The 72,089-nt window shown below is 40.4% G+C and overlaps 1 protein-coding gene and 1 pseudogene across 2 annotated transcripts; both read right to left on the reverse strand.

Annotated features, from left to right (window-relative positions):
* Positions 1-10,068: 10,068 nt before the first annotated feature.
* On the reverse strand, positions 10,069-52,998 carry LOC120858458 (ceruloplasmin-like). 2 transcript variants are annotated; one of them, XM_040234536.1, is made up of 19 exons: positions 52,330-52,998; positions 51,031-51,281; positions 49,183-49,395; positions 48,538-48,708; positions 47,032-47,274; positions 43,697-43,862; positions 40,257-40,387; positions 39,662-39,802; positions 39,170-39,381; positions 36,689-36,839; positions 35,331-35,543; positions 32,146-32,353; positions 30,036-30,175; positions 28,021-28,149; positions 21,216-21,322; positions 19,998-20,199; positions 17,032-17,171; positions 12,261-12,423; positions 10,069-10,227 (listed from the first exon to the last, which is right to left on the reverse strand). In XM_040234536.1, exons 1-18 carry the CDS (start codon positions 52,482-52,484, stop codon positions 12,265-12,267), a joined length of 3,132 nt encoding a protein of 1,043 aa, XP_040090470.1. In that variant the 5' UTR covers positions 52,485-52,998; the 3' UTR covers positions 10,069-10,227; positions 12,261-12,264. The 2 variants fall into 2 exon arrangements, with proteins under 2 accessions (XP_040090470.1, XP_040090461.1); XM_040234527.1 differs by lacking the exons at positions 49,183-49,395; positions 52,330-52,998 and having other exon boundaries at positions 51,031-51,176.
* Positions 52,999-58,998: 6,000 nt separating this feature from the next.
* LOC120858469 lies at positions 58,999-62,545 on the reverse strand (annotated as a pseudogene).
* Positions 62,546-72,089: the final 9,544 nt, after the last annotated feature.

Here is a 72,089-nt window from a genome sequence, read left to right on the forward strand (position 1 = left end):
ACCCAGGGATCGAGCCCTTGTCTCCTGCATTGCAGGCAGATTCTTTACCATTTGAGCGACAGGGAAGTCCCATAGTCTAATGCTTTTTTCAGTATTCTTTTAGATAAGGGATATCAGGACCAGTTAGTCTTTCTGTGGGAAGGGAGGCAATGCACGTCTACTGTCTTAGCCCAAGGTTATCTGCACAGCCCTACTGTATGTCATGGGATTTGCTTGGGACTTGGAGAAGTGGGCTCTCCCTCCCTCTTTCTCTCTCTGTCATTACTGGGTTGACGTCATGTTAACCCATGAAGACCTGCTGTCTCTTCTCAACCTGGTGCGTCACCTCAGGGATGTTTAAAAGCAAGGGGATAAAAATAAATAAATAAATAAATAAAATAAATAAAAGCAAGCGGCTGTGAGGTAAATGCTGGCAAGGCGCAAGGACCAGGGGAGTCACTAAAGTTCTTGGGAATGATGTGTTCTGGTAAGACTAAAGTGATGCCTGAGGTTGTTTTTGATAAAATACAGTAAGTCTCCTACATATGAACCTTCAAGTTGCAAACTTTCAAAGATGCAAACATGCATCTGGTTCTAGCACAGAACCGAAACATGTGCCATCAGTCAGTTCCCTTTGCTGATGCTTTTTTTTTTAAATTTAAATTTATTTATTTTAATTGGAGGCTAGTTACTTTATAATATTGTATTGGTTTTGCCATACATCAACATGAATCCACCATGGGTGTACATGTGTTCCCCATCCTGAACCCCCCTCCCAACTCCCTCCCCATACCATCCCTCTGGGTCATCCCAGTGCACCAGCCCCAAGCATCCTGTATCCTGCATCAAACCTGGACTGGCGATTCGTTTCTTATATGATATTATACATGTTTCAATGCCATTCTCCCAAATCATCCCATCCTCTCCCTCTCCCACAGAGTCCAAAAGACTGTTCTATACATCTGTGTCTATTTTGCTGTCTCCCATACAGGGTTATCGTTACCATCTTTCTAAATTCCATGTATATGCATTAGTATACTGTATTGGTGTTTTTCTTTCTGGCTTACTTCACCCTGTATAATCGGCTCCAGTTTCATCCACCTCATTAGAACTGATTCAAATGTATTCTTTTTAATGGCTGAGTAATACTCCATTGTGTATATGTACCACAGCTTTCTTATCCATTCGTCTGCTGATGGACATCTAGGTTGCTTCCATGTCCTGGCTACTAGAAACAGTGCTGTGATGAACATTGGGGTACACGTGTCTCTTTCAATTCTGGTTTCCTTGGTGTGTATGCCCAGCAGTGGGATTGCTGGGTCATAAGGCAGTTCTATTTGCAATTTTTTAAGGAATCTCCACACTGTTCTCCATAGTAGCTGTACTAGTTTGCATTCCCACCAACAGTGTAAGAGGGTTCCCTTTTCTCCACACCCTCTCCAGCATTTATTGCTTGTAGACTTTTGGATCGCAGGCATTCTGACTGGTGTGAAATGGCACCTCATTGTGGTTTTGATTTGCATTTCTCTGATAATGAGTGATGTTGAGCATCTTTTCATGTGTTTGTTAGCCATCTGTATGTCTTCTTTGGAGAAATGTCTATTTAGTTCTTTGGCCCATTTTTTGATTGCGTCATTTATTTTTCTGGATTTGAGCTGCAGGAGTTGCTTGTATATTTTTGAGATTAGTTGTTTGTCAGTTGCTTCATTTGCTATTATTTTCTCCCATTCTGAAGGCTGTCTTTTCACTTTGCTTATGGTTTCCTTTGTTGTGGCAGAAGCTTTTAATTTTAATTAGGTCCCATTTGTTTACTTTTGCTTTCATTTCCAATATGCTGGGAGGTGGGTCATAGAGAATCCTGCTGTGATTTATGTCGGAGAGTGTTTGCTGATGCTTTTATTGCTGGCTTACTTCTCTCTAGGTAAATGGGGAAGCATAGTTCTTAGTATTCTTTTATCATTAGTAGGAATTCTTTGTTCTTGCTGCTGCTTATATTGTTACTATGGGTTTGGAGCACAAGCCACCTCTGGTATCTGATCCTAGGGTCTCTCAAGAAGAATAATGATAAAACTGTTGAGCCATAACAATATTGAGGGTGGAGTGTATGGCTGCTGACATAACTGATGCCATCTTGGTCTCATACAGTTCCTTCTGTCCTTCCACTGACCCTACCCAGGACTGTAGTACATGGGAAATCACTTCTCTATCATCAAGGGCTTTGTAGTTAATAGATATTGTTTAATGACTGTTAGGTCCAGGTGGCCTCTGTACTCTGTTAGCCTCCAATGATGAAGACCTTTTCTGACATATTCCTGGTGAACCATGAGACCCGTTGCATGCATGCATGCTTAGCCATTCAGTCATGTCTGACTCTTTGCAACCCCATGGACTGTAGCCCACCAGGCTCTTCTGTCCATGGATTTCCCAGGCAAGAATACTGGAGAGGTAACCATTCCCATCTCCAGGGGATTTTCCCAGCCCCAGGATTGAACCTGGGTCTCCTGAATTGTAGGCAGATTCTTTAATGTGTGAGCCACCAGGGAAGCCCTTCCATATTCTAGGTTAACTATAAAATTGCCTCAATGGCCCCTCAGTGATGTGGAGTACAGCTATAAATGCTCTGGGTCGTTGTCCACCTAATCCTACTCAATGAGTAAATTATCCTGTAGCAGATGGATTCACTGATTATTTGGAGCTGCCTGTCTCATTTTTTAGTTTCAAGATACCTTCCAGTTTAGGTGAGCCCTTTTCGTTCCCTGTCATCTGAGTTTCCTGGCATTTTCTTCTTACTCATTTTCCACTCTATGTTCAAACTCAGCCTTGTAGGATGGAAGGATGGTGCTCAGAGCACCACAACAAATCCCAAAGTCACTTCTTCCAGAAACTTCAACCCTCCCCCTCCACTCATGCTCAAATAGTTACTGAGCTGAAGGCTCCAGAATATATCCTGATAGCACTCATCAAGTGTTAGTCGCTCAGCCGTGTCTGACTCTGTGAACCCATGGACTATATAACCCGACAGGCTCCTCTGTCCAAGGGATTCTCCAGGCAAGAATACTGGAGTTAGGTAGCCATTCTCTTCTCCAGGGGATCTTCCCAACCCAGGGATCAAACCCAGGTCTCCTGCATGGCAGGCAGATTCTTTATCATCTGAGCCCCCAGGGAAGCCTATAGCACTCATATCTGTGGTGAAATGAAATGGTTAAACAGTAACACCCCTGACCAGTGCAAGTAAACATTTTATGGTGTAATACAGGAAGGGTCAGGAAGTCATATTTCTGTCCTGTTTTGAGACAGTTGACCTTCCAGTTAAAACCCAAGTAGCTGCTTTCAGGAAGTGGGGAGATGGCTGTGAACCTCAGGGTTGCCTCAGTAAGAGGCGAGGTCACTGGGCCCTAATAAAGTAGCCAGTTGTGGGCAATTAACCCTAAAAAACCTTCTTACAGTGATTCCAGAGTTGGTACTCAAAAGTGAACTTTGAATAATGTTGCAATTGAGAATTTCTGCACTCTGAGTAGACTAGGATGATGCAAGAAGGAGCCAACAGGAGAGGCTTAGCTGACCTAGGGCATTTTTGAAAAAGAGAAGAGAGAAATCTAAACTGGATCAAACACCCATTCTCTTAGCTGTGTATATCAGGTTTTTTGTGTTTTTTTTTTTTAGATTTTTTTTTTTGATGTCTTTATTGAATTTGTTACAATATTGTTTCTGTTTTATGTTTTCCCACAACCCCTGTATTGGAAGGCCAAGTCTTAACCACTGGACTGCCAGGGAAGTCCCTGTCAGATTTTTACCTCAGAACCGCAAGGTATAACTTTGTAGCTTGTTATAGTTAATTACTGTATTCCCAAGTTATGGAGAAGGCAATGGCAACCCACTCGAGTACTCTTACCTGGAAAATCTGATGGACGGAGGAGCCTGGTGGGCTGCAGTCCATGGGGTCGCTAAGAGTCGGGCACAACTGAGCGACTTCACTTTCACTTTTTACTTTCATGCATTGGAGAAGGAAATGGCAACCCACTTCAGTGTTCTTGCCTGGAGAATCCCAGGGACAGAGGAGCCTAGTGGGCTGCCGTCTATGGGGTCATACAGAGTCGGACACGACTGAAGCGACTTAGCAGCAGCAGCAGCAGTAACCTAAGTAGAGTTATATATATATTTTGGGGCTTTTTTGCGAGTGGGAGGAGCGAAGGCCTCAGCTTGTGGGATCTTAGTTCCCCAACCAGGGACTGAATCCAGGCCTTCAACAGTGAAAGTCCAGGGTCCTAACCACTTGACCACCAGGGAATCCCCACATATCACGTTTTCATTATTTTCCACAATTTCTTTTCTTGTCAACATAAAGACTTCTGGACTGGGTGGTTCTTCTCTGCATTTAGCAATCAAAATTCTGAATGGCTGCAGAATATCGCTCCAGCTGTATCTGTCTGGCAAGACGCAGTCTTTTTGCTACCTCACTGTTCATTCAGTTCAGTGGCTCGTTCATGTCCAACTCTGCGACTCCATGGGCTGCAGCACGCCAGGCTTCCCTGTCCATCACCAACTCTCGGAGCTTGCTCAAACTCATGTCCATCGAGTCAGTGATGACATCCAACCATCTATTCGTGCTTATACCCTAATTTGTTTCTTTTAAAAAAAATAATTAATTATTTTTGGCTGTGCTGGGTCTTTGTTGCTGTGCACCGGCTTTCTCTAGTTGCAGGGAACAGGGGCTACTCTCTAGTTGCAGTGTGCAGGCTTCCCATTGATGTGGCTTCTCTTGTTGGGGAACATAGGCTCTAGGGAGTGCAGGCTCAGTAGCTGTGGTTCTCAGGCTCTAGCACAGTTTCAATAGTTGTGGTGTGTGGGCTTAGCTGCCCCTTGGCATGTGGAATACCAGAGATTGAACCCATGTCCATGTCCTCTGCATTGGCAGGCAGATTCTTAAGCACTGGACCATAGGGAAGTCCTCTAATTTGTTTCTTGCTGACTCGTGAGAACTGGCTCTTAACCTCTACTCTGTGTCTCCAGAATTATTAACAAAGCAACCACTGCTGTGACAGCAGGAGGCAGTGAATATAAATAGCAGGTCATTCCAGCCTTGACCAGTCAGACTCCCCACAGTGTTGTCTTTTTCACAGGAAATTGCATGACTCTGAAATTTCATCAGTGAGTGGGTCACACACAGAACTTTGATAATGGGTCCCTGTCCCTGACCGGCTCAGTGCAGGGCGAGCACGGCCTAGCCTCTTCTCTGCTATGGATCAATTCAGGACTGCTTAGGGAATGATCGGCAGATAGGTCCTTGATGACTTCATCTCCTTTGGCTGCCCATTAGTGGGTCAAGGTTTCGCTCATCACCTTCTGTCACGTTAAGGGGTCATAGGCAGAGGAAGAGAGAAAGCCCAAACTCTAGCAAAAACTCTAATCTATGGTATTGATGTCTATAGCATTAAGGAAAAGGGGATTTTTTTTTTTTAATGGCATAAGGTTTTCAGTTGTTCTTTCATCCTTGTTCTTTCACTGCCTTGAATAATATAGAAATAAAAGGATTTCATTTATTAACAATGAAAGAGAACCACAAGGAGGCAACTAGGGATATGGACTTGGGATTGGGGGGGTTTTTGTATATTAAAGTCTGGCTCACCAACAAGTTGTTAAAATTCGAGGAATTAACTAGCTCTGGGAGCAGCAGTCCCTCCCCAGGTAGCAAGGTCCCCCAAAGATGTCACACATCATAAAATATTAAAATTTAAAAACGTAATTTGTACATGTTTTATATCAGAATGCTCTGTTTATGTGACTGTCTCCTCAGATGGCCTCCTTGGTACAAATAACTATTCTCTGTTTTATATTGAATCTCAAGAACCTAGCATAGTGCTTGATACATAGTTTAATAAATATTGAAAGAATGAATGAATGTTAACTCTAACAATGTTGTTGTTGTTTAGTCACTAAGGCATGTCTGACTCTTCCGCAAACCCATGGACTGTAAATTGACAGGCTCCTCTGTCCATGGGATTTTCCAAGCAAGAATGCTGGAGTGGGTTGCCATTTCCTTCTCCAGGGAATCTTCCTGACCCAGGGATTGAACCCCATCTCCTGTATAAAGGTGGATTCTTTACCACTGAGCCACCTGGGAAGCCTATAATCTACTCATAATTATTAGATGGTTACTATATGCCAACACAGTGTAAAAAGCCTTATAAATTTTATCTCATTTAATTTTCATGGCAACCAATTAGATAGATGTGTAAATTTTTTTATTGCTGCTGTCCCAAATGGCCATAAACTTAGTGACTTTAAACAACATACATTTATTATCTTACAGTTTTATATGCTGAAAACCTGACATATGTGTCACTGGACTAAAATCAAGGTGTCAGTGGGCCTGTTTCCTTTAGGAAGTTCTAGGGGAGACACTATTTCCAGTCTGTTCCAGTTTCTAGAGGCTGCCCACAGTCCTTGGCTAATGGCCCCCTCCCATCTTCAAAACCAACAGGGGCAGAGGTGTCTTTCTTTCTTTTTCCCTTAAGAAAATTTATTAATTTTTAATTGGAGGATAATTGCATTACAATATTGTGTTGGTTTCTGCTGTACGCCAACATGAATCAGCCATCAGTCAGTCAGTTCAGTCGCTCAGCTGTGTCCGAATCTTTGCAAGCACGTCAGGCTTCCCTGTCCATCACCAACTTCCAGAGCTTGCTCAAACTCCAGGTGCCTTCTCCAGCACCATGGTTTCAAAGCCCTCTAGAACTGAACTGCAAGTAGTGCGAACCAGGTAATTCCAGATCAACTGGATTAAAGTTCCATTCTTGGGAGAAGCCAATACTGTAATTTTCAGTATTAAGTCCCAGTTTGGTGACATGAGGCTTAGCATATGTGAGTCAATTTGGAGCCTATTCTCTTTTTCTTTTTTTAAACATCAAGAATATCTTCATTTTAAAGATAAAGAAACAATGGATGAGAGAGATTTTATACTTTGTCCAAGATTCCATATCTAGTGAGTGGCATAGCTGGAATGCAATTACAGGCCTGCTTCCCAGAGCTGCACAGTGGACCTAAGGGCATGAGAGCATGGCTCCAGACTGTGTCAGGCTGGGCCTCCAAGTTGCTCTGCCCTTTAGAAGAATTCTCTTCAGGGTTTTGATTGGCAATTGATGGATTCAAAACCTTCTTTTTGTCGGTTTACATAAAGATGACCAGGTTCAGAGGGCTAATTGATTTTAAACAAACTTGGAGAATATATCAATATAGTAGTTTATACATTGAAAAGTAAAGCAAGATGGGCATATATTATTGGCCTCTGAAAAAACTTTGTTTATAGACTTACCCAGAAAATATTTTGGAACATAGTTGTCTTGGTAAATATAGAATTTGAGCAAAAAGGTGTATTTCCTTTTTTGGGCCTTAGCACGTGGCTTGCAGGATCTTGTTTCCTCAGTTCAGTTCAGTTGAGTCGCTCAGTCGTGTCCAAGTCTTTGTGACCCCATGAGTCGCAGCACGCCAGGCCTCCCTGTCCATCACTAACTCCTGGAGTTCACTCAGACTCACGTCCATCAAGTCCGTGATGCCATCCAGCCATCTCATCCTCTGTCGTCCCCTTCTCCTCCTGCCCCCCAATCCCTCCCAGCATCAGAGTCTTTTCCAATGAGTCAACTCTTTGCATGAGGTGGCCAAAGCACTGGAGTTTCAGCTTTAGCATCATTCCTTCCAAAGAAATCCCAGGGCTGATCTCCTTCAGAATGGACTGAGAGTCCAAGGGACTCTCAAGAGTCTTCTCCAACACCACAGTTCAAAAGCATCAATTCTTCGGCGCTCAGCCTTCTTCACAGTCCAACTCTCACATCCATACATGACCACAGGAAAAACCATAGCCTTGACTAGACAGACCTTAGTCGGCAAAGTAATGTCTCTGCTTTTGAATATACTATCTAGGTTGGTCATAACTTTTCTTCCAAGGAGTAAGCGTCTTTTAATTTCATGGCTGCAGTCACCATCTGCAGTGATTTTGGAGCCCCCCAAAATAAAGTCTGACACTGTTTCCACTGTTTCCCCATCTATTTCCCATGAAGTGATGGGACCAGATGCCATGATCTTCATCTTCTGAATGTTGAGCTTTAAGCCAACTTTTTCACTCTCCTCTTTCACCTTCATCAAGAGGCTTTTTAGTTCCTCTTCACTTTCTGCCATAAGGGTAGTGTCATCTGCATATCTGAGGTCATTGATATTTCTCCTGGCAATCTTGATTTCAGCTTGTGTTTCTTCCAGTCCAGCGTTTTTCATGATGTACTCTTCATAGAAGTTAAATAAGCAGGGTGACAATATACAGCCTTGATGTACTCCTTTTCCTATTTGGAACCAGTCTGTTGTTCCATGTCCAGTTCTAACTGTTGCTTTCTGACCTGCATACAGATTTCTCAAGAGGCAGGTTAAGTGGTCTGATATTCCCATCTCTCTCAGAATTTTCCACAGTTTATTGTGATCCACACAGTCAAAGGCTTTGGCATAGTCAATAAAGCAAAAATAGATGTTTTTCTGGAACTCTCTTGTTTTTTCCCTGATCCAGTGGATGCTGGCAATTTGATCTCTGGTTCCTCTGCCTTTTCTAAAACTAGTTGCCTCCAAATTTTACATGTTCTTATTAGTTTCAGTATCAAAGAGTAAAATAGTATTGTTAATTTTGTTTCATGTTACAATCACTTTATTAGTATATTAATTTTTAAAGTCCTCTTCTGGAGTATTTTGTGGTGAAATGATATCATGTCTTGGATTTACTTGATAATATTCCAAGTATTCATGCATTACTTATGAAATTCAGAGGCAAAAAAGTGAAAAGAATGAAAAGTCTGATTTTGGTTTCAATTCTCATGTTGAATGCTTTTGTTTAACTAATTCCTGCTTGCAAATATTCTTGCTTATTGTCTAAGGCAAAGACTTGTTAGCCAAACCACAAGAAATTTGTGAGAAGGCAATGGCACCCCACTCCAGTACTCTTGCCTGGAAAATCCCATGGATGGAGGAGCCTGGAAGGCTGCAGTCCATGGGGTCGCTGAGGGTCTGACATGACTGAGCGACTTCACTCTCACTCACTCTTTCCCTGTTATTTACATTATAGAGGCTACAAAGGCTTGTTTCCAGCCTTTTTTGCAGCTAAGAGTAGCCAGATAATAGCTGTTTGACCAATGAGATATAAGCAGAAATTGGCTGGGTCTCTTTGGAAGATTTTTGCTTTGTTGATAAAAGGAAAAGGTGTGGTTAGCTTTCCTTCCTCTCTGCCTTCAACCTAGAAGTAATGTATGGAGTTATAGCAACCATCTTGCAACCATGAGGTAACAGTCATGAGGAAAAAGACCAAGGGCATTAAACAAACTGTCCTTCATATCATCAAGTTTCTCAACAAACCCTAGTAGCCATCTACCTCCTAACTTTTTCTTTATAAATTTGAGCAAACACCATGATAACCCCTGTTAGCTGAGGTTTCTGTTTCTTATATTAGCAGCCATGAAAAGTGAAAAGTGTGAAAGTTAGTCACTCAGTCATGTCCAACTCTTTATGATCCCATGCACTGTAGTTTCTTTCCATGGAATTCTCCAAGCAAGAATACTGGAGTGGGTAGCCATTCCCTTCTCCAGGGGATCTTCTGACCCAGGGATTGAATGTGGATCTCCTGCATTACAGGCAGATTTTTACCCTCTGAGGCACCAGGGAAGCAGTAGGCCTCCCTACTGTTAATATTGCTAGATACAAAGACAGAGCATGAGTCCTTATTTTTGGTTCGGGAAAACTGGAGCTTATAGATTCTGAAAACTGTAGTCTTCCAAGCGTAAGGTGCTGTACAGTATATGGATTTACATTTTAAAGACTGATTCAAACACTTACCCATGATTTGAGAATTTAATTTTCTAAATGTTTGCAGATGTTGCAATTTAGGGTAAAATCTTGGGTGGTATGTTTTTTTTTTTTTTCTAACTGATCTAGACTTTTATTTGCTCCTACTCTTTTTGTCCCACTTGCCCACTTCCACTGCTATTTATTAAAAGCCTTGTTACAGCCCTACAGATGCTATTCCATGGACAGAAAGATGAAGCAGCTCATACACAAAATTTTCCAAGAAAACTTTTATTTTTAGCTAGTTTTCCTGGCACATTGCCATGAACATCTTTAGACAGCCCCTCCTATACTCCTTCATTCCTGAAGTTTTTCTTCTTCATCAACTTTAACTCTGCTCCTGGACTTGTCAGCATTCATAGCAGGCAGATATTTGTGCTATAGAAAAGAAAGTTTCATACAGTTTCAGGTTGGAATATTAAACTAAAATGGTTACATAAATTTAAGGAAAAAATATTAAGTTTGAATAAGTCTTAAGAACATCCTTAAAATGGCTACCAGTGCTTTTGCAAGAAAAGTTTACTTACTAAATCGATAGCAACATCACTGTCACTCTGCCATGTGGACAGAAAGACCTGAAGACCCAACCAAGATTTGCTTTAGAGTATTTGTAACACAAAAACCTAGTTTCCCAGAGAAACCATGTTAAAAGTGGGGGGTTTGTTTCTTGGACAGCACACCAAAATATCGTTTATTAAGGATGAATATGTTGGGAGTTTGGAATTAACATATATACACTACTATACATAAAATACATCACTGGGATTTCCCTGGTGGTCCAGTGTTTAAGACTCAGCACTTCCACTGCAGAGAACATGAGTTTGATGCCTGGTCAGGGAACTAAGATCCCATAAGTCATGCAATATAGCCAAAAGTAAAATAAAATAAAATAGGTAACCAACAAGGACCTACTGTATAACAGAGAACAATACTCAATATTTTGTAATAACCTATAAGGGAAAAGAATCTGAAAAAGAATATATGTATATTATGTTTATATAAAATATATGTATTAAATATATGTATATCTGAATCACTTTGCTGTATACATGAAACTACCACAACATTGTAAATCAACAATACTTCAACTAAAAAAGAATGAATATGAATGATTACAGGAATAAGAGTAATAAGAGTAATAATTACTCTTACTGTGTTAATAATATTATTCTTGATATTAATATTTTATTGTAGGTAAAAATTATATTTGGAGCTAATACATCTTTGGTTTTGTAAGAAATGTGGTCCTTTATATTCAAAAAGGATCCCATAGAACTCAAGAGTGGCACAGCATATTTTAAATAGTGTATGACATATATGTTCAATAGTGTTCCTGATTTTAAAAGTAATCTCAGCAGAAGCAGAAACATACAAGAAGAAAATAAACCTTACTCAGAATTTAACCACCTAGAGACAGTTACCATTAACATTTCTGTTCATGTACATATATCTATTATATATATATATAATTTGGATTATAGTTCAAGTACTATTTTGTAGACTGCTTTTAACCACTTAGTATTGTATTATTAGCCTTTTCCCGTTAAAATTTTAAGGCATGATTTTTAAAATGGGATAATACTTCAGATAATAAATGTAGCAGAACTTATAGTAGATCATTTCCTAATTTTCAGTTTTCCACCAGCACAAAATAACATAGTGACAAATATTTTTCAGTATTGCTGATAATTTTCCGAGATCAACTGTCACGTAAAATTACTGAGTCAAAATGTTAGAATCATTCTGTCAAAAGACCAAAAGATAATGACTTCATGAAGAGTCTAAGTCACCAAAGAACTGATAAAAATCTCAGTAACAAAGACACTATTTTCATAAAAAGTTGCTAATAAAATAGAGAAGGGGGAGATGGGAATGAGAGAAAATAAAATGTCACTTGAATGTGAAAATGAAATTATTAGAATTGTTATTTATTAATAGTTTCTTTCCAGAACTGTGGAAACAGTATATACTTCCACCAAAGTATGTGCAATGACCCTCTTACTACACTGTTATTGATACTATCAGTGAAAAAAAACCTTGCCAAATCGATTGCTTTCTTATTCAAAAGTATCTTATGGTTTTCTAAATACAATTTTAAGTAATTTGATTATAAGCAAGTTTATATATCTTTATAGGTTCAGTAGTCACTTGTATTTCATCTTCATGAACTATCTGTTCAAATCCGGATGCAGATATTATAGGAATCTAGAAATTACATTTAACTCTAAAATATCTTTTATCAGATTAGATACAATTTACCCAAATTTATAAAGAAAATAAGCTAGATTATCTTGGTCACATCAAAACAGTAATCTTTGATTACTGTAAATGTAAATATTCAATAGATCAGATATCCTTATATAAACACTGAATTTATTTAAATATCATCACTTCTAATGAATTTGGCATACCTTTTCACTCGATTACAGTGTAAACGCTTTCCATCCCTGCCCCGATGTGAACGTGGACATGGCAATGAAATAACCATATTCCAACATCTCTTGGATACATTTTTACAGTTTGATAGCTCCCAGGAGGAAGGTCATACACATCAGAGCGAAACGCTCCCATGTCCTCAATAAAAAAGACAAAATACAATTAAATAGCTTTTAAGAGATATCTGTCATTTACACCTTTTGTTGTCGTTTAGTCTCTAAAGCATGTCCGACTCCAAGGACTGCAGCCCCAAGGACACCAAGTTTCCCTGTCCTTCACTCTTTCCTGGTTTACCCAACTTACCGCTTGCTATAACTCCTCTCTTGTATATACTTTATCAGATGATGATTAGAAAGCATTAGGTGCCACTGAACCTCTCCTCTGAATACAACTGAGAGGTTGGCGAAGGAAGTCCCAGGGCTTTTTAGAAATAGGCCACAGGAAAAACATCTCGCTCTAAAAGGGGGCTTGTGTCAGTACAGGTTTTAGATACCTTGTCGGAGTCTCATACAGAGTGCTACAGATTTCAGAGAACATCAGTTTCATAAATCCCAAATGTTCTAACTGAAATATTTCTAACTAGGGATGTTGGTGACATGAATATGATCATTTCTCAAGATGTAACTAATCAGGAAAACTCACAGTTTCAGGAAAGAGGGGAGCCACATCTCTGCTCTCTGGGGTTGAGCCCAAAGGCTGAGGGCTTAATGGCTAATTTCTCCCCTAAACAGAGAACCTGAGATTTAGGAGACTATCTCATCTGTAGGCTACTTTGATTTTGATAAATGAAGTGCAAGGCCTGGCTTGGATGGATTAGAAAAAGAGTAAGAGGGATTGAATTTCTCTGCATCATACTGATAGATGGGAGGTGTTTGGAGGGTGGGGGATGTATTGGAGAGTGCAGCTCATGATGGGGTCTAGAATAATTTGAGGAGAGGAGAGAAGAGAGTCAGGAGAGGAAGAATGCAGAGAAAGAAGTATTGAGAGCGACAGTAAAAAGCAAGAGAGCCAGAGGTTCATGGTGGAAGGATAATTAAAAACAGTGACATTTAATGTCAACTGATAACAACAGTAACATTTTCACTGTGTAATAATAATAATAAAACCCCTCTAACTTACCCCCAAAATTTCACTTGAAATCTATGACCCACAATGTCCTTGATTTTATACTTGCACAGGTAAATCCTAAGTAATGGGGGTGTGTTCCAATTTGGAGCTGCTCAGAGAGATGAGAATATACCAGCCACAGGAGTTAGGGGAGAAGGCAGTTAGCTGAGCAGATGCAGAAAGTGAGAGTTGTAAATGACTAGAAGAATTTAGGCTCTTAAGACTCTCTGGAGAAACTGGAAGGTAGAGAAGAGGAAGGCTGAGCTATCTCCCAGTGGAGGCAGGGTGGCGCCTTCAGTTCAGTTCAGTTCAGTTCAGTCACTCAGTTGTGTCTGACCCTTTGTGACCCCATGAATCGCAGCATGCCAGGCCTCCCTGTCCATCACCAACTCCCGGAGTTCACTCAGACTCACATCCATCGGGCCTTAGGTCATTGCTATTTAGGGAAATTAATTTTGCATCAAAAGTGACAATAAAAAGAATGACATGGATATATTTCTAAGGTGTCAGAAAATTTAGGGAACAATATGAAACAATTTAAATGAATTGACAATGTCCAAGGCATGCATAAGGTACTGGGAAATATATCATATATGCCTGGAAATATATACGAAGGAAATCATAGCCTTAGGGAATAAGAGGTGACTGGCTGGTTTGTCCCAAGACTCAGTTAGTAACCCCAGAGGGCTGCTCTGCTGTACCAAATGTCCCAGGGGTAGATCCCAGCAGCTGGATCATGGCTGGAGTAGTTAAATTCAGCCTCAGTACCATTTTTCTAGATTCCATATATACGTGTGTTAATATATATTTGTTTTTTTCTTTCTGACTTATTTCACTCTGTATATAATTATGACTGATCCGTGTTGTTGTATGGGAGAAACCAACACATTATAAAGCAATTATCTTCCAATAAAATTTTTTTAAAAATAAATATAAATTCAGCCTCAAGGGAAGGGAAAGACTACTTGTATCCATCTATGATGCATTTAGAATGGGCAGCTAGAGTTGATAACTGGTGGTACTAGTCTGCATGGTACAAACTGGGTCATTCTAAGGAAGGCAGTTTTGTGAAGAGGTTGAGTGAGGGGCTCTGGAGTGAGAGCCAGGGGTTCAAATCCTAAGTTTAACACTTCTTGCTTGTAGGAAAGTTCTTTATCTTGTCCGTCCTTCATTTCCCTGTAAAATGGTGATAAAATAGTACGTCTTTCATGGGAAAGTTGTCTGGGTCCAATGAAAAATCCATGCAAAACACTAAGCTTATCATCTAGCACATAAAAACTTAAAGGTTAGCTATAATCATCACTGTAGAAGTGTTGCCATAAATTCCACTTACTTTGACACCTTATACTGTGATCATTTATGTAAATATAGCTCCTGAAAGATAACTCTGATTTCATCTCCACATAGCACTTGGCATGGTTCTAGGAATATCAGCAGGCATTGCTGAACTGAACAATAAATACACTGTAAGAAACTATAACTGGGTTTTAATCTCTTTTATTCTAATTTTTTGGAGAAGGCAATGGCAACCCAGTCTAGTACTCTTGCCTGGAAAATCCCATGGACGGAGGAGCCTGGTAGGCTGCAGTCCATGGGGTGGCTAAGAATTGGACACAACTGAGCGACTTCACTTTCACTTTTCACTTTCATGCATTGGAGAAGGAAATGGCAACCCACTCCAATGTTCTTGCCTGGAGAATCCCAGGGACAGGGGAGCCTGGTGGGCTGCCGTCTATGGGGTCGCACAGAGTCAGACACGACTGAAGAGGCTTAGCAGTAGCAGCAGCATTCTAATTTTTAAAGTCTAATATAAACATCTAAGAACTTAATAACAACCTTGTTATCTAGGTTTTTCCTTAACAAATATGAAGAGTGTAGATGGAAGCATGGAAATATCGAGACTGTTGGACCCAGGCAATGGATAAAGAGATTCATTATATTATTCTGTGTACTTTATTATATAAAATTCCCTATAATAAAATTAGTTTTCAAGCAAAAAAAAATTTAATAATTTCTTTATTAAAAGAAAGAAAGCAACATACAAATAAAGCTTTGTGTAAATTAAGTTGTACATAATCATTTATTTCTATGATAGACCTAAAGCATTAAAGAAACTATGAATGGAATGCATCTAGAATTCAGGAAAGCTTTATGTGAAACTTCTATAAATGTGTAAAAGATAGACTGTATCATGCCAAGCAGTTAGATTAAAAGTTTGAGGTGTCAAATGCAAAAAATATAATTGATCCTCCATTGCACATTAATGTTTATATAAGGGATTAGGATTAGAAAATAAAGAGAAAGCTCTCTAAGTAAATAAATGATACTAACTTGGAGACAGAGGAAGGATAAAATTGAAAATACTTATAATAACCTAGAGAAATAGCCATCAAGAATGGTCAGTAAAAACAACTGTAGAGGAGTATGACAGGTGGAGTGATGGGAAGCAAATCCGACAGAAGCTATAAGGAAACTAAGAAATCATAAAGTAGAAAAAGATGGCAATATAATAATAATAAAATAAAGATACTGTAAAGCCACTTCACACCTAGTTCCGTATTTTAATTTTATAGCAAATGTTAAAAGAATGATAGAATTGGAAAGTCACCATTTGGAATCCCCATTAGAAAAACTGAGTCAGGCAAGGATCATCAATGGATACTTTTTAAACTATAAGATGAAAAACTGTTGTAATAAACTACATAAAAATCACCTCACAGATTACTTATTAGTTATAATAGGAAAATGATACTTTCAAAACGGGGAGAATGGTACCCATCACCTTCAGAAAGTTATCAAAATTTAACCCTCACAGTATTAGGACCTGTTGACACTGTGTACCTCTTGATGTTATATACGAGAAGTACACAGCATCGCCTAGGTCATGTTCTTGCCAAAGGGGTTTGACATGGATCCAATCACAAGGAAATGATCAGAACAATACGGAATATGGCACATTCTACAAAACTGGCCTGGACTCTTCAAAAATGAAATATCATGAAAGATCAGGGAAATAAAAGTCATATGGTATCCTGATTTTAGGAAAGATATTCAGTTGGTAAAGAATTTGCCTGCAATGCAGGAATGGGCTGTATGTTTGATTACATTATTCAATGAATGTTAATTTAAAGGGTATGATAATATTATTGTGGTTGAGGCAGGATTGTCTTCATTCTTAGGATATACCTGCTTTAGTATTTAGGAGTGAAGAGTCATGATGTTTGCAATTTACTTTCAGTTGGATTCAGAAAAAAAGAAAAAAAAAACAGAAAGAAAGCAAATGCAGCAAAAATATATAGGAGTGTTCAAGGTGTTTTTATTTTATATGACTGAGAGTTTGAAAATTAAAAAGATAAGTTGGGAAAGAGGGGTAAAACTAAAGATGATTATAGATGTTTTACTTATTGAGAAACATCAGAATAGAGTAAGAAATGCAACTCATATATTCAGAAGCATTTATCAAATGTCTGTGGGATATAAAGAGCTAAATGTATAACTATTGCATCAGACATACTGCAGATTGTATGTAATGAACTTGCGTTCTAGCGTGGTCATTTTCTTTCTCATCCTATTATCTTTCTATGCTGCCCCAATAACAAAGTACTTTAGTAATTAAGAGGAGCTGCCCAGGCCTCTTACCGTGAAGACAAAGCTGTGGCCGTGAAAGTGAACTGTGTGCAGGTCAGACTCATCCCCTATGCCAATCAGATACCAATTCACTTCACTCCCCACGTGAAATACCAGGCCTTGGTTATTTGCAAACATTCTTCCGTTAATTGCTGTGGGGGGAGAGGGGGACACAGTTTGTTATATTCGACCAGGATCTGAAATAATATGTTTTTTTAAAAAACATCTTATAGAAAGCACCATGATGTTTTTAGAGGCCATGAGGGTTTTCAAGCTAGCCTAAGGACGCTGTTAAACATAACCAAGCCACCCTTTCATGGCTGTGTCTGATGCTGGAGAGTTTTTTCCTTGCCAGAGGAAATGAGGCACTGACTTTAACATAATTGGGTTGTTCTAGAATAATTCACAACTAAGGATACTTAAGTTGGTGGATACTTGAATAGGTCTATACATTTAAAGCATACTTGAAATTATCTAATAGGCTTGGAACGTTAGCAGTGTGATCCCATGTCCTTCATGACCTGTCATGAATATGACTGGAATGGCCATTTGTTGTTTAGTCACTAAGTTACGTTGTCTGACTCTTAGCGACCCCATGGACTGCAGCCCGCTAGGCTCCTCTGTCCATGGGATTCTCCAGGCAAGAATACTGGAGTGGGTTGCCATTTCCTTCTCCAGGAATGGCCATTTGCCTGAGGTCTTGTCTCAGCCCTGCTTTAATCCTCACCAGATATGGCTTCCAATGGGTAAGAGGAAGAAAATATTAAGATAAAAATTACATATTCTTCTTTTTCCTTTTCTATTTTGTGTCTGTCTTTGGAAATACATGGAATATATTATTACAGTGACACAAATATATAATTAATTCAGGAAGCCCTTTCTTTGGGCTTCCCAGGTGGCTCAGTGGTAAAAGAATCCTCCTGCCAGTGCAGAAAACACAAGAGACATGGGTTCCATCCCTGGGTCAACAAGATCCCTTGAAAGAGCAAATGGCAACCACTTAAGTATTCTTGCCTGGGAAATCCCATGGAGAGAAGAGCCTGGTGGGCTACAGTCCATGGAGTCGCAAAGAGTCAGACACGACTGAACACACAGACACACACATATCATCTGTAATTAATAACCATTTAATCTGTGGAGGTTGGGCTCTAATGCTTTTAGCTGATGGAAGGAAGTCATAGGAAAAACTAGGAGACACTGATACACTGCTTTAAATCAGTGCTTCTCAGACTTTAGTGTGTGCATGGCTGGGAATCTTGTTAAAATACAGATTGTGATCCACGGGGTGTGTGAAGGCTGAAATACTGCATTTCTAACAAACTCTGAAGGGATGCCACTACTACTGGTTCACGGACCACACTTGGAGCACAAGTGCCAGAACTGTTCAGAAAACTCACATCTATTTCTATTGTTCTCTAGCTCAGTGCTCTTGAAACCTTTAGCATAGTGGTTCTCAACAGGATTTTCTCCTCCAAGGGAGGCAGTGTCTGGAGACATTTTTTTTTAGCTCTCACAACTTGAGGAGAAGGGCTACTGGCATCTAGGGGGTTGGGAGTACGGCTCCTGCTAAACATCCTTCAGTGCACAGGACAGCTCCCCCAAGAGGAGTTGTCCAGCCAAAAATGTCAATAGTGTCGAGTTTGAGAAACCCTGGTTTAGATCAAGTTTAAATTCTTAACAGGGTGTTCATTCCCCACACTGATGGCTTTTTCTTTCCAGGTGCTCTGTGACCTAGCTTACCTTCTTCCATCCACCTGGAAGGTCATTCCCTTCGTTTTCTACCAGAGAGGCTCCTGCTGCTGCTGCTGCTGCTGCTAAGTTGCTTCAGTTGTGTCCGACTCTGTGCGACCCCATAGACGGCAGCCCACCAGGCTCCCCCATCCCTGGGATTCTCCAGGCCAGAACACTGAAGTGGGTTGCCATTTCCTTCTCCAGTGCATGAAAGTGAAAAGTGAAAGGGAAGTCGCTCAGTCGTGTCCGACTTTTAGCGACCCCATGGACTGTAGCCCACCAGGCTCCTCCGTCCATGGGATTTTCCAGCAAGAGTACTGGAGTGGGGTGCCATTGCCTTCTCTGAGAGGCTATTGATAATCCTGTCACAGCACCCCTTTGAGTCAGCCTTTTACTATGCTGAACAACTTGAGAGATGATCCACCTTATGGCTTTTGTATCTCCTCAAGGCCTTGGACAGTGCTTTAGAGTGTGTAGTTAGACCTTCAAGGAATATTAGCTGATATCCTCAGTTTTACATTGTCCTCAGGGCTCCAGGGACATTAGAACTCACCATGCTGCCAGGACAGTGGTCTACAGCTTGAGTGCCGACTCCAGCTCGGTCACTGTCCTTTTCTCTATGGCTCATGAGCAAAGATTGGTTTTTAAACTTCTAAACAGTTGGACAAAATAAAAAGCATATATATTTCCTGGGCTGCCATCTATGGGGTCGCAGAGTCAGACACGACTGAAGCGACTTAGCGGCAGCAGCAGGAGCCTATCTGGTAGAAAATGAAGGGAATGACCTTCCAGGTGGATGGAAGAAGGTAAGCTAGGTCACAGAGCACCTGGAAAGAAAAAGCCATCAGTGTGGGGAATGAACACCCTGTTAAGAATTTAAACTTGATCTAAACCAGGGTTTCTCAAACTTGAAAATTGTGTGAAAAACTGTTTCCAGTGCAGTTTTACCGACTTGAAGCCGCTTACATTTGCGTGTAAGTACTCACTTCAATGTGAGTGTTTTGGTGTCACAAGGGTTGAGTAGAAGAGTTCAAGGCAGAAACCCTATGGTCTACAAGTCTAAACTCTTTACTATCCAGCCCCTGATGGGAAAAGTTTGCTGGCCCCTGGTTGATGTGCTCTGCACCCCAGCTCTATGGATTGTGTTTTTAGACTATGCTGAGAGTGACGGAAGCAAACCTTTATCTGTTCCCTTTGGGCAGAACCACCTGTAGGCGCCAGTCAGTGAGTTAGTGAGTGGACATTACCATGCATTTCGTTGCTTTGTTTAAAAGTAATATCATTCCTGTCTACTTGGTTTGGTTCTTGAGCATAGGCATTGATGTTTTCTTCAATGTACCAGGATTCATTTTCATCAAAAGTCATGAAGAAGAGAACACGGTGAACCATGTTTTCTTTGGTGTCTTTTCGACATACAATCAAAGGACCTACCAGTCCACTATTAAGATCCTGGAGAGACAAAGCAAGATGATGAACTGAAAAACTCCCCCAGACAAGGAAAAGAGTGAGAAAAAGTTTTAGTTTGAGTGAGGTTAGATCCTGAGTTTTGAATGATTAGGATTCTAACTCTGAGCATAAGGAACAATATTTGACTTGCTAAATTCTCTTCCTTTTTCTTTCTTTTTCAAATCAGAATTTCCACAAATAACTTGCTAAATTCTTGATTGGAAAAAAAAAATGATCATCTCACTCATTAGAGTTGAGGTCTAAAGTGAACAACAAACTCCTGAAAGGGATTTTAGATACATTCCTGAGTGGATTTAGCTTTATCTTTGAAATTTTAATTAAAAAACCGAACTTTGGTTTTAATTAGAATTCCCTTGTGTTGGAGTTGGTTGACAGACTTGTTTAAAGGTCTTGGATCCTCCCCAACCCATGATACATTTGTTCCTGCAGCCACTTTCAGCTAGGATCCCTGGTTTGTTTGTATTTATCTTCATTTGGGGTTGAATGTCTATGTCTGCTCTTGGTTTTGGTGATGAGTAGGCCAAAAATAACTAAAAGGCCAAAAAAGGAGCATTTTTTCTTTTTTTTAATACAAATGAACTGGACCTCGAGTTGAGAGTTTTTAAAAGATAAATACTGTGTGTCCATTAATTTGTAACTAATTACAGAATTTTAAAACTTCATCCTTCATTTTCTGGAAACTAAATCTTATTCAATGAAACAAAGAAGAGGGTATTATCATATAGTTATACATATATATGTGTGTGTATCCCATATATATATATTCCATATATATATATGTACTTCAATCCACAGTAACATGTTGGAAAATATCCTAAATCTAAGTAATCATAATATAATAATTTTTTACTCTTGAAAAATGCAAACTTGTGTAAAATTAGAAACTAAGCAGTATTTAGAAAGTTTACATAAAACTGAGATTTTAAAGAAAAATAAAGCCTTGCTTTCATCATAATTTCTAAGAGGAGACAGTGTAAAAGCTGGAATTTGAAGCTTACCTTAACCATGTCCACGGTCGAATAGTAAAACCAAGGTATGCACTCAAAGTCATTTGAGGTAGGACCAGATCTTTCAGGAATCTGCCAAACGTATGTTTGGATCTCTCCTGAAATAGGTAAATGCAATGTGTTTAAACAGAATCTTTTAAATCACATTTCTTTATGGAAAACCAGAAAATGAACAAACCCTAAAGCTATGCAGATATTAAACAGCATAGTCCTCGTTTTCACTCCTGGCTCCACAGCTTCTTGCTTTGTGATCTTAGTCAATGTGTTTACATGGTTTAGACTTCTGTTTCTTCACGCTCAGTCAGGAAGATCCCCTGGAGGAGGGCATGCCACCAACTCCAGGGTTCTTACCTGGGTGATCCCATGGACAGAGGAGCTTGGCAGGTTACAGTCCATGGAGTCACAAAGAGTTGAACATGACTGAGCGACTAACACTTTTACTTCACTTTGCTTTTCCTCGTGTACATAAAATGGGAATTTAGGGATTAGACAAGAGGGTGCAAAGGAAGCCCTTGGTGTTACATTATCTGACCCACAGGGCAAGGTTGACGTCACTGTCAGTGTTGGTTGTTACGTTCTCAGCATTATAGGATCAAAACTTTATAACGGGGGCTTCTCTGATGACTCCGCAGTAAAGAATTTGCCTGCCAATGCAGAACATGGGTTCAGTCCCTGGTCTAGGAAGATCCCATGTGCCAAGGGCCAACAAAGTCCATGTGCCACAAATACTGAGCCAGTGCTCTAGAGCTCTAGAGCAACGAGAGAAACCAGCGCAATGAGAAGCCCGTGTACTGCAACTACCCTGTTCACTGAAACTAGAGAAAGCACAGCACAGCCAAAAATAAATAAGTAAATCTGAAAAAAAAAAAACCTTTATAGTGATTCTACCACTGAAAAACATCAATTGTTAAATCTAATTAATTTGTTCAACAAATACTTATTGTCATGAAGATAACTCAGTCTTTGAAATGTGACAGAATTGTTTTGAATCACAGCTCTGAACCTTCCAATCTGAGGATCACATGCACCTCCTTCCCCTCCCCACCCCCAAGGCTGTTTGCATTAATTTGAATCTTCTTGACTCTTGCAGGAAAGTTCTTTTGGTCCCCACCCTCAGCCCTTGCTGTATCATTCTACATCTCTCCCTTCCAGAGGTGTTTCCAAGCACCTGTGACATAGTCTTCCTTCTCCACTAACCAACCCCATCCTCAGCCTCCCCAGTTCCAAATCTTTAACAATCATCTTAGTACTAGCCCTCTCCTTCCAGCACACTGCACAGGTCCAGGGACACAGCAGGTACTCAGAAGTGTTTGTGAAATGCATGTAATGTGATCCTTTCCTGGCTAATCAGAACAAAGTGCTGACTTGCAAACTCCCTTGGCAGGATATTCATCTTGGTCCTATGGTAGGACTCTCTGAAGACAGCCTTCTGAATGGGAGAAAATAATAGCAAATAATAGCCAGCAATAAAAGCATCAGCAAACACCCTCCGACATAAATCACAGCAGGATTCTCTATGACCCACCTCCCAGAATATTGGAAATGAAAGCAAAAATAAATAAATGGGACCTAATTAAAGTTTAAAGCTTCTGCCACAACAAAGGAAACCATTAGCAAAGTGAAAAGACAGCCTTCAGAATGGGAGAAAATAATAGCAAATGAAGCAACTGACAAAAAACTAATCTCAAAAATATACAAGCAACTCCTGCAGCTCAATTCCAGATAAATAAACGACCCAATCAAAAAATGGGCCAAAGAACTAAATAGACATTTCTCCAAAGACATACAGATGGCTAACAAACACATGAAAAGATGCTCAACATCACTCATTATCAAAGAAATGCAAATCAAAACCACAATGAGGTGCCATTTCACACCAGTCAGAATGCCTGCGATCCAAAAGTCTACAAGCAATAAATGCTGGAGAGGGTGTGGAGAAAAGGGAACCCTCTTACACTGTTGGTGGGAATGCAAACTAGTACAGCCACTATGGAGAACAGTGTGGAGATTCCTTTAAAAATTGCAAATAGAACTGCCTTATGACCCAGCAATCCCACTGCTGGGCATACACACCAAGGAAACCAGAATTGAAAGAGACACGTGTGCCCCAATGTTCATTGCAGCACTGTTTATAATAGCCAGGACATGGAAACAACCTAGATGTCCATCAGCAGACGAATGGATAAGAAAGCTGTGGTACATATACACAATGGAGTATTACTCAGCCATTAAAAAGAATACATTTGAATCAGTTCTAATGAGGTGGATGAAACTGGAGCCTATTATACAAAGTGAAGTAAGCCAGAAAGAAAAACACCAATACAGTGTACTAATGCATATACATGGAATTTAGAAAGATGGTAACGATAACCCTGTATGCGAGACAGCAAAAGAGACACAGATGTATAGAACGGATTTTTAGACTCTGTGGGAGAGGGAGAGGGTGGGATGATTTGGGAGAATGGCATTGAAACATGTATACTATCAGATAAGAAACGAATCGCCAGTCTATGTTTGATACAGGATACAGAATGCTTGGGGCTGGTGCACGGGGATGATCCAGAGAGATGATATGGGGTGGGAGGTGGGAGGGGGGTTCAGGATTAGGAACTCATGTACACCCGTGGCTGATTCATGTCAATGTATGGCAAAACCAATACAGTATTGTAAAGCAAAATAAAGTAAAAATAAAAATTAAAAAAAATAAAATCAAAAGGGAATGTTCCAGCTATCATCAAAGTCTATTTTCAGTCTTTCTGCCCCACAAATCTTTTTTTTTTTTTTCTTCTGAATTTGACTCTTTCTTTGATACCCTTGATTCCCAGAACTACTTATTTTGACGGACACCTTTAGAGGACATTCTGCTGCTGCTGCTGCTGCTGCTGCTGCTGCTGCTAAGTCGCTTCAGTCGTGTCCAACTCTGTGCGACCCCACAGATGGCGGCCCACCAGGCTCCCCCATCCCTGGGATTGTCCAGGCAAGAATACTGGAGTGGGTTGCCATTTCCTTCTCCAATGCATGCATGCACGCTAAGTTGCTTCAGTTGTGTCTGACCCTGTGCCCCGCTATGGACAGCAGCCCACCAGGCTCCTCACCCACAGGATTCTCTAGGCAAGAACACTCGAGTGGGTTGCCATTTCTTTCTCCAAGAGGACATTCTGGATGCCCCTTTTATATCTCCCTTGAAAAATACTCCACCAGGTGTCAACAGCCATGTCCCCCATGCCTGCATCCAATGACTGGGCAGGGACACAAAGGTGCCAGTTCTCTTACCCCAACTCAGGAGAGCTGCTGCTGCTGCTGCTTCTAAGTCGCTTCAGACTACCCAGTCTTTGAAATTTCTCAGAGTTGTGGCCGTGACTTCTGTTGAGGTTGCATCTCTGTTAAACCTTTTTTCCTTGTCCAATTTTGCTTCTTTCTTTTTTTAATCCCCCAAAGTTATTTATACCAAGACCACTGTCTGCACACAAATCTTCATTTTAGGGTCTGCCCCCTGGGCATTTATATTAAAAAAGTATTCATTTTCTTTGAGTTTAGAATGCTGAGTGGCATGCTGTACAAGGTGGCGTCATGATGATTAGCATATGAGGTTTCTCCGGTTTTCTTAGCTGCTCAACTCTTTCCCTTGCCTCCTCCCTCACACACTGCACCTTGTACTCAACTCCTACTTTAGCACTTGAGTTGGAGACACTGAACACAGCATAAATACCTGACAGGGACAGGTAAAGAGGTGGGAGAGCTGCACACAAGTTGTATACACATGGTGCTCTATCCTGGAAGCAAACTTCATTTGCAAAAGGAACTTCTCTGTCAAACTTGTTCTTCAGCCCTTCTTGCTGTTGTTCAATTGCTAAGTCAGGTCCAGCTCTTTGTGACCCCATGGACTGCAGCACACTAGTCTTCCCTGTCCTTCACCATCTCCCAGAATTTGCTCAAACTCATGTCCAGTGAGTCAGTGTTGTCATCCAACCATCTCATCTTCCGCCGCCCCCTTCTTCCTAGTCCACTAGTTTCTCTCACCTGGAACTATAGCCCTATTTAAGAAAGAACATTAGCCCCACAGTCTTGCATAAAAGCTTTGAGGCTTTTCTTTTCCCCAAGGCAGTTACTTGGCTGTGTTTGTTTATTTTCAGTGGGATAGTCTGTTTTCATTCCAGGAGTGGAATATCTTTCCATCTGTTTGTGCTGTCTTCAGATTTCTTTCTCAGTGTCTTATACTTTTCTGAGTACAGTTCTTTTACCTCTTTTGGCTAGTTTGTTCCTAGGTAGTTTATTCTTTTTGATGTGATTGTGAATGGGATTAATTTCTTAATTTATTCATTAATTTCTGTTTCTGATATCTTGTTGTTAGTGTATAGAAATGCAATAAATTTCTGTACATTAATTTTGTATCCTTCAACTTTATCAGATTTGTTGATGAGCCCAAGGAGTGTTTTGGTGGTGGCTTTAGGATTTCCAATGTACAGTATCATGTCATCTGCAAACAGTAGGAGTTTCACTTTTTCTTTTCCAGTTTTGGATTCCTTTTATTTCTTTTTCTAGTTTGATTACTGTGACTAGGACTTTGAATACTATGTTGAATAAAACTGGTGAGAGTGGGCATCCTTGTCTTGCTTCTGATCATAGAGGAAACACTTTCAGCTTTTCACTGTTGAGTATGATGTTAGCTGTGGGCTTGTCATATATGGCCTTTATTATGTTGAGGTATGTTCTGTCTGTACTCACTTTGTTGAGACTTTTTACCATAAATAGTTGTTGAATTTTTCAAAAGCTTTTTCTGCATCTATTGAGATGATCATATCCTTTTAGTCTTCAATTTGTTGATGATTTGTTGATGTGATGTATCACATTGATTGATTTGTGGATACTAAACTATCCCAGGTGACACTAGTGGTAAAGAACCCGTCTGCCAAGGTAGGAGACATAAGAGATGCAGGTTTGATCTCTGGGTCAGGAAGATCCTTTGGAGATGGAAATGGCAACCCACTCCAGCATTCTTCCCTAGAGAATCCCATGGATGGAATAGGCTGGCAGGCTACAGTCCATGGGGTCGCAAAGAGTCAGACACAACTGAAGTGACTTAGCAGGCATCCCTGGGATAAATCCCAACTGATCATGGTATATGATCCTTTTATTGTATCATTGGATTTAGTTTGCTAGTATTTTGTTGAGGATTTTTGTATCTATGTTTGTCAGTGATATTGGCCTGTAACTTTCTTTTTTTGTGGTTTCTTTGTTTGGTCTTGGTATCAGGGTGATGCTGGCCTCATAGAATAAGTTTGGAAGCATTCTTTCATCTGCAATTTTTTGAAAGTTTGAGAAGGATAGGTGTTAACTCTTTTCTAAAAGTTAGGTAGAATTCACCCATGAAGACATCTGGTGCTGGACTTTGTTGTTGTTTTTTCAACTGATTCAGTTTCATTTCATGTTTTCAATTTTTCTTCCTGATTCAATCTCAGAAGATTGCATATTTCTAGGAGTTTATCTATTTATTCTAGGATGTCCATTTTATTAGCATATAATTGTTTGTAGTAATCTCATGATAATTTGTATTGCTGTGGTGTCAGTTGTAAACTCTCTTTCATTTTTGATTTTATTTACTTGCACTCTCTCTCTTTTTTCTTGATGAATCTGACTAAATGTTTATCAATTTTATCTTTTTGAAGAGCTAACTCTTAGTTTCATTGATCTTTTATATTACTCTTAAAATCTCTATTTCATTTATCTCTGCTCTAATCTTAATGTTTTCTTTTCTTCTACTAACTTTGATTTTGTTTATACGCTGGAACAATCCATTATGGAAAACAGTATGAAAGTTCCTCAAAACACTAAAAATAGAACTACTATATGATCCAGCAATTCCACTTATGGATATACATCCAAAGAAAATGAAAACACTAATTTGAAAAGATGCATGGACCCCAATGTTCAGAGCAGCATTATTTATAATAGTCAAAATATGGAAGCAACCTAAGTGTCCTTCAACAGATGAATAGATGAAGGAGATGAATATATATATATATATATTACTACTCACCAGGCTTCCCTGGTGGCTCAGAGGTTAAAGCGTCTGCCTAGAATGTGGGAGACCCAGGTTGGATCCCTGGGTTGGGAAGATCCCCTGGAGAAGGAAAATGGCAACCCACTCCAGTATTCTTGCCTGGAGAATCCCATAGAGGGAGGAGCCTGGTAGGCTACAGTCCATGGGGTTGCAAAGAGTTGGACACGACTGAGTGACTTCACTTCACTCAGCCATTACAAAGAATGAAATTTTGCCATTTGCAACTACACAGATGGACCTGGAGGGTATTATGTTTAATGGAATGTCAACTAGAGAAAGACAAATACTATACTATCACTTATATGTACAATCTAAAAATAAAGCACTAGTGAATATAACAAAAAAGAAACAGTCATAGAGGACAAACTAGTGGTTACCACTGGGGAGAAAAAAGTGAAGAAAGGCAAGAGAGAAGCAGGGGATTAAGAAGTGCAAGCCACTATGTATCAAATAAATAAGCTATAAGGATATATGGCACAGCATAGGGAATAAAGCCAGTATTTTATAATAAATGGAGTATAATTTATAAAAATTTTGAATCACTATGTTGTACGCCTGAAACTAGTATAGTATTGTAAATCAGTTACTATACCTCAATAAAGAAAAAGGCATGGCATATAGTAGGTGTTTCACAAAAGAAAGAAACAAACAAAAAAAGGGGGGAGAAAGAGCAGACGTTATCCTCACAGTCTTGCATAAAAGCTTTGGGACTTTTATTTCTCCCAAAGCAGGTACCTGGCTGTGTTGTAACAACAGTGGGGTTGTCTGTTTTCACTCCATGAGCATGAATAGAATATGGTCTTGAGGCTTTATTTTTAAAGACAACATAGATTTTCTCACCAGGAGTGAGAAATATTATAGGACCTAGGAAATACAAAAAAAAAAAAAAAAAAGGATGGATAGTTGTTATTTATTTTAAATTATGAGTCATCTGCCCCCTTAAGTATATGCACAGTGACTTATTGTATTCCTTAACATGCAGCCAAATGAAACACAAACACATTTAACAAATGGACCATTGCTGGTTTATGACACATGGCTTTTGCCTGGAAAATTTAAATCATCTAGAATTTTTATAAGCTCCAGTTCTAGAAAACTTACTTCGATGAGCATTAGTTAATGCCTATGAAAACACACAATTAAGAAATGGAACATTTTCTTTCTTGACCAATCTCACCATTTAAACCTTTTATTCTTTCCCCCTCTTTACCCTAGTGGAAGATTGGGAGAAACTGCAAGGTGTTTTCATTGACCCAGGGCTATTATCTCTCACAAATTGACCCTTCGTTTTACTCTCTTTTTTATCCCATGCTAAGAGCTGGAGGTATATAATTTATTATAAAACTTCTTTCTATTTGAAGGCAGGTAGAATATGTGGCTCTAAAAATTCTGAAACAGAGACGGTCTTGAGATGAACTAAGGCTTCCCTCGTGGCTCAGTGGTAAAGAATCCACCTGCCAATGAAGGAGATGCAGGTTTGATCCCTGGGTTGGGATGGTCCCCTGGAGGGGGAAATGGCACCCCACTCCAGTATTCTTGCCTGGGAAATCCCATGGACAGAGGAGCCTGGGGGGGCCACAGTCCATGGGGTTGCAAAGAGTCTGACACCAGTTAGTGACTAAACAACAATAAAGCAGACAGAACTCTCCTTAAACGCATGCTATAACTATTAGTATCAGAACCCTGAAGAGACCTGGTAGATACTAGATACTAATGAAGTAAAGCACCTCTTTGCCTCCCACGGCAATTCTACCATCTCAAACACTACGCTTGCTTTTCCTTTTCTAAAAAGTGGGTGTGTGTGTGTGTGTGTGTAAATAAAGGAATCTAGAGGGTCATATTGTGTTATTATCTTAGTGCATTTGGCCAGAATCCTAGAGAAAACAAATATAATACTGTTACTTTTTTTGAAGGGTCCATTCAAAAGCACTGGAAACTGAATACCACACACCTCCCTCCAGGGGTTGCAAAGCCCAAGAGGCTGATGCAGAGCCAAGAAAAGTACAAATTCCTCCTTGTCAGCATGCACATCCATCTTCTCAGGGTGCCATGCCAGAATATGGCCTCCAATAGACACACAGATATCACGACAGAAATAAGATCTGGGCATATGGATATGCCTTGTGACCGCTGGAAATATTATGCAATGTTATGGACATGCCATTTGACATAACAAATGAATACATTGTGTGACCTATGGAAATGCTGTGTGACCTATGGAAATGCTGTGTGACCTATGGAAATGCTACATGTGGGTGCCTGGCAGGCACTTACAAGTTTTTTAGCTGATCTGTCAAAGGTGGAGGTATGGGCTATATTTTTCTCACTCCTAGACAGAAGATGAAATTAAATCTTAAGCAATTAACTGTTTAAACACTTAAATTTAGACAAAGAAGGCCCCCTCCTAACTATATGAGGGTTTCTGGGATTTGTTTTAATTTCAAAGAAATTATCTTTAAATATTATTTCTAAAGCCCCTCCCAGAATCTTGGGATTCTGCGTGCAAGAAGCCAGATAATCTGAAACTAACCATATTCATTGTCTATGATATCTTTGTTGTCCATTTAAAAATATTTGAATCACTCTTCTTTTCCCAATAAAAGTGTCTACCAGCAAACAAATTAAAGTTAGAATTATAGGCACTTTTCTCCACTGAGGTAGAAGCTGACAATATCCTTATATAGGCAACAATTTCCAGTGGTTGAGGACAAGATGACAAACCCCAAACCAATCTTCTAGTGTATCAATACCTAGTATATCCAGATGTATTTCATCTTCATTTCGTACTGTTTGATTTGTGAATGTGATGTCATCATATTGGCGGTATACAACCTTCTTGTATTTGGACCCAAGATATGTCTCAATTCTATCCAAGTATATGTTTGTTTTGCTTTGAGAAAATATAAACAAAAAATCAAAGTTAATTAATTTAACCATTAAATTAGACAAATTCTCATACGGAAGAACTTATTGGAATAATGCAATTTATTAATATCTAGAGTTTATTCTGTGAACGGTGAACTTCCAGATGTTCAAGCTGGTTTTAGAAAAGGCAGAAGAACCAGAGATCAAATTGCCAACATCTGCTGGATCATCGAAAAAGCAAGAGAATTCCAGAAAAACATCTATTTCTGCTTTATTGACTATGCCAAAGCCTTTGACTATGTGGATCACAATAAACTGTGGAAAATTCTGAAAGAGATAGGAATACCAGACCCCCTGACCTACCTCTTGAGAAACTTATATGCAGGTCAGGAAGCAACAGTTAGAACTGGACATGGAACAACAGACTGGTTCCAAATAGGAAAAGGAGTACATCAAGGCTGTATATTGTCACCCTGCTTATTTAACTTCTATGCAAAGTACATCATGAAAAACCCTGGGCTGGAAGAAGCACAAGCTGGAATCAAATTGCCAGGAGAAATATCAAGAACCTCAGATATGCAGATGACACCACCCTTATGGCAGAAAGTGAAGAACTAAAAAGCCTCTTGATGAAAGTGAAAGAGGAGAGTGAAAAAGTTGGCTTAAAGTTCAACATTCAGAAAACTAAGATCATGGCATCTGGTCCCATCACTTCATGGGAAATAGATGGGGAAACAGTGTCAGACTTTATTTTTTGGGGCTCCAAAATCACTGCAGATGGTGATTGCAGCCATGAAATTAAAAGACGCTTACTCCTTGGAAGGAAAGTTATGACCAACCTGCTGCTGCTAAGTCACTTCAGTCATGTCCGACTCTGTGCAACCCCATGGATGAGCAGAGGCATTATTTTGCCAACAAAGGTCCGTCTAGTCAAGGCTATGGTTTTTCCAGTGGTCATATATGGATGTGAGAGTTGGACTGTGAAGAAAGTTGAGCACCAAAGAATTGATGCTTTTGAACTGTGGTGTTGGAGAAGACTCTTGAGAGTCCCTTGGACTGCAAGGAGATCCAACAAGTCCATCCTAAAGGAGATCAGTCCTGGGTGTTCTTTGGAAGGACTGATGTTGAAGCTGAAACTCCAGTACTTGGGCCACCTCATGCGAAGAGTTGACTCATTGGAAAAGACCTGGGAGGGACTGGGGGCAGGAGAAGGGGACGACAGAGGATGAGATGGCTGGATGGCATCACCGACTCGGTGGACATGAGTCTGGGTGAACTCTAGGAGTTGGTGATGGACAGGGAGGCCTGACATGCTGCGATTCATGGGGTCACAAAGAGTCGGACATGACTGAGCAACTGAACTGACTGACTGACTGAGAGTCTATTTTACCTTAGAAATTAATTTCATTTCTAAAAAAAAAATAGTTATTTCGGTAAGATTGTTGGATATTCATCCTGTACCTTAAAACATGTTTTTAGGATGAAATTCAGTTTTGATCAAATGAATAAATAATAAGAGAGAAAAATCAGAGAAAGATATCAAATTTTACACAGAAAGAAAAATTAGTGTCTTCAATTTGAGGTTCAAAGAAGAATAGCAATAGCCGGAAACAAATGAAGACAAAAAAATTCTGACTGATTCCAAATGTTAAATGTAGCTGAAATTATACTTATCATACCTTAAAGTGGTGAGATTGGATAGTAAAACACATAAGGAAGAGAGAAGACAAGAAAGGAAAAGAGAGACAAGCAGAAACAGCAAAGAAGAATTAAGTTATGTTAATATTTGGAAAGACTAGAAGTATTTATAACTGAAGACATCACACACACATTTTGAAGTTATTTGTAATTAAATGTATCCTAAACTACACATGCCCCACACATACCGCACACAAATAAATACACACCACACACACACACACACACGACTGAAAGGAAAGGTGGAGGATTACAGACTAAACCCTGCCCAATTAGAGACGGAAGCCACTGCCATACTTCTGTCCTTGGAGACGATGCAGTTCTCTCTCCCACTCCCTGCTAGGAGAATAATCCCACACAATTTCCTCAGCTGCGATATAAATAACCTTCGCCGCCTGGTACTGTGTTTGATCTGGGTTTGGCTCTGAACACTCTCTCACTTGGTATTTATGTTTCATGCCTCCAATATAGTGCTCTGAGGTTATACAAACCACATCAAAAATGCCTAGGGGGGGAATAAGAAAAGAATACTTAAGGCATTGCATTCAGATTTCTTTTCTCTAAATCATCTATAAGATATAAATCCCTCAGAGAAATACTATAAGATAGTTCATTCATTCTTCCACTAATTTGACAAGTATTTATTGAGTATCTTCTTCATGCCAGGCATATTTCTGGGCACTTGGGAAACATTAATGAATAAAATAGGTAAACATTCTTGACCTTGGGGTTTATATTGCAGGGTGTTGTAGAGACAGACAACCAACCTAGTAAGTAAAGCTGATGTGGGTTGGAAGGTGATAAGTGCTATGGATTAAGGAAAATGTAGGACAGTGTAAGGAGTATTGAGAATTCTGGATGAATGTGTGGAGGGAGAGGGCAATGAACAATATTTTATAGGATGATCACGGTAGGTCTTGATGGGTGAGTGACATTTGGGCATATTCATAAGAGATAGATGGTGGATCCAGAGGAAGGGCAATCCAGCAAGAGGAAATAGATAGCAAAATTCCCTGCCTGAGGGTCTGCTTGGTGTGTTTGAAGGCCATCTAAGAAGCCTGGGGGTCTGGAGTAGAATGAGCAAGGCTGAGGGTACTAGGAAACAGGATTGGTGGGGAATGGAGGACAAAGTCACATAGGCCCTTGTGGGCCATTGAAAACTCTGTAGCTTTAACTCTGAGTCTATGAGTGACATAAGAACATTCTGGCAGTTGTGCTGAGAATAGACCAGAGTGGGCAAGGGAGGAAGGAAGAAGACTTGTTAGAAGGCTATTACAATAACCCACAAGGGATGATGATGGTTGGAGCAGAGGGGGAGTGTGGAGGTAGTGAAAGGAAGTTGAAGGAAATCAGAATAATATGTTATTAATAAGAACCCCAAACAGTGACCACAATGAAAACAAATCACCTCCACAACAACAAACTCCAGCATGGATCAGGCCAGAAAATTCCACCGAAATTCCAGCTGTCTTTTATTTTGGTAATTTTATGCCCTTCCTGTTCTGACTTTGTTTCTATTAATATTGATATCACCTTCATCAACACTAGCCTTCTCTTTCAACTCTGTACATATTTCTGTGGTTCCTGTTCCTTATCGTGAAGCTGCCATGTGTTTACAGTGGTGGATACTGTTTAGGAAAGAGGGGAAAAAAGCAGACTACTGTTTTTTTTAAGACCAGGGAAACATCTACAGGGGAAAGGAGAGGAAGAAGTGGGAAGGGAATGGGTGATAACTTGCCACTAGGTGAGTGAGTACAGCAGAGAAGAGAAAGTGGTGAAGAAAGACCTTTTTTTCTTGTGATTACTTCTTTTTGGATAATCTTTTTAAAATGTTATTTTTTTAAGTGTAGTTGATTTGCAATGTTTCTGCCATACAATAAAGTGATTCAGTAATATATATATATATATATATTTCAGAATCTTTTCCATTATAGGTTATTATAAGATATTGCATATAGTTCCCTGTGCTGTAAGTAGGTCCTTGTTGTTAATCTATTTATACATAGTACTGTGTATTTATCTCCCTTTCCTCTTTGATAAACATAAGTTTGTTTTCTATGTCTATGAATCTACTTCTATTTTGTAAAGAAATTCACTTGTAACATTTTTTTAGATTCCAAGTATAAGTGATACCACATGATATTTGTCTTTCTCTGTCTGACTTACTTCACTTAGTATAATAAAGTCCATCATTGTTGCTGCAAATGGCAATATTTCTTTTTTTAAAAAAAATGGCTGAGTAGTGTTCTGATTACTCATAATCACCAGCACTATTTGTTTGGAATGTAGAATAAAAAGTTTTGAAATGTAAATATATAGTCAGATGAATTTGTGATATCACAAAGAGTTAAGATACAAATCCATGGTATTTATAGAGTAATTTGTTTATTGTAGGGCTTCCTGCATAGCTCAGTTGGTAAAGAATCCACCTGCAATGCAGGAGACCCCTGTTTGATTCCTGGGTCAGGAAGATCCACTGGAGAAGGGATAGTTTACCCACACCAGTATTCTTGGGCTTCCCTTGTGGCTCAGCTGGTAAAAAATCAGCCTGCAGTGCAGGAGACCTGGGTTCGATCCCTGGGTTGGGAAGATCCCCTGGAGAAGGGAAAGGCTACCCACTCCAGTATTCTGGCCTGGAGAATTCCATGGACTGTATAGTATAGTCCATGAGGTCGCAAAGAGTCAGACACGACTGAGCGACTTTCACTTTCACGTGTTTATTGTATAGCGAGTATTCAACTGGTGTTAGTACTTTTTGACCAAAGAGAGTTTTGTTTGCTAGTTTTATTTTTTGTTAAGGTATATCTGCGGGATGAAAGAAAATACTAAAATTTTAAGTCTAACATATACCAGGCCCTTTACTACACTGCATCCATCTCATATGATTGTGTTTATTGCTTTTTATGGATTGTAAATTATTACAATCCCTGTTTTATAAATGAGGGTATTAGATTCAGAGGGGAGGGGAGGCTCCTCTGATTCCCTTAACAATTTTCTGATACAAGGTGCCTTTAAAAAACTGCCAGAAATAGTCAACCTCATTGAAGTAAAAAATACTTCCCAAGGGAGCAAAACTAGCAAGGAGAGGGATAAGAGAGGAAGGCGAAAAAGAGAAGGGTAAGGTTGATGAAGGAGGAAGACCTGGGAAACAAATGGACAGAAGAGTAAGAAATGCAGCAGATAATAGAATGAAAGCAAATTAAAATGCTTCAGAGCATCCTCATTGCTTTTGAAAAGTATGGGTTGATTTAGAGCCTGATACCTGGGAAGAGAAAAATGGAAAGGGCTGAGAGGATTTTTGTGTGCAGGAAAATGATACACTTACACTCCTATAAATTAAATGGAGCAGGGCAAAAGTATTTTAAAACATTATTTGGATAACTTATTTTTTTCCTGTACAAACAATATTCAGTGCATATGAAGACATCGCTTTTTCATAGTTTGGGCATATTTCAGGCTGATGGAGAAGATCCACAACTTACCTATGGAATCAGGTGTCATAAGAAGTGTTTGGGAGATATGGGGATTCACAAATATCGTGTCATCCCTTGATCCTAAGGAAGTGAAGGTATTTCCTGAAAAATATATCCCGTGAAAGTCTTGACTTGATCCCACACTAAGAACATGCCATGAAACATTGTCTCCTAAGCACATATCTAGTCCAGGCAGATTTCCATACATGTATCCATTTATTGCTGCAAGACATTTGTGACAAAGAAAAGATTGTTTAATTTATTGGTACTTGACATCTCTTGGACTCAACCAAGGACTATTCATTAAGCAGTTCATTCATGTAAGATATCAAGATTACCCAAGCCAACCCCTTCTTTTTGGATTTGATGAAACGAAGGTCAGAGAGACTTGTTCAGTGTTGTGAAGCTAATGAATAAAACTGTTGAGACCAGAGTCCAAGTCTCCAGATTCTAGACCAAGTCTCCAGATTCTAGATCATTCTTTTTTCCCACCACACTTTAAAGTCTTCAGAAACCAACCAATTCAACAAACACCCTACCTATCCACTCCATTACTTTGGCAATAGAGAAATATGTGACTTTTCTGTATCATATTTAGCAATAGCTAAAATAATGTATTGCACCAAAAAGGCATTGGTAAACATTTGATAGAATGTAACATAATCACCCTGCTACTGCTGCTGCTGCTAAGTCACTTCAGTCATGTCCGACTCTGTGCAACCCCCCGACTCTGTGCGACCCCATAGACGGCAACCCACCAGGCTCCCCCATCCCTGGGATTCTCCAGGCAAGAACATTGGAGTGGGCTGCCATTTCCTTCTCCAATGCATGAAAGTGAAAAGTGAAAGTGAAGTCACTCAGTCGTGTCTGACTCTTCACGACCCCATGGACTGCAGCCTACCAGGCTCCTCCATCCATGGGATTTTCCAGGGAAGAGTACTGGAGTTGGGTGCCATTGCCTTCTCCGTAATCACCCTGCTGCTACTGCTGCTGCTAAGTTGCTTCAGTCGTGTCCGACTCTGTGCGACCCCATAGACGGCAGCCCACCAGGCTCCCCCATCCCTGAGATTCTCCAGGTAAGAACACTGGAGTGGGTTGCCATTTCCTTCTCCAACGCATGAAAGTGAAAAGCAAAAGTGAAGTCGCTCAGTTGTGGTCGACTCTTAGCGACCCCATGGACTGCAGCCCACCAGGCTCCCCTAGTAAGCTCTATTTTTATTGGGAAATTATATTTAAAGAAAACATGAAACATAGTAGCCAACAATTGAGGGGAACATATGTTTCCCTTAAAAAAATCTGTAATTCTTTAGGCCTAGTGAAATTAAACTGCTTAATACATTTATCTTTTAAGTTAAGTGTTCTCTTACAATACATCTTGTTAGACTCTTGGAAGTTTGGATCCTCTGTATCCACATTTTCAGGCTCTGTGGTAAATATCCTGATATTTTTATCTAAGAGATAACTTCGATTTTCATCAAATATTGTGGCAAGTAGGTAAAATTCTTTGTCTATTCCTTTCTGTGGATGAAAATAGAAAAAATAAACAGACACAAAATATGCATAGTACATATTCAAAGTAGTACATAGTACATATTCAAATGGTTGGCCCTCGTATAGGATTTCCCATGCAATGGGATTTTTATGTTCTTGGAAAAACTGATCAATTAACTTCCCCACTTATGGACTTTTTCTACAAATGTATGAATCCCAGTGAATAGATTTATCACAGAACTAAGAAGCTGGGAGAAATCTCTACCACTATTTTCATGTAAAGCTCTTACTCTAAGGACCCCCTATATCTTAACTCCATAAAACTAAACACTATAATCACAGATGTTCATAGTGGCTTCTCTTGGAAGCTTTGTAAAAAGTAAGTTAAATAAAATGTTTTCGATTCTAGAAGGTCTGTATTTGGGGATTTATGAAGAAATATACATATATATTTATATTTTTGGATAAAGTAGAAAAATTATATGTACTGTAAAAATTATGAGGCTATATGATTTTCATTATATAGATGACTATAAATACAAAGCCATATTTTAAAATAAAATATACATTCAATTTTATATATTTACACTGGGGATTTATAAGTCTTTTTTGTTGTTGTTCTTTAGTTGCTAAATTGTGTTTGACTGTTTTGTGACCTCACGGACTGTTGCCCACCAGGCTGTTCTGTCCATAGCATTTCCCAGGCAGAAATATTGGAGTGGGTTGCTATTTCCTTCTTCAGGGGATCCTCCCAACCCAGGGATCAAACCTGTGTCTCCTGTATTGCAGGAGGATTCTTTACCAACTGAGCCAGCTGGGAAGCCCTTATAAGGCTTTCCAACACATGAATTACAAAAGAACTTGGCTATTACTTCACTTGTGAGTGAAGAACAAGGGAAATTTGCTCATTAAGCATTTATTGAGCACCTACCACATGCCACAGAAGGACTGGGTTTGTTACCAAAAATTTAATAAAACCCTATCTGTGGTTTCAAGGCACTTAGAGTCTATTGGGAGAGACAGGCCAGTAAAAATAACTGTCTGGGGAAGTGCTTTAACAGAGCTTCCCAGGTGGCTCAGTGATAAAGAGTCTGCCTGCCAATACAGGAGACACAGGTTCAGCCCCGTGGTCAGGAAGATCCCCTGGAGAAGGAAATGGCAATCCGTGGAGTATTCTCACCTGAAAAATCCCATGGACAGAAGAACCTGGCGGGCTACGGGGTCACAAAGAGTCAGACACGACCGAAGTGGCTTGAGCACAAGTGCTCTGACAGAAACCTACAGACAGAACCATAATAACCTGCAGGAACTTGAACTAACTTTGGTTTGGGAATATTGTTTGAAGAAAATGAAGGGACCCTCAGTCTGAGTTTTTATTAAAAATTCTCCCCTTTTAGCAGGTAAAACAGTGAGTAAAGTCCGTTCCAGACAGAGAGAAGAAGGGCAAAATCAAAAAGATGTGAACTAGCCATCCTTACTCAGGACTAACAGGCTAACTTTGCAGTAAGACCAGAATGGAGTGTGCAAGGTGGGGTGGGGGGTGGGGCAGGGGGGAGCATGGATCTAGAAGGATCCACGGGGTCTGATATGTTGCTTTCTGAGCCAACAGACTGTAGGGTGATTTTTAGGGTCGAGAGTGCTATAATCTGATTAGAAAGGGAGGAATGTGGAGCTATACTGAAGCAGAATGGAAGCAGGGATAGGAGTTAGGAGGTTGCAGGAATTCAGAAAGAGATGATGCTGCCTCAAATAAGGCAATGGGATCAGAGAGCTGGTGACCAGTGCTGGAGGGGAGAAACAAGGAGTTGTTGATCAAAGTCCTGGGCTTGGTGGTGTCCTTCTCTAAGAGACAGGATAGAAGAAAAAGAGATGACTCAAGAGAAGGGTGGGACAGGCAGTGGCTGTCTAGAGGGGGACGAAGAGTTAAAACAGTCAAGTGGGGACTTCCCTGGCGGTCCAGCGGCTTGTACTTTGCCTTCCAATACAAAGGATGTGGTTTTGATCCTTGGTAGGGAAGCTGAGATCCCACATGCCTCGTGGCTGAAACACCAAAACATAAAAAACCAGAAGCAATACTGCAAGAAATTCAATAAAGACTTTTAAAACGGTCCACATTAAAAAAAAAAAAAAAATCTTAAAAAAGTAGCAGAACAGTCCAGCCGAATTAAAAGTGTCTGGAACATGCCCAGAGTTCACTGGGCATGAGAAGACACAGGTCTGAAGCTGAGGAAAGAGTAAAACTGAGAGACACAGGTACACAGAAGTTGAAGGTGCACACTGCACACTGCCTTTCCCCTGAAGATGTTTCAGGCAACCTCTCACCAAGGCATACCCGGACATAGGTCCCATCACTTAACCTGTTTGCCATCCTCTCCAAGACTTCCATTTCTGCACACGAGAAGAGGCCCTATAAGGCCGCTGTTGATGTCTGTTTTAAAATCTACTGAGGAAAAGTATGACCAGGTCAGGCAGTTGGGGTCTGTGGAAGTGGGTCCCACATCTGTTGGAACTTCCCATGTATAAACGAATGTTGCACCAGGATTTACATGCGAGGAGGGCGACGGGGTACCTAGTAAGAAAGAAATATTTGTGAAATAAGACCTAGGACCCAAAGTACCCTAGTCTAGCCTATGAGATCTCTGAGATCAAGAACTGTGTCCTGCTCACACTGTGGTACCTTGGGTGACAGCTGAACAGGGCCAAAGGACCCCCTCTGCCACCGTGAGTACACAGATCTGTGATGATGTGAAAAGTAGGCTGCCCAAAGATTTTAGGAGGAGTCTGATTTTCTTGCTCACACTGTATTGCTGTCGGCCTTGCTTGCGCCTGGGTTGAGCTGTGGTACTTGCCTCCTCCTGGTGTTCTGTAGAAGGAGCCCTCGTTGTTCTTGTTGTAAAGCAATCCATGGGGATGAATGCTGAGCGGCAGGGAAGCATTGTTATAGAAAGTGACCTGGATGATCTGCCCCACTTCTGCCTTAATGACAGGGCCTGGAAACCAACAGAGTTAGGAGTTGTCATTGGTGTTCATAAATGTCATTCAGGTTGTGTTACTTGGGTGAGGTTCTTCTAGGAACAAATTAAAGGGATGATGCCATGAACCAGAGTGTGTCCAATGAAAAGAAGTCTAGGTGATTCAGTATCTTAGAAACTCTCATGGATTTGCAGGGACAAAAAAAATGTAGCTTCAACCTGGATGAATCCCGCCAGACTCCTCTGTCCATGGGACTCTCCAGGCAAGAATATGGGAGTAGGTTGCCATTTTCTTCTCCAGGGGATCTTACCAACCCAGGGATTGATACTGGTCTCCCGCATTGCAGGCAGGCTCTTTACCATTTGAACCACCAGAGAATCCCCAAAACTGTGAGTTGGTGAGTACTCTTTTGATGGCACAGAATATGTGTAAATTGTGTTTATAACCCCACAAGCTATGAAATAATTTTACCAAGGAGTCCAAGGTGTGTTGCTTTTGCCTTCTGGGTTTGGAAGGAAGCATCTGTGTATTCAAAGTAAACTAGTTTTTTGTAAGTTCCTCCGATTCTGGTTGGGCCTTGTTCAAAATAGAAGTGGGATTCACTGTGAGAGAAAGTAGAAACAGAGAACTTTTAAATTTACAATGACCATGTGAAAAGAAAGCAAGAACCTACATCCATCTGTTTTAAGGTATTTGTAATCTATTTGTGGAAAACTCAGCAGTGGCCACAGGACAGGCAAAGGTGTTTTTGTTCCAATCTCAAAAAAGAACAATGCCAAAGAATGTTCAAATTACCATTACTTTTGCACTCATTCCACATGCTAGCAAAGTTATGCTCAAAATCCTTCAAGCTAGGTTTCAGTAGTACCTAAATTGAGAACTTCCAGATGTACAAGCTGGGGTTTAAAGAGGCAGAGGAACCAGAGATCAAATTGCCAACATTAGTTGGATAATAGAGAAAGCAAGATAATTCCAGAAAAACATCTGCTTCATTGACTACTCTAATATCTTTGACTGTGTGGATCACAACAAACTGGAAAATTCTTAAAGAGATGTGAGTACTAGACCATCTTACTTGGCTCCTGAGAAACCTGTATGCGTGTCAAGAAACAACAGTTAGAACCATACATGGAACAACTGACCAGTTCAAAACTGGGAAAGAAGTATGTCAAGGCTGTATGTTGTCACCCTTCTTGTTTAACTTCTATGCAGATTACATCATGTGAAATGCCAGGCTGGATGAATCACAAGCTGGTATCAAGATTGCTAGGAGAATATCAACAACCTCTGATACATAGATGATATCACTCTAATGGCAGGAAGTGAAGAGGAACTAAAAAGCCTCTTGATGAGGGTGAAAGAGGAGAGTGAAAAAGCTGGCTTAAAACTCAACATTCAAAAACTAGGATCATGGCATCACTTCATGGCAAATAGAAGGGGAAAAAATGGAAGCAGTAACAGGTTTTCTTTTCTTGGGCTCCCAAATTAGTACAGATAGCGACTGCATCCATGAAATTAACAGACGCTTGCTCCTTGGAAAGAAAGCTATGACACATCTAGACAGCATATTAAAAAGCGGAGACATTGCTTTGTCGACAAAGGTCCATATAGTCAAAGCTATGGTTTTTCCAGTAGTCATATATGGATCTGAGAGTTGGACTAAAGAAGGCTGAGCACAAAAGAATTGATGCTTTCAAATCATGGTGCTTGAAAGACTTTTTAGAGCTTTGTGGCTCAGCTGGTAAAGAATCTGCCCACAACGTGGGAGATGTGGGTTCGATCCCTGGGTTGGGAAGATCCCTTGGAGAAGGGAAAGGCTACTCACTTCAGTATTCTGGCCTGGAGAATTCCATGGACTACAGTCCATGGGGTCGTAAAGAGTCGAACACGACTGAGTGACTTTCACTTTCATTTTTGGACTGCAAGGAGAAAATCAACCCTGAATATTCATTGGAAGGATTGATGATGAAGCTCCACCTGGCCATCTGATATGAAGAGCTGACTCATTGGAAATGACCCTGAGGCTGGGAAAGATTGAAGGCAGGAGGAGAAGGGGACAACAGAGGATGAGAATGGTTGTATGGCATCACCAGCTTGATGGATCTTAATTTGAGCAAACTCTGGGAGACAGTGAAGGACAGAGGAGCCTGGTGCACTGCAGTCCATGTATTGCAAAGAGTCAGACATGACAGAGGCTGAACAATAGCAATGTATTTATAAAAATAATGCGTGCTCACTGTAGAGAATTTGGAAAATAAAAATGTATATATAACAAAAAACTTAAGATCCTCATAATTCTACCATCTCTGTATAATCACTATCAACACATTCCATGGATATCTTTTCAGTCTTTTGTCTGTACATGTACACAAGTCTCTGTCTGTAGACTACCTATTAGTTTAATCTATACATTTTTCTTTTGGAATAAAATTTTAAAAACATTAAGACTGATTTTTTTTTAAGGCAAGTAGTAATAAACATTGCTTTTAAAACAAGTGTGCTGAGATGCTAGAGTACTGAGATGAGAGATGTCATTCTTAACTTTTTAATTCTATTGTAATAACATAAAATGAGGACAAGTGTTTCTTAGGAGGAAATGATGGCTTGCAATGCTGAGACAGCATCAAATTTCATAACCAGGAGAATCATGTGAGCTGAAAGAATCTATTAATTCATACTTATTTTAGTCAATATAAAATGAGAGTTGAATCTAATTTTTGTTCTAAGCCCTGATAGGCTTTTCATAATTAACACAAAATTTCCATTACACAGATTGAATAATTTGTTGATGAGCTTTAAAGAAAAAAAAATATTCACTTGATAGAACATTCTCAGTTTTCTTCAATTTTCTATGAGTAAATTAAAAAAATAAATACTATGGGGAATATTATTTTTTGGTGGTTATAGAACTTCATATTTTCTGACATAAAACTTTCATTCAATAGACTAAAAGAATTACAACTCCTGTAATCTTCAAGTTGGTAAATATATTTAGCAGTCAGACTACAGAAAAACTTTTTGTGCATTTCTAAGTGCTGATACCACAGTGATGTATTTTAGTCTTAGTTTTAGGTTATCAAAGAAATAATTGGTAATACATTCTTAAGTGTTATTGAGTAAATATATATATATATATAATATGATTTAAGGATGACACAAGAAATTATTGACTATACCCTCAGATCTTAGCATGAAATTACAAATTACATGTGAGAAATATTTTTGAATTTTTGAAAAATTGCTATTGACAACATAATTCACTATGTTTTGTTTTTTTTTTAACAGTGTCATAGTTTATTTGTACTTGATGTTAAGGTTTTGTGATAATTATAACCTACAGGTTACATATGATGGACAGATTTAAGTCTTCCTACCCTTACTTTTTGAAGCTTTGATCTTTCCCAAGTCATTGACCTCTAGTGATGCAATTCTTCTATCCTTTTTTTCCTTCCAGTCTTCTTTTTTTTTTCTTTTTTAAAATTATTTATTTATTTATTTTTTACTTTACAATATTGTATTGGTTTTGCCATACATCAACATGAATCCGCCACGGGTGTACATGTGTTCCCAATCCTGATCTCCCCTCCCGTACCCCCATACCATCCCCCTGGGTCATCCTTTTTAAATATCTCATAATTATAAACAAATCCATTTAAAAATTTAATGCTAAGAAAAAGATGAGAAGTATGTTTTTCTTTGCAGTGGCTTCCAAGGCATTTAGAGAAAAATGTAATATAACAATGATCCTTTGGCTGAATATTTTCCAATTATTGTTATAATTATTTTCCCATCTTTATTTTATCAATATCTTTTTATTATAAAATGCTTAAGTCCTTGTAGGAATAGCTAGGTTATGAAAAAGGCCAATTATCTTTATTTAACCATGAATATTTTAATCACTGAATCATTACCTTCCAGCTTCTGTTAAACTATTTCCACTGAAGAAATTTATGCCAGATGGAGCATAGTCCCAAAAAATTTCTTTAGCAGCAATGTAATAATGAATAACTTGTGTCCCCGTAATGTCTGCTGAAGATTTTTGGCAATCCCTTACATTGAAGAAAGCCTGCATACTCTCTGAAAAATAGTAAATCCAAGTAGAGAATGTTATGAAAACATTAAAACATTTTTCTTAGTCTATATATATATATATATAAAACTATAGCCAACAACATTGCAACTTCCCTTTCTTTTGAGAAATTTGAGGCATTTTATTTCCGGAATCTGTGAAAATCCTGAAATGTATGAAGTAAGTACAAGACTCAGGATGCCAAAGTGAATGTTGAGGAGCGTATACTAGTGGAGATTAATAACCAGCACTAGATCAGCTCCTGAGGAATATAGCACCTGCCTACTGAGAGGAATCAGAGTCTGTTTAATCAAAAGTATCTTCCCTGTGGTTCTGAAGTTGTTACCATTAATTACTAGATTAACTAGTTGGCAGGCAGGAAGAAAACCAAGGCAGGTACGTTTCCATGAGAGCATCAGTCCTGTGTTTTGATTTAAGAGCAACACTGGTGAGAGTGTAAATTCATACAGACTTTTTGGAAGATGATTAGGCAGCCTTTGTTAAAATTAAGAACCCTTCCATTAAAAACTTTTGCTTCTTTCAGTTAGGCAAGACAAAAATTTACACATACATAAAAAGATACAAATAAAAAGTGGCTAGCTATAACACTGTTAGTGACTTAAATGGGAAGGAAATCCAAAAAAGAGGGGATATACATATATGTATATGTATAGCTGAATCACTTTGCTGTACAGTAAAAACTAACACAACACTGTAAATAAACTATACAATAAAAATTTTAAAAATAAAACAAAAAATAAAGGAGTAGCTTTATTTTGGGAATGTCATGGAAAAGATTCTTGCCTGGAGAATTCCATGGACATATTCTTGCCTGCAGAATTCCATGGACAGAGGAACTTAGCGGGCTACAGTTCATGGGGTCGCAAAGAGTCGGACACGACTGAGCGACTAACACACACATACACACACAGTGAACCAAGAAAGTGAAAGCAATTTAGATATCTATCAATAGCTGGATGGTTAAATAAATTAGGCTACATCTCAAACAAATACAGAAAACTATACAGCTATTTAGAAAAGTAAGCTAGACAAACCTATGGAGACTAAGTGGGGAAGGAGGGGAGAGGGAGGTATTGGAAGATTGCGACTGACATATATACGCTATTGACACTATGTATAAAATAGATAACTAATGAGAACCTACTATACAGCACAGGGAACTCTACTCAGTGCTCTGTGGTGACCTAAATGGGAAGGGAATCCAAAAAAAGAGGGGATATGTATATATATGTATATGTATATGTATATGTATATGTATATGTATATGTATAGCTGAATCACTTTGCTGTATCGTGGAAGTAACACAGCAACTATATGATAAAAATTTAAAAAATAAAACTTAAAAAAATAAAAGAGTAGCTTAGAAGTAAAGGGAATGTCATGGAAAAGATTTCGAGATATAAGGATGAGTGAAGAAAGCAAGCAGCAGAAGATAGAAAAACCTATTATATACAAATAATAACCTATTTTTTTAAGTTAATAGTGAAATAAAACCTATTATATGGAGTGTGATCTCCTTATTTAAAACAGTACCTGTGCATTTTTATTTCTAAGTGTTCATATATATTGTATGAAAATGCATAGTAAACAGCTTTGCGAGTATTCACAAATACACATTTGTGTAAACACAAATGGCTTACAGGGATTATTCACTGGAGAGGGCACTGGGATGGTGGTGGGGTAGGGTTGGACTGATGGCACATTCTTAAACTATTTCTCCAAAAATGAATACTAAATCTGATTTTGTGTGTGTGTGTGTGCGCTAATTTTGGTGGTGTAAACACTTTCCTGTGGCCACATTTGAAGCTACCACAAGTTTATCACCTGGCTTATTTAATTCTCAACTCTCTGGAGCTCCTAAGCGGTGGCTCTCATATACCACATTAGACTTTCGCTCTTTCTGCCTGCTACCTTCACCAAATTCTCCCCTCCCTCCACTCCTTCCTCTTTGCTTTCTTCCTTTCTTTCCAGCAAGTCTATTCATGCATTCTTATAATTACTGAAAACAAAACAAACAAAAAAACAAAAGCAAGCAAACACAAAAAAGCCAAAACAAACAGACAAACAAAAAACACCCCAAACTTCACCATGGGAAGAAAAGAAACACAGGGGAAAGCTATGTAGTCCACTAGCCAAGGGTTTTTCATTGTGTCCAGGGTTGACCCTATCTTTCCTGCAGAGTTGAAGAGGAAAGACCTGGCTTAAAGGCAACATCTATAAATGAGGTCAAGAGGAGGAGTAGATCTGGTGTACATTTTAACCTTTAAAACATATTTTAAAACAACATTCCTTTCTAGGTGAGAACTTTTGTATTATCATTAAATTCTGTCCTTGAGTTACAATAGCCATGTGTGGGTCTCCCTTTTCTTACAACCCTGGGAGGAAGGGTCATAGCACACAGGGAATCCCAATAAGTACATGTTGTTTAGTTGTTTAAATAATTAATTGAAGTATGATGCTAACCAAAGTATTGGACTTAGAAATAAGAAAGGTTTTGATCAGAGAAGTAAATCCCATTTTTGTAAAAAAGGGAGAAAAGCTAAACTCTTCAGTTCAAGTAACAGTTGTGTTTTCTGACTGAAAAATAACGCAAAACATTTACATGATTCCATGCAGAGTTTAGTCAGATGTAAGAATAGAGAAGATCAGTAATTTCATAATGGGCCTTTCTATCATTAAATATGAAGTGTGACTGAAGAGGGAACTAAGCCAGGAAACCATTACTGGGTTGGTTCAGAATTGACATAACACTTGGGCCTGTATAATTTCTGACTCTCACAGGGTTTTGGATTAGTGTTTCAACCTCTTGGAAGTTGTCTTCTCAATTTAAAAAAGAAGAGTAATTATATGTGCTCTGGCAGACACTCAAGGCTCTTGTAAGGCTCACTGGCTAACAAATATATACCTTTTTTTTTTTTTTGGTAAAAACAGCAACAAAAATAATCCCTATATGACTAAAAGTGTTTATTACCATAAAGTTAAAAGTGCCAGAGACCTGAGTTCTGGTTCTGACTGTATTACTGACTTTCCAAAGGGCAATCCTGTCACCTGCCTGATGGTGACATCTTTCCCCATTTGGAAGATTTAGCGTTTGTCATGGGTCATAACACTGAGAGTCCCCTGACCTTGTATTATGTAAAAAGAATAAATCCCTACCGTGTATCCGACAGTCCAGCAGCCACTCTCCAACACCTTTGGCCACCATAAAGGCATCATGCATGGAGGCAGGGAAGACGGTAATGGTGTCTTTTCTATGATTCTGAGATATCAGAGTTTGTCCATGGAAGTAGATGGGGTGCATGTCCAACAGGCTACCCATGCTGATAAAATACCACATGACCCTGTCTTCTGCACACATGGTGAGACCAGGTAGATTTGCATACAAGTATCCATTTATTGCTGAAAGCAGAAGTAAATTAGCCTATCGAGCAAGCATGTTACCTCAAGGTCACAAGGTATATATTCTATGCATTTCCTTATCACATAAAACTGCGAGTGCCATCATTGTTCTCATGCAAAATCTGCAACAGGATTTGGTTTGTTTCCCTCCAAAAGGAGGCTATAAACATTATCTCTGATTAAAACTGAGGACAACACAAATTTAAAGGCAAGAGGAAGAAAACTAAGCTGCAAGGTAGGAAGCAGTGAAAAGGGGGAAAAGAATAGAAAGAAGCTAAGTCTGTGGAAAGTGGAGACAAAGGTGAGGGGGTCTGAGATAACAAGAGCAACTTTTCTGAAAAGTTCTATGTAGAAGCACATTTCCATAGAAGATCTGCTCAGTTATGTCTTTGTTCTTCCATAAATTAAATATTTGGGGACATCCCCGGTGGTCCAGGGGTTAAGAATCCGCCTTGCAATGTAGGTGACATGGCTTTGGTCCCTGGTCAGAAACTAAGATCCCACAGGCCATGAAGCAACTAAACCCTGGTGCCACAACTCCCGAGCCCCGTGCACCACAACAAAAGATCCCACCTGCCGCAACTGAGATCCAACACAGCCAAATGAATATTTAAAAAATCACATCTCTCTGTTGTCATCATCTATTTTCATCAATATCAGACGTTAGGAAAAAAAATGCATCTATCTAACTTCACTTGCTATGACACTTTGGAAACCGGCAGGATTTTCTAGGTGCCTTCATAGCACCACTGAGCTTCCCTGATAGCTCAGTTGGTAAGGAATCTGCCTGCAATGTGGGAGACCCTGGTTGGATTCCTGGGTTGGGAAGATCCGCTGGAGAAGGGATAGGCTACCTACTCCAGTATTCTTGGGCTTCCCTTGTGGCTCAGCAGGTAAAGAAACTGCCCACAATGGAGGAGACCTGGGTTCATCCCTGGATTGGGAAGATCCCCTGGAGAAAGGAAAGGCTACACACTCCAGTATTCTGGCCTGGAGTAATTTCATGGACTGTATAGTCCATGAGGTTGCAAAGAGTCTGACATGATTGAGGGACTTTCACTTTCACTTTCTTTCACAGCAAAAATGGCATGTTCGTGTCTGACTCTTTGCGACCCCTTGAAACATAGCCTGCCAGACCCAGAATGAAGAACTGGGAAACAGAAACTCATTGACGCAAACTTAAATGAAAGGAAATCACAAAATAAAGTCATAGAAGTTAGAACTATAGGATATAAGGAATGAGAAATCTTTTCATAATCTTACAGGGCATGAGATTGCTCTCCTCGAAGTCAGGATCATTAGCATTAACTTGACCAGCTTCAGTGTATGTATGAATGTTGTCATCGATATACCAGCTATGTTTTTCATCAGTTATAGAAAACACCAGAATGAAATACTCATCGATATATTTTTCCATATCTCCATCCAGGGTTCCTAAAACAAAAAGAACGGTGAAACTTACTCTTTGCGAAAATTATTTTTGCTATGAAATAAACTAGTGATTCTGATTCTGATATTCAAAATATAAAAGGAAAACCTTTCACCTCCATAGACTGAACCCTAAGGAACTAAGCATGCAAGGAACAGGCAGTTTCTCTTCTCCCTATTTCCCCTCACCCTGCGGGTTCAACACTTCTCTATAGGCGAAAGGTGGCGGAATTTTTGTGTGAAGGTGACTAGGATGAAGATTACTGGGTTTGACAGCCTGCTCTATTGGACTTGCATGGAGACATTGGACTCAAGAGCGCCATCTGGTGCTCAGAGGCCAAATGGCAACGTTACTTTTCTGACTGGAGAATCAAGGTCAAGACAGAAGAGTTTGTTAGCAAAATTCCGCTAGGAGAGTGAGGGAGACCCCACACATCCTAGCTGTCTCTATTTGCTACAGTGAGATTTTTTAAATGTTACCTCTTTTACAAGTCAGAATTGGTCCGAGAAGTCCTGAAGACACATCTTTTAGAGTGTCTACATGGGAGTGGTACATCCGTATCACGCAGTTACTGTCATTGGGACCAGGCCCCTGATTTTCTTCTACAAACCACCTGTAAGTGTATTCTGCCCCTGGCTCTAGACGGTCGTCTTCCTTTTGCAGGCCCGTAGTGTTGTCTGGATAGAGAGCGCCTAGAAAATGGAACTTGCACTGTGGTCACAGCAACCAGTGGACAACATTTTTCTTAACATGAATCATGCTTTCTGCATTAAGCCATGAACGTGTGTTAATTTGTATTTTTAGAAAGTGTGTGTTTCCCAATTTCCTGTCTCCTGCCTCCTGTCTCCCTAGATTCCCCTTAGTCGGTTTCTACCTGAATGCCCAGCTTGGCCAGTTTCCAGACTTAAATTGAAAGGAGTCAGGCAGCATATGAACAAACTATCATCAACTTTATCGACAGATTCCACAGCTATTCATTGTGCACATACTATCTGTGTAGGTCTTAGATACAAAGAGTTCCTGAGTTGCACTCTGTATCATCATCATTGAAAATCAGATTTGGGAATGAGGGCATCAAGAGCCTCCAAGCTACTGTTGTTGTTTAGCCACTCAGTCAAGTCCAACTCTTTGCCATCCCATGGACTGCAGCCCGCCAGGCTCCTCTGTCCATGGGATTTGTCAGGCAAGAATACTGGAGTGGGTTGCCATTTCCTCCTCCAGGGGATCTTCCTAGCCCAGGGATCCAATCCCAGGGATCAACGTCTCCTGCTTGGCAGGCAGATTCTTTACCATTGAGCCACCCGGGAAGCCCCATGACAGGGCTTTACCTGAGCTACATCTTCCAGAGGGCATCAAGAACATCCATGTTACTGTACACACTGCTATATTTAAAGTGGATCACCAGCAAGGATGTACTGCATAGCACAGGGATGTCTGCTCAACATTATGTGGCAGCCTGGATGGGAGAGGAGTTTAGGGAAGGATGGATACATGTATAAGTATGGCTGAGTCCTTTCGCTGTTCACCTAAGACTATCACAACACGTTAACTGGCTATGCCCCAACACAAAATAAAAAGCATCTACGTTACCTACAAGCTGCCCACTGATGTCAGGAAGTGGTCTTCAGCATGGATGACATTACCCTGAGCTACTACCTTTGTTCTGAATCTGGGGCCTTGCCCTCTTCGTTTTTATTATCCTAGAATTTTGCCTCAGAGCTCCACCATTTGAGGCTGGAATCTAATAACTATGGATAACATTCCCTCATTCAATAGGAGACTTTGAAGCATGTCCAACCTCTCATCCTTTATCATCTTTTGAGACCAACCCTATTTTGTGTTAGCATTCTCTTCCCTTCCTTTTCCCAACACCATCAAACAGCTGTGAGTGTGGATGTTTAGGAGAGAAGATACTGTCTGGAAAATAGTGACTTCATCTGACACTGATGTTTTCTAAGAGGCTAACTCTCATTCGCTAGAAAATGAGATGACAGGACATGGATATGAAACGGCAGGACAATATTTCTGCCAACATAACACTTAGCTCATGAGTGTCTCCTACCCTCCAAACTTATGTATTTACTTATTTACATGAGAGAAAAGTGTGTTTTCTTTCCCAGAAGTTGAATGGGGGAGAGAGATTGTCATTCATTCATTTCAAATGAGAAATTGAAGAACAATCTGGGATATAAAAATTTGAGACATCTGAAGTGAAAATCTGTATTCGCCCAAACTATTCCTTTAGTTCATGATTGCCTTGCTTTTCCTGAGGTTTGTACTCTTCATTAACAAAAACTCAGGAACCTGAGGAATAGGAACTCACTTACCTTCATTATCTTTAGTGTAGGTTAGTCCATGAGGATGGAGACTATACATTCTGGAAGCGTTATTTTTCACATGTACATGAATGTGGTCTCCAGTCTCTGCTTTTATGATTGGACCTAAAAATCCCAACCAGGATGGTTTTTCAATGGTGGTTTGAAATGTATCATCCGTGTACCCAAAATACAAAGCCTTTTTATAGACAGATCCTATCCTATCTTTGCTTGGTTGGAGATATGTTTCAGATTGAAACTCTCTGTAAACAAACAAACAAGCAAGAACTTTAACAAATGTTTACTGAAAAGAAAGCCATGTCAAATCAACTGCAACTAGAAGTAAGAATCTTTCCAGTCTAATTTCGCAGAGAAAACTCAGACACCGGTGAAAATCTAGAATGAGTCAGAAACAATACCGTAGGCAAGGAAAAGACTGGAAAGTCTGGTGAAGAGATGAAATGCAAATGTATCAAGTCATATGCCTGGCCTTTCAGTTCAAATGACTCAGAAATTCTTTGTACTGAACCATGTATGGAAGGTTTCTGACCCTACTTCGAGGTTACTTTAGCTCTCAAACATTAGATCAATGTTACAATTTAAGATTCCTTACACATTTCAATGATTCAGGGATTTGTTGGTAGAATTGGGGGCATTTTGGCAGACAAACATAGTGAACCAGAACCCCGCATATAACCTTTAGATTTCTTTGTCCCAGTCATCTGAACAGAAAAATCAAGAAGAGAGCTGCAATTTTACAATCTCTGCCATAGACTCCATACCAGAAAGAAAAGCATTGTTTTAGCTCTTGCCTACCATTCATACTCATCCCCAGTGCTGGAAAGACTGAAGGCAAAAGAAGAAGAGGGCATCAGAGCATGAGACAGTTGGATGGCATCACCAATGCAATGGACATGAGCTTGGGTCAACTTCAGGAGGTGATGCGGGACAGAGAGGCCTGGTGTGCTGCAGTCCATCGGGTCACAAAGAATCAAACATGACTGAACAACCACAACAACCACCACTTATAAAAAATCGATGATAAATACAGGATTAGAGATGATCCTTGAAATATGTATCATGAAGGCAAGAGTGGCAGGAATCCTAGGAAGGAGCAATTTCTGATTTATATTAATAGCTAGTTTCCATGTTATACTTATACTAAAAAACTCAAAGGAAGCAGTTCTAATAGCAAAATGTGCCCTTAAAGAGTCTATCATGGAAACTTCTTCAGCAGCATTTTATCAGTGAATAACAATCACCAACATTTGTGTCTGATAGCAAATTTTTCAACGCGAAAGTATTACTTACTGATCGTCCGAAAAAGGCATTCCATTGAGCATGTTTTTACCAGCAGGAGCATAGTTCCAAGTAGTTTCTTCAATGCCTATGTAATAGTACCTATCTATTGTCCAACCTAGAGAACTAATAAAAACCAGATAGGTCAGTGAAAAAAGGATCTTCATTTTCAAACCTTGGACCTGGAGAGGCTAACTGAGTTATGTTTCCCTTCCTTTTATAATCTACACATGCTTCCTTTATTTATGTTTGTTTCCACAAGCCAGGGTTGCATAAGAGCTCATCAAATGCTACATCTGCATATATGTCATTTCCATTCCAAATACATTTAGTTTTCACTAGTCAGCTGAGGTGAAATATTGCACAACACAGAGAATGCTGGTTCTTGACCCAGTACACCTTACCAATTAAGAGCTTGCTTGAATTACTGAGTAGATGGGCTACACAGATTATTCATCAGCCCCTTAAAATTGTTATCTATTTCTGCATGATAGGAATCACCTCCAGTTTAGTCTAGTCTACAGATATCCCTCTCTTTCTCAAGTTACTGTGTACTGAATCAGGTTTATTTGTCCAGTGGGCAGCAAGTCAAACACGGAGATGCCAAGGTTTGTGGCAAAGAAAAGATTTTTACACAAAGAGGAGAACAAGTTTCACATCTGTCTCCTCAAAGCTGGGATCTCTATGAGTTAAAGAAGCAGAGTGGTCTGAGGCACGGGGAAAGGTGATTGGAGGTAAGGAAATGGTGAAGTAACTGCTGTTCTGCACAGGTGCAAATGGCCGTGCTTCCTTGTGGGACACGAGTTCTGAAAATGGTGGCATTAGTATGTTCTGAGGGTGAGGGTTTTGTCCCTCTGATCTCAAAAGGTCACCCATCAGATACTTGAGCAGGCCCAGTGGAGGGCTCAGTGGTGTCAGTGGGTTTGAACTGGATGAGAGGTGATTCTGAGTTCCTGAAACACAACTTGAGCACACATACTAAGGTGCCCATGTTGGAGATACTATTTATAGGAGGTGGTGAAGGGAGTCTTTTTTTTTTTTTTTCAATTAATTAATTTATTTTTGGCTGTGCTGGGTCTGTGCTGCACATGGGCTTCTCACTGCGGTGGCTTTTCTTGCTGAGGAATGCGGGCCCAGGAGCTGTGTTTCTTGAGCTTAGTTGTCCCTGGTCATGGGGGATCTTCCTGGCCCAGTGTCCTGTACATTGACAGGTAGATTCTTAACCACTGGACCACAGGGAAGCCCCTTTATTTATTTTTTAATAATACACAAGATCAAAGTATTTTTTTCTGGCTGTTTATATAGATAAATATGCATACTTAAGGACATAACAAACTAAATACAGCTCTGAGAGGAAAAGAGAGGATTATTATATTAAAAATGTTTTTTTATGAGGAGTACATTTCCATATTACTTGATTTTAAAAATCAATACTTGCAATTTTAAATCCTTTTTTCATTGAAAAATAATGAGAATATAAGTATCTTCCTTATAAGCAGCAATTACTAAATTCTACAAAGGCTAAGACATCTAGGCTGTCATATTACTAAGTTTTTCACATTTGTGAATGCTCTGGTTAGCTTTAAGAGGAAGCTAGGAAAACAGACCACTACTTTGGGAGATTTATATGTCACTAGCAGATACTGGAAGAAATTCAGAAAAGCAAGGCCTGGAGGGACCATGGTGGGTGGAGAAATCAGCCCCAGGAAAGCAAGCACCCTTTGGGAAGCAGCTGAACAGGGTTAGGGGAAGACCCAGGTCATGTATGACAGGTTTCATGAAAGAGGAGCTAGGGATGGGCTCTCTGGCCTCAGTAAGGAGATCCAACTTGGTTGGAGCAGTTGGATGCTGCAGTCACTCGAATTCCTCTGTGTATGGAAAAACCTTCCAACCTTCCCTGCCACTGTGTCTTAGACTAGCTGTCGTAGAAGGGTCCACTCATCAGACAGGGGGCAAGATGCCCTTAAAAGGACTTTCAGATGTTCCTTTATCTTCTATAACGTCTTTTCTTTTTCTTTTAGGCACATTAATTTTAGTCTGGAATATAGATAATAGAAGAACCATTGAGCTGGCATATTTTTCCCTCAGTAAGTTACCCCAGTAAGTTACCCCAGTAAGTTCAAAGACATCTACTGTATTCACTTCAAACAGATCCATCTCCAGTTCTCACTCTGCCGTTCACTAGATGTGTGATTGGGAATGAGTTGCACACTCTTTCTGAACTCCCATCTTTCCTACTTGTAATATGAAGGTTATAATAATTAAATTTCAGGGCTCCTCTTCCAGCCTGACACAGTGTAGGCATTTAAAGAAAGTTAGCATCCTCCCCTGAGACAATGAAAACGGTGTTAGTAAATGTCCATTGTTTCTTTGTTTTCTTCTCAACAAATGACTAGAACTGACTTCCATTTTGGGAATTGGGGTGGGGAACACTTTGTCTTGGATAATATACTCTATGGCTCATCCATAGGGGGAGAAGGCAATGGCACCCTACTCTAGTACTCTAGTCTGGAAAATTCCATGGACAGAGGAGCCTGGTAGGCTGCAGTCCATGGGGTCTCTAAGAGTTGGACCCGACTGAGCAACTTCACTTTCACTTTTCCTTTCATGCATTGGAGAAGGAAATGGCAACCCACTCCAGTGTTCTTGCCTGGAGAATCCCAGGGATGGGGGAGCCTGGTGGGCTGCTGTCTATGGGGTTGCACAGAGTCAGACACGACTGAAATGACAGCAGCAGCAGCAGCATCCATAAGGAAATTTGGCTTCCCAGGTGGTGCTAGTAGTAAAGAACCTACCTGCCAATGCAGGAGACATAAGAGACGCAGGTTCAATCCCTGGGTCGGGAAGATCTCCTGGAGGTGAGCATGGCAACCTATTCCAGTATTCTTGCCTGGAGAATCCTATGGACCTAGGAGCCTGGCTGGCTATAGTCCACAGGGTCACAAAGAGTCGGACATGACTGACACACTCATAGGCAAATTATATTTGCAGTCCTGTCCTTCTTTTCCTGCTTAGCCCTCAGTAGGTTAGTTTTTTGGCACAGCAGAATTTGATGTTGGTCATCATTATTTGACTATGTTCTTGGTTGGTAGCCCAGAAACATAATGTGACTGATTTAGAGAAGCTTCGTTGAATTTTGTCCCAAGATGTGAGCACAAACACCTTGGACAGAATTTGAATTCTCCTCTGGTTTTCCTCTTTCATAGCTGAAAATAAGTTGAAGAAATAAACTGAGCACATAAAACTATGCATAAAGACCCAATGATAATGGAACTTTATGTTTGTAAAAAGCTTTACAATATTTAAAATACCTTACAGAAAAAAAAAAAATTTACCCAATGTAATCTTCAAAACACTGTCCCCTAACTTCCACCCCTCATACTTGTTTCACAGTTGAGGTGTGGACAGCTCAAAAGGTCAGGTAAGTAGCTGCAGGATGTAAACTCCCCAGTTATGGAGCCAGGATTCAAATATAAATCACTGGACTCCAAGTCAAATGTTTCTTTCAAGTAACCTTACTTGTCCCCATAATTTAGCTCAGTTGGTAAGGAATCTGCCTGCAATGCAGAAGACCCCAGCTCAGTTCCTGGCTTGGGAAGATCTGCTGGAGAAGGGATAGGCTACCCACTCCAGTATTCTTGGGCTTCCCTTGTGGCTCAGCTGATAAAGAATCTGCCTGCAATGAGAGAGACCTGGGTTCAATCCCTGGGTTGGGAAAATCTCCTAGAGAAGGGAAAGGCTACCACTCCAATATTCTGGCCTGGAGAATTCCATGGACTATTTAAGTCCATGGGGTCTCAAAGAGTCTGACATGACTAAGTGACTTTCACTTTCACATACTTCTATATATCCACAAATGTTAAGTTTTGCTCAGAATGTATGATGCTAACCATATCTTCCAACAAGGCAAACAAATGGAATATAAATGGTGTGGGGACAAGACAAGGAGTTTAAAAACAAGAGGAATGTGCCAGCAACTTTCACACCCATTTCTATTTTTTCTATTACATTTACCAATAATCACTGTTTGTTGAAATGGCCATCAGATTTTCCTTAGCTGCCTTCTAAACACTGGTTCTAATTGTGTCGGCCAATCTGGAAAGGGAAGTTTACTAAGCTGTTTTTCTAGAGGAGGAAACTGAAACTTGAGTGCTTTAAACAACTTTCCAAAGCAAGTAGGTTTTGGGTTAGCCAAAAAGCTCATTTGGGTTTTTCCATAAGATGTTTCTGAACAAACTTTTTGGCCAGCTTGATATTAAAGCTAGAATTTAAATGAAGGCCTTAAAGGCTGGTGGATGGTCTTACTACTAAATGTTCTGCCTTGTAATCTAGATTACTCTGTAGCAAACTATCAACTAGGATATTGATATTAGAGGAAATTCAATAAGTAGAAGAGTTAGGATCCAGGACAAATGGCTGCACTTGAGATAAAGCCCTCTGTCCTTTTTGGGTTAAGACCACAGAAATTGCCAGCTTTCACAATATGGTCTAGACTTCATGAAGGACCCGATGTCCACAAAACCAGGCATAGAAGGGCATAGAGGTAAGATATGGAGGGCCAATGAGAAAGAGAAAAGCAGCCCCTGACTCAGAATTGGCCTGGCACTCACAGGTAGGCCTGGTGTTCTGTTGAACATAATTTCTAGAACACCAACATCAGACAACACCACTGGTGACCAGGATAGATCAAGATGAAAACAGGACCATTCCATAATCATGTCTGAACACACACGAGGGAGCATGAACATTGTCCAGACCTTTACAGTAACCAAGCATTCCCTTATTCTGGCCAGAACTGACAGCTACCTCTTTACCAATTACACCTTTGGTTTTAACCCTCTTGCTTAATAGACAAGATTTATGAAGACATCCAATGGTAGAATTATCCCTACTTCCTTACTGCATTCAATCCAGAGCAAGGCCTTATTTCCTTCCACACCCTCTTAAATCACTTAATGCAAGTCTTAATCCTGTAACCTCCCGAGGGCAGAGGGTCCTCTCTTGCTTATTTCCCAGGCTTATTTCTAGTTTTGTTTTTTTTTTCCTCCCCTGGATCTTTGGATAATAACTTTTTGTGCCCCGAGGCCAAGAGAACTCAGTAGTATTCAATGAGTAGGTTTCTGTATTCTTCATCTACAGAAAAAAACTCTCAACTCCCAGCCTTAAAGATCTCCAGCTTCAATGAGTACCTTCTGCTGCACCCAGTTAGATGCTGTGGTTCTGCAAGTGGAAAACCAGAGTCTCATGAAGATAAAAGGGTGGAGGGAGAGTTCAGAAGGTGCTTTCTGAAGCTCTCAGGCCTCCAAGTTGGTCTACAGATAAAAATAAATTTCTCCAAACATGTCTCTGTGTGGATTTAGTTGCTTCAGTCCTGTCTGACTCTGTGCGATCCCATGGAATGAAGACCCGCCAGGTTCCTCTGTCCATGGGATTTTTCAGGCAAGAATACTGGAGTGGGTTGCTGTTTCCTTCTCCAGAGGATCTTCTCAACTCAGGGATTGAACCCATGTCTCCTGTGTCTCCTGCATTGCAGGCAGACTCTTTCCCCACTAAGCCATGGGGGAAGAGCATTGCTCACATATATAAACCCTAGTGCCTAGAGTGACAAGTTATAAACTCTTCTACCACCAGAGCTCAAATATCTGAAGCCACATGGAAAGAACTATAGGACTAGATCTGGGTTACACAGAAGCTGGCTGACAAATTTTGGAGACTATGAGATAAAGATCTCAATATTATTGTGAATCTCTGGATGCTGTACTTGGGGGTTTCCTTGAACTAGAATTTCCCGACTTTCAGTGAAATGTTTTTTGTTTTTTGTTTTTTTGCTTTGTAATCAGTATATTAAAGAGACATTCATACACTTCAAGAATTGCTTAAATTCTGATACCATATTTAAGCTTGTGAACATATGACTTTAAACATACAATTAAAGCTATTCATCATAATTTGCTATACTACCAACATTAAGTTACAGTTACTCTGGAGCATAAGTTAAATGGTTTAAAGTAAGCCTGTAACATACCTACAAAAACACCTTCCTATCTCATATATGCAAATTACTTCTCCATGTAAAGTTCTCATCACTCTAACCTCTAAGTTTCCCTGCTCCAGAAGTCACTACTCTAAGGCTTACTGTGGTCCAAAGAGAAGAGGTGGGTGGGAAGTAACCAGGGCCAATAGTTTTATAGTAATAAAAGATGACACAGCAGAGGGAATGCAATTCTACAAGTGCAAGCCCTCAAGAAGCAGCATATTATGATAAACCCCTTCTTTAGAAAGGTATCATTTCTATCACTGATACCACAGGCTAAATTAAATTATACAGCAGGCCATCTTCAGGTAACAGTTGAGGCAATAGAATAAATGCAGAAGCATTATAATGAATCCCACTTAATACAACTATACAGACCAACACTTCTCTACAAATTAAGTTCTTTGTTTGACTGCCAGTTAAATACAGTTTTAATTTCATAGCTTAATAATTAAGGGTCATACACTGAAGTCAATACATATACCTGGCATTTCAGTCTAAGCTATTCCATGTACATAGCTGAAATCAGTTACAAAGTATGGCCTGACAAATGCTAGGGGAAATTTTTTAAAGTTGTTTTCACAAGTATTAAACTTATCTTGCACACTGAAGTCATCATACATACTGGGCAAAATCAGAGCTTTTATATTCTAGTTTATTCTTCATTTAACTTTTAAACACTACTAAAGTTGAATATTAAAACAAAAGCAAGTAGTGAGCATATTATGATTATAGTCCTTCACTCAATCACTACTGCAAATAAAACACCAGCAGTGAGTGTTATTCACAGGCCTTACCAAGAGGTCTGACACTGAACACCACCCTGAGGATGACGTTCATCATCCTCATATACATCTCCATTGTAATGGCACCGTCTGTCCTGATTTGGATCAAAGTCCACTAATTCTACCTGGTCTATTTCATCAATATCTTCTACTTCCTTCCTCTCAAGCAGAAGTTTTTCCAGCAAAGAGAGTTTATCAGCAGAGAAAAAGCCATTCTCAGGAAGTTCAGTTCAGTTCAGTCGCTCAGTCAGGTCCGACTCTTTGCGACCCCATGAAGCGCAGCACCCCAGGCCTCCCTGTCCATCATCATCTCCCGGAGTTCACTCCGACTCACGTCCATTGAGTCCATGATGCCATCCAGCCATCTCATCCTGGGTCGTCCCCTTCTCCTCCTGCTCCCAATCTCTCCCAGCATCAGAGTCTTTTCCAATGAGTCAACTCTTTGCATGAGGTGGCCAAAGTACTGGAGTTTCAGCTTTAGCATCATTCCTTCCAAAGAAATCCCAGGGTTAATCTCCTTCAGAATGGACTGGTTGGATCTCCTTGCAGTCCAAGAGACCCTCAAGAGTCTTCTCCAACACCACAGTTCAAAAGCATCAATTCTTCAGCGCTCAGCCTTCTTCACAGTCCAACTCTCACATCCATACATGACCACTAGGAAAACCATAGCTTTGATTAGGCGGACCTTAGTTGGCAAAGTAATGTCTCTGCTTTTGAATATACTATCTAGGTTGGTCATAACTTTTCTTCCAAGGAATAAGCGTCTTTTAATTTCATGGCTGCAGTCACCATTTGCAGTGATTTTGGAGCCCCCAAAAATAAAGTCTGACACTGTTTCCACTATTTCCCCATCTATTTCCCATGAAGTGATGGGACCGGATGCCATGATCTTCATTTTCTGAATGTTGAGCTTTAAGCCAACTTTTTCACTCTCCTCTTTCACTTTCATCAACAGGCTTTTTAGTTCCTCTTCACTTTCTGCCATAAGGGTGGTGTCATCTGCAATCTGAGGTTATTGGTATTTCTCCTGGCAATCTTGATTCCAGCTTGTGTTTCTTCCAGTCCAGCGTTTCTCATGATGTACTCTGCATATAAATTAAATAAGCAGGGTGACAATATACAGCCTTGACGCACTCCTTTTCCTATTTGGAACCAGTCTGTTGTTCCATGTCCAGTTCTAACTGTTGCTTCCTGACCTGCATACAGATTTCTCAAGAAGCAGGTTAGGTGGTCTGGTACTCCCATCTCTCTCAGAATTTTCCACAGTTTATTGTGATCCACACCGTCAAAGGCTTTGGCATAGTCAATAAAGCAGAAATAAATGTCTTTCTGGAATTCTCTTGCCTTTTCCATGATCCAGTGGATGTTGGCAATTTCATCTCTGGTTCCTCTGCCTTTTCTAAAACCAGCTTGAACATCAGGGGGTTCATGGTTCACATATTGCTGAAGTCTGGCTTGGAGAATTTTGAGCATTACTTTACTAGCATGTGAGATGACTGCAATTGTGTGGTAGTTTGAGCATTCTTTGGCATTGCCTTTCTTTGGGATTGGAATGAAAACTGACCTTTTCCAGTCCTGTGGCCACTGCTGAGTTTTCCAAACTTGCTGGCATATTGAGTGCAGCACTTTCACAGCATCATCTTTCAGGATTTGAAACAGCTCAACTGGAATTCCATCACCTCCACTAGCTTTGTTCGTAATGATGCTTTCTAAGGCCCACTTGACTTCACATTCCAAGATGTCTGGCTCTAGATTAGTGATCACATCATCATGATTATCTGGGTCGTGAAGATCTTTTTTGTACAGTTCTTCTGTGTATTCTTACCACCTCTTCTTAATATCTTCTGCTTCTGTTAGGTCCATACCATTTCTGTCCTTTATCAAGCCCATCTTTGCATGAAATGTTCCCTTGGTATCTCTAATTTTCTTGAAGAGATCTCTAGTCTTTCCCATTCTGTTGTTTTCCTCTATTTCTTTGCATTGATCACTGAGGAAGGCTTTCTTATCTCTTCTTGCTATTCTTTGGAACTCTCCATTCAGATGCTTATATCTTTGCTTTTCTCCTTTGCTTTTCACCTCTCTTCTTTTCACAGCTATTTGTAAGGCCTCCCCAGACAGTCATTTTGCTTTTTTGCATTTCTTTTCCATGGGGATGGTCTTGATCCCTGTCTCCTGTACAATGTCATGAACCTCATTCCATAGTTCATCAGGCACTCTATCTATCAGATCTAGGCCCTTAAATCTATTTCTCACTTCCACTGTATAATCATAAGGGTTATGATTTAGGTCATACCTGAATGGTCTAGCGGTTTTCCCTCCTTTCTTCAATTTAAGTCTGAATTTGGCAATAAGGAGTTCATGATCTGAGCCACAGTCAGCTCCTGGTCTTGTTTTTGTTGACTGTATAGAGCTTCTCCATCTTTGGCTGCAAAGAATATAATCAATCTTACCTTAAATTCAATGATTAGACGACCCTTTTCATATGGCCTACAATAAATTGGCATGCCTTCATTTAGCACACACTTGGTATCTCCATGCTTGACAATCTGACCTGGATGAGAAGTGATGACTATGGTTCGATTGTCAAGAGTAGATATTGGCTTCTGGAAGCCACACAATACCTCAACCAGCTGTATCTCCATACACATGAAAAGGTCTTCTCCTCCTCCAGTAAAAACAGCATGGTCCTTCTGATCTAAAACAATGATAATATCTCCTGGCTCCAGTCCTGCTTCTTGGTCTCCTTCACCAAGGAATTTTATCATCTGGTCATCTTTCACGCCTTTGTCAATATGAACTTTTTCTTTTCTATAACTATCTTCCTTCCATTGCAGCTTTTACATCTATCTTTAGGACTGATCCGCTCCCCTGGCCCCGGCACTCCATGCAGACTGAATTTGCTGAACCATTCCAGGTCCTATCTGATGAATTCTCATTTACATTCCAGTACTTCGACAACTGGGACTCATTCTACTGCTCCTTTACCACCTCAGCCTTCACATTTGTCACAAATCACATTCTTTGGCAAGGCTAGTTTTCTTGATGCACCATTATATAAATTTTCTAAAGTTACTATAAGTTGGTGCACAATGTTTTTACCTCTCCTCTCTCTCTGCATCCTGCCTCCTCCTCCAAAAAACATATCAAAGATGTCCATGGGGGAGCCAAAACCACCACCTGCTCCACCTTCTTTAATTGCCTGTTCTCCTCCTTTGTCATATAATCCCCTTTTCTTCGCATTAGGGAGCACTTCTAAGCTTGAGAAATCTGTTTAAACTTCTCGCCTTCATTTGGATTCTTATCAGGGCAGTACTTCAAGGCTAGTTTCCTGTAAGCCTTTTTCAGTTCTTCTTGGGTGGCATTGTGTTTGACCTCCCAAATCATCATAGTAAGTAGTTTCTTTCACCATTTTATACAGCCAGTGTGCGGCCGATGCCGGTGTCCGGAAACGCGAAGGAGCGCGTTGCTGTGCGCAGCTTGGGCAGTCGCCGCTCCTCGCCTCTCACCGAAAAGTTCCGTCAATGAAACATTTTGTATGAAAGCCACAAATGATAGTTAAAGATCCAGGAATTGCGAGAATCTACCTTGGTGAACACAGCTCATACCCTGGAAAGTAAAATTTTCTATTCTGTATCATTTTAAGATTTTACCAGGATGCTGCAGTATTCTTGCCTGGAAAATCCCATGGATAGAAGAGCCTGGCAGGCTACGCGACTGAGCAACTTCACTTTCACTTTCATGCATGCATGCTAAGTCGCTTCAGTAGCGTCCAAATCTGTGTGGCCCAATGGACTGTAGCCCGTTATTCTCCAGGCAAGAATACTGGAGCCGGTTGCCAAGCCCTCCTCTAGGATATCGTCCCAACCCAGGGTTTGAACCCACATCTCTTACATCTTCTGCATGTGTGGGTGGGTTCTTTACTGACTACACCACCTGAGAAGCCCTTTCACTAGGATATCTATCCTTAAACAATATGTTTTTTATTTTGGAAGAAAAAATAATAGCAAACATAAACCTGTTTGTGTTCGGAAAGAGCAACAGTGCCACTATTTTTCCTGAGAGAAGATAAGCTGAAAGTCTCTGAGTCACAGTCTGGTTCCACTCCAGCTCTCAGGAGTGGAGTGCCCTTATGGAGAACAGAAAGAGCAGGAACATTAGGAGCACATGGTTAAGCCAAACCAAATACAGATAGAAATTGCGGCCAGGCTTACTGGCCTGAGGTCAAAACAATAGGATATTGGCATCAGGGTTCTTGGTGATGACTGTCCTGGGCATTTCTGTCTCTCAAGGCACACCATTCCGGTGGGCTGGTCCCTTTACGTGTGGTGAACAAGTTTTATTCTAGAACATTCTTTCCTTTCTTTCAGGGGCTTCCCCTGACCTCTCTCCTATGCTTTGTCTTTTGTTTCCTGAACCCTATTTTTTCCTCTTCTTGGAGTAAGAATAATTCTTTCATTTTGGTGAAGTGTATTCTCTCCTGGGGGGCTTCCCATGGCTCAGATAGTAAAGAATCTGCCTGCAATACAGGAGACCCCGGTTTGATTCTTGTGTCAGGGAAGATCCCCTGGAAAGAAAATGGCTACCCACCCCATTACTCTTGCCTGGAGAATTCCATGGATGGAGGAGCCTGGCAGGCTACAGTCTGTGTGGTTGCAGAGTCAGACATGACTGAACGACTAACACACACATATCATAGAAATAATTTCCTTCAGAATTTAAAAGGCACTGCTCCACAGTCTTTATCTAATAGAGCTGTTCAGAAGCTTAAAGCCAATATGATTCCCTACATTTTCTATGTTTCTATATGACTTGTTCTTTTCTCTCTGGAAGCATATAATCTATCCTCTTTCAGTTGGGGAGAGGGTAGTTTAAACTTCATTTGGTCTATTCTTTCCATCTGGATACTCATGCTCTTCAGTTTCATGGAATTTTCTTGAATTATAATGATTTCTGCCCTCCATTTTTTCTGTTGTAGAAATTCATTATTTAGTATTCAACTTCTCAGACTGACTGGTTATTTTTCTTAGTTCTCACACAGTTAAAAATATATTTTTTTCTTTCTGCTCTAATGTCTGAATAATACCTTGACTTAATTTTCCCAATCTTCTACTGAGATTTTGTTTATGCTATCTTATTTTTAATTCCCCAGAGCTCTTCTTTTGTCCTATGAATATTCCTGCTAAAATAGCTTTCTTCTTCTTTTTTTTTTTTCATGAGCACAGAATCTTCTCTTATCTTTCTAAGGAATGAGTGATAATTTGTTTTATTTTTCTTTTAGGCTTTCTTTTCTGCAAGTTGGTTGCCTCCAAATTGGTGTTTATTTAAATTTGTTTTGATCTCTGTCTTTCCTGTAGGAGGCTTTCATCAGATATCTGGGGATCTTTGTCTATCTGCTGATGGCAATGAATGGAGGAAACAGCTGACTGGAATTGAGTGTGTGTGTGTGTGGTGGGGGCGGGGGCAGGGGGAGCTTATGGGCTCTGAACTTCACTTCTGGGTGAACTGGTCGAGCCATTTATTGAGAAATTTCACATATCATTATAACATTGAGTTCGCCAAAAATTATTTCTGGTTTTCCCATACCAGCTTATGGAAAAACCCAAATGAACTTTGGAGCCAACAAAATGCTGTCCTATGTCTACTGTGACAAATAACCATGAACTTAGTGACATAAAACATACATTTCCTGTCTTACAGTTTTGGAGAGCAGAGAGTCCAAAATCAGTGTCTCTGGACTAAAATCAAAACTCCGGCAGGCCCGGATTCCTTCTGGGATCTCTAGGCAAGAAGTCATTTCCTTGACTTTTCCAGCTTCTCCAGGCTGGCTGCATTCCTTGACTGACCCCCTTCCATCCTCAAAGCCAGCAGTACAGCAGCTTCTCTCCTCTCCAATTCCCATTTCTGTTTTTTCTGAATCTGCCACTCTTGCCTCCCTTGTGGCTACATTGGACACATCTGCATAATCCAGGATAATCTCCCCATTTTAATGTTCTTAATTTGATCACATCCACAAAGTCCATTTCAAGGTAACATATTCAAATGCATGCAACTCTTTGGGACCCCCATGGACTGTAGCCAACCAGGCTCCTCTGTCCATGGGGATTCTCCAGGCAAGAGTACTGGAGTGGGTTTCCATGCCCGCTTTCAGAGGATCTTCTCAACCCAGGTATTGAACCCAGGTATCCTGCAGACAGATTTTTTACTGCCTGAGCCACCAGGGAAGCCCAAAATGGCCATATTCACAAGCATAATGATTAGGAGGTGGACACTTGCAGAGGTGGGGGTATTATTCAGCCTATCAGGCTTCCCTGGTGGCTCAGACAGTAAAGAATCTGCCTAGATTGCACGAGACCTGAGCTCTATCCCTGGGTTGGGAAGATCCCCTGGAGAAGGGAATGGCTATCCACTCCAGCATTCTTGCATGGAGAATCCCATGGACAGAAGAGCTCGGTGGGCTACAGTGCAAGGAGTGGCAAAGAACTGGACATGACTGAATGACTAACACTTGCACTTTTCACTTATTCAGTCTATCACAGTAAGTATCTATATTTTCCTCTTGTACTGGCCAGACTCCTGGGAAAGAGACTCCAGCTTGGAAAGTACAATAATGGCTGCTGTTGTGAGATCTTAGTGGGATGAGAGGGCTTGAAGATGGGTGTGCCTTCATAGTCATCACTAAGGATCTACCAGTCCCTTAATCTCTGGTTTTGGTGTAGTAGCCCTATCTTGGGTGAACCTGGTTCTCCAGTTCAGAGACCCTCTGTTTGACCATTTCCAGAGAAGATACTTTCAGATGTCTGCCCCTTCCCAGTGGCTTGGGGAGCAGAGGGGACATAGGGATGCACCCAAATCTTCTTGTTTTAGAGGTCTTCTTCTATTTCCAGTTCCAGAGGAATCTGGTGCTATCCACCTGGGAGTATTTTGAATATTTCAAGATATAAGTCAGGTTTTCTCAGTTTCCCCAGTGACAGTTTGGGATTTTCATGTTTTTTGAGTTGTTTTTTTCAGTTACATCTCATCAGTATGCTTCATAGCTTCCAAAATTTTATTGCTGTTGTCTCCTCCCATAATTTCCCCATATTTGTTGGCTTATGTCTTAAAAAAAAAAAAAACTTCTTTATTGTAAATCTAATGTAATATTAGGCAGGCATGAAATTAGATGTGTGTGTGCATGTGTGCACTTGTATGCATGTGTGTGTTTTCATATTAACCCAGAAAAATCTTTTATTTTGAATTGCTTATGTTCCTTGAGTCAGGCATAGGTTGGCTCTTACTTGGGTGGCCAGGTTTGCAAAACCTCCCCACCTGCCCCATTACACACCCTCAAGCTTGACTTTGCTTAGGTTTCCTGCCAAGACTGGAATCTTGTCCTTAATTTCCATTTTAATCTCACAAAGCAGGAAGCAGAACTGGCTGGAGTCTTGCTGAATATAAGTAGTGTGTTTTCATCATACTAAAGTTGAATTGCTTCTACTCCTTATAGTTATTCTTGTGTTGTTGGAAGAAGGTATTTGCTATGACCATGTGTTCTCTTGGCAAAACTCTGTTAGCCTTTGCCCTGCTTCATTTTTTACTCCAAGGCCAAATTTGCCTGTTACTCCAGGTATCTCTTGACTTCCTGCTTTTGCATTCCAGTCCCCTATAATGACAAGGACATCTTTTTTGGGTGTTAGTTCTAGAAGGTCTTGTAGGTCTTCATAGAACCATTTAACTTCAGCTTCTTCAGTGTTACTGGTTGGGGCATAGGCTTGGATTACTGTGATATTGAATGGTTTGCCTTGGAAACAAACAGAGATCATTCTGTTGCTTTTGAGATTGCATCCAAGTACTGCATTTCAGACTCCTTTGTTGCCTATGACAGCTACTCCATTTCTTCTAAGGGATTCTTGCCCACAGTAGTAGATATAATGGTTGTCTAAGTTAAATTCACCCATTCCAGTCCATTTTAGTTTACTGATTCCTAAAATGTCGATGCTCACTCTTGCCATCTCCTGTACGACCACTTCCAACTTGCCTTGATTCACGGACCTAACATTCCTGGTTCCTATGCAATATTGTTTTTTACAGCATTGGACCTAACTTCCATCACCATCACATCTGCAACTAAGCGTTATTTTTCTTTGGCTCCATCTCTTCATTCTTTCTGGAGTTATTTCTCCACTCTTCTCCAGTAGCATATTGGGCACCTATTGACATGGGGAATTCATCTTTCAGTATTATATCTTTTCGCCTTTTCATACTGTTCATGGGGTTCTCAAGGCAAGAATACTGAAGTGGTTTGCCATTCCCTTCTCCAATGGACCACATTTTGTCAGAACTCTCCACCATGACCTGTCCATCTTAGATGGCCCTACGCAGCATGGCTCATAGTGTCATTGAGTTAGACAAGGTTGTGGTCCATGTGATCAGTTTGATAAGTTTTCTGTGATTGTGGTTGTCTTCTGTCTGCCCTCTGATAAGGAAAAGAGGCTTATGGAAGCTTCTTGATAGGAGAGACTGACTGCCAGGGAAACTGGGTCTTGTTCTGATGAGTGGGGCCATTCTCAATTCAGTTCAGTTCAGTTCAGTCGTTCAGTCGTGTCCGACTCTTTGTGACCCCATGAATTGCAGCATGCCAGGCCTCCCTGTCCATTACTAACTCCCAGAGTTCACTCAGATTCATGTCCATTGAGTCAGTGATGCCATCCAGCCATCTCATCCTCTGTCGTCCCCTTTTCCTCCTGCCCCCAATCCCTCCCAGCATCAGAGTCTTTTCCAATGAGTCAACTCTTCGCATGAGGTGGCCAAAGTACTGGAGTTTCAGCTTTAGCATCATTCCTTCCAAAGAAATCCCAGGGTTAATCTCCTTCAGAATGGACTGGTTGGATCTCCTGGCAGTCCAAGGGACTCTCAAGAGTCTTCTCCAACACCACAGTTCAAAACCATCAATTCTTTGGCACTCAGCCTTCTTCACAGTCCAACTCTCACATCCATACATGACCACAGGAAAAACCATAGCCTTGACTAGACGGACCTTAGTCGCCAAAGTAATCTCTCTGCTTTTGAATACGCTGTCTAGGTTGGTCATAACTTTTCTTCCAAGGAGTAAGTGTCTTTTAATTTCATGGCTGCAGTCACCATCTGCAGTGATTTTGGAGCCCCCCAAAATAAAGCCTGACACTGTTTCCACTGTTTCCCCATCTATTTCCCATGAAGTGATGGAACCAGGAGTCATTCTCAGTAAATCTTTAATCCAATTTTCTGTTGATGGGTGGGGCTGTGTTCCCTCCCTGTTTTTTGCCCTGAGACCAAACTATGGTGGAGGTAATGAAGACAATCACCCTTATGGCAGAAAGTGAAGAGGAGCTAAAAAGCCTCTTGATGAAAGTGAAAGAGGAGAGTGAAAAAGTTGGCTTAAAGCTCAACATTCAGAAAACTAAGATCATAACATCCGGTCCCATCACTTCATGGCAAATAGATGGGGAAACAGTGTCAGACTTTATTTTTCTGGGCTCCAAAATCACTGCAGATGGTGACTGCAGCCATGAAATTAAAAGACACTTACTCCTTGGAAGGAAAGTTATGACCAACCTAGACAGCATATTAAAAAGCAGAGACAGTACTTTGCCAACAAAGGTCTGTCTAGTCAAGGTTTTCCAGTAGTCATGTATAGATGTGAGAGTTGGACTATAAAGAAAGCTGAGCACCAAAGAATTGATGCTTTTGAACTGTGGTGTTGGAGAAGACTTTTGAGAGTCCCTTGGACTGCAAGGAGATCCAACCAGTCCATCCTAAAGGAGATCAGTCCTGGGTGTTCATTGGAAAGACTGATGTTGAAGCTGAAACTCCAATCCTTTGGCCACATGATGTGAAGAGCTGACTCACTTGAAAAGACCCTGATGTTGGAAAAGATTGAGGGCAGGAGGAAAAGGGGATGACAGAGGATGAGATGGCTGGATGGCATCACTGACTCGATGGACATGGGTTTGTGTGAACTCCGGGATTTGGTGATGGACAGGGAGGCCTGGCATGCTGTGGTTCATGGGCTCAGTTGGACAAGACTGAGCGACTGAACTGAACTGAACTGAACGAAGACACTGGCAACCTCCTTCAAAATGTCCTGTTTATGCACTGTCGCACTCAGTTGCCTCTGACCCTGCAGCAGGCCACAGCCAACCCATGCCTCTGCCGGAGACTCGTGGACACTCACAGGCAAGTCTGGGTCAGTCTTTTGTGGGGTCACTGATCCTTTCTCCTGGGTCCTGATATGCACAAGGTTTTGTTTGTGCCCTCCGAGAGTCTGTTTCCCCAGCCCTGTGTAAGTTCTGGAAGCTCTATGGTGGGGTTAATGCTGACCTCCTCCAAGAGGACTTATGCTGCACCCAGAGCCCCTGCCCCTGTGGCAGGCCCCTGCTGACACTCAAACACTCAAAGGCAAGTCTGGCTCAGTCTCTGTGGGGTCTCCTGGTGTGCACAAGGTTTTCTGTGAGCCCTCCGAGTGTCTCTGGTGGGTATGGGGTTTGATTCTAAACACAATTTCACCCCTCTTACCATAAGATATCTTTTCTTGGTGGGATCCAACATTCTCCTGTGGATGGTTTTTCAGCAGTGAGTTGTAATTTTGGAGTTCTTGCAGGAGAAGAGGTGCACACGTCCTTCTACTCTGCCATCTTGTAGATGTCCTCTACACGTGGACATCACCAGATGGTCAATACAAAAATTAGATTGATTATATTCTTTGCCACTAGACCATTTAGGTATGACCTAAATCAAATCCCTTATGACTATAGAGTGGAAGTGTCAAATAGATTCAAGGCATTAGAGCTGATAGACAGAGTGCCTGAAGAACTATGGATGGAGGTTGGTGACATCATACAGGAGGCAGTGATCAAGAACATCCCCAAGAAAAAGAAATGCAAAAATGCAAAATGGTTGTCTGAGGAGGGCTTACAGATAGAAGAGAAGCTAAAGGCAAAGGAGCAAAGGAAAGACATATCCATTTGAATTCAGAGTTCCAAAGAATAGCAAGGATGGATAAGAAAGGCTTCCTCAGTGATCAATGCAAAGAAATAGAGGAAAACAATAGAATGGGAAAGACTAGAGATCTCTTCAAGAAAATTAGAGCTACCAAGGGAACACTTCATGCAAAGATGGGCACAATAAAGGAAAGAAATGATATGGACCTAAGAAGAAGAAGATATTAAGAAGAGGTGGCAAGAATACACAGAAGAACTGCACAAAAAACATCTTCATGATCCAGATAACCACGATGGTATGATCACTCACCTAGAGTTAGCCATCCTGGGATGCAAAGTCAAGTGGGCCTTAGGAAGCATCACTAGAAACAAAGCTAGTGGAGGTGATGGAATTCCAGTTGAGCTATTTCATTTCCTAAAAGACGATGCTCTGAAAGTGCTGCACTCAATATGCCAGCAAATTTGGAAAATTCAGCAGTGACCACAGGAGTGGAAAAGGTCAGTTTTCATTCCAATCCCAAAGAAAGGCAATGCCAAGAATGTTCAGACTACCACACAATTGTACTCATCTCACATGCTAGCAAAGTAATGCTCAAAATTCTCCAAGCCAGGCTTCAACAGTGTGTGAACCATGACCTTCCAGATGTTCAAGTTGGATTTTAAAAAGGCAGAGGAACCAGAGATCAAATTGCCAACATTTGTTGGACATAGAAAAAGCAAGAGAATTCCAGTAAAACATCTACTTCTACTTTATTGACTACCACAAAGCCTTTGACTGTGTTCAGTTCAGCTCAGTTCAGTCACTCAGTCATGTCCGACACTTTGCGACCCCGTGAATTGCAGCACGCCAGGCTTCCCTGTCCATCACCATCTCCCGGAGTTCACTCAGACTCACATCCATTGAGTCCGTGATGCCATCCAGCCATCTCATCCTCGGTCGTCCCCTTTTCCTCCTGCCCCCAATCCCTCCAAGCATCAGAGTCTTTTCCAATGAGTCAACTCTTCGCATGAGGTGGCCAAAGTACTGGAGTTTCAGCTTTAGCATCATTCCTTCCAAAGAAATCCCAGGGTTAATCTCCTTCAGAATGGACTGGTTGGATCTCCTTGCAGTCCAAGGGACTCTCAAGAGTCTTCTCCAACACCACAGTTCAAAACCATCAATTCTTTGGTGCTCAGCCTTCTTCAGAGTCCAACTCTCACATCCATACATGACCACAGGAAAAACCATAGCCTTGACTAGACGGACCTTAGTCGCCAAAGTAATCTCTCTGCTTTTGAATATGCTATCTAGGTTGGTCATAACTTTTCTTCCAAGGAGTAAGTGTCTTTTAATTTCATGGCTGCAGTCACCATTTGCAGTGATTTTGGAGCCCAAAAAAATAAAGTCTGACACTGTTTCCACATCTATTTCCCATGCAGCAATGGGACCGGATGCCATGATCTTCGTTTTCTGAATGTTGAGCTTTAAGCCAACTTTTTCGTTTTCCTCTGTTACTTTCATCAAGAGGCTTTTTAGTTCCTCCTCACTTTCTGCCATAAGGGTGGTGTCATCTGCATATCTGAGGTTATTGATATTTCTCCCGGCAATCTTGATTCCAGCTTGTGTTTCTTCCAGTCCAGTGTTTCTTATGATGTACTCTGCATACAAGTTAAATAAGCAGGGTGACAATGACTGTGTAGATCACAACAAACTGTGGAAATTTATTCAAGAGATGGGAATACCAAACCACCTTACCTGCCTCCAGAGGAATCTGTATACAGGTCAAGAAGCAACAGTTAGAACTGGACATGGAACAACTGGTTCCAAATCGGGAAAGGAGTAGGTCAAAGTTGTATATTGTCACCCTGCTTATTTAACTTATATGCAGAGTATATCATGCAAAATGTCGGGCTGATGAAGCACAAGCTGGAATCAAGGTTGCCAGGAGAAATATCAATAACCTCAGGTACACAGATGACACCACCCTTATGACAGAAAGCAAAGAACTAAAGAGCCTC

This window comes from Oryx dammah, unplaced genomic scaffold, assembly GCF_014754425.2.
Source record: "Oryx dammah isolate SB20612 unplaced genomic scaffold, SCBI_Odam_1.1 HiC_scaffold_2, whole genome shotgun sequence".
Lineage (NCBI taxonomy): Eukaryota > Metazoa > Chordata > Mammalia > Artiodactyla > Bovidae > Oryx > Oryx dammah.

What these genes read in the sequence shown, in the direction of transcription:
- LOC120858458 (XM_040234536.1), bottom strand. Translation starts at nt 52,484, where the DNA reads ATGAAGATCCTTTTTTCACTGACCTATCTGGTTTTTATTAGTTCTCTA. An exon ending in AGAGTCTAACAAGATGTATT is followed by an intron (nt 35,544 to 36,688) that starts GTAAGAGAACAC and finishes AATGTCTTGCAG; the next exon opens with CAATAAATGGATACATGTAT. An exon ending in ACAAAGCAACGAAATGCATG is followed by an intron (nt 17,172 to 19,997) that starts GTAATGTCCACT and finishes CTCCCCCCACAG; the next exon opens with CAATTAACGGAAGAATGTTT.